General features: G+C 34.7%; 8 protein-coding genes across 8 annotated transcripts in view; 5 read left to right on the top strand and 3 right to left on the bottom strand.

Moving 5' to 3' along the window:
- Window positions 1–55: 55 nt before the first annotated feature.
- Window positions 56–1,003, bottom strand: LOC114632817 (olfactory receptor 51G2-like). The gene has a single exon (XM_028781421.1). It carries the CDS (start codon window positions 1,001–1,003, stop codon window positions 56–58), a length of 948 nt encoding a protein of 315 aa, XP_028637254.1.
- Window positions 1,004–11,974: 10,971 nt separating this feature from the next.
- LOC114632819 (olfactory receptor 51G2-like) lies at window positions 11,975–12,946 on the bottom strand. Its single transcript, XM_028781423.1, has one exon. It carries the CDS (start codon window positions 12,944–12,946, stop codon window positions 11,975–11,977), a length of 972 nt encoding a protein of 323 aa, XP_028637256.1.
- Window positions 12,947–24,500: 11,554 nt separating this feature from the next.
- Window positions 24,501–25,454, top strand: LOC114632772 (olfactory receptor 51I2-like). Its single transcript, XM_028781385.1, has one exon. It carries the CDS (start codon window positions 24,501–24,503, stop codon window positions 25,452–25,454), a length of 954 nt encoding a protein of 317 aa, XP_028637218.1.
- Window positions 25,455–34,140: 8,686 nt separating this feature from the next.
- LOC114632766 (olfactory receptor 51I1-like) lies at window positions 34,141–35,079 on the top strand. The gene has a single exon (XM_028781379.1). The coding sequence runs from the start codon at window positions 34,141–34,143 to the stop codon at window positions 35,077–35,079; it is 939 nt and encodes a 312-aa protein (XP_028637212.1).
- A 3,378-nt stretch (window positions 35,080–38,457) lies between these two features.
- Window positions 38,458–39,411, bottom strand: LOC114632820 (olfactory receptor 51A4-like). Its single transcript, XM_028781424.1, has one exon. The coding sequence runs from the start codon at window positions 39,409–39,411 to the stop codon at window positions 38,458–38,460; it is 954 nt and encodes a 317-aa protein (XP_028637257.1).
- Window positions 39,412–55,187: 15,776 nt separating this feature from the next.
- LOC114632783 (olfactory receptor 52Z1-like) lies at window positions 55,188–56,153 on the top strand. Its single transcript, XM_028781394.1, has one exon. It carries the CDS (start codon window positions 55,188–55,190, stop codon window positions 56,151–56,153), a length of 966 nt encoding a protein of 321 aa, XP_028637227.1.
- A 9,256-nt stretch (window positions 56,154–65,409) lies between these two features.
- On the top strand, window positions 65,410–66,366 carry LOC114632788 (olfactory receptor 52Z1-like). The gene has a single exon (XM_028781398.1). It carries the CDS (start codon window positions 65,410–65,412, stop codon window positions 66,364–66,366), a length of 957 nt encoding a protein of 318 aa, XP_028637231.1.
- Window positions 66,367–71,845: 5,479 nt separating this feature from the next.
- Window positions 71,846–72,089, top strand: part of LOC114632791 (olfactory receptor 52Z1-like) — a 1,123-nt gene continuing 879 nt past the window's right edge. Inside the window, exon 1 of the mRNA XM_028781401.1 lies at window positions 71,846–72,089. This exon is cut by the window's right edge and continues 879 nt beyond it. Within this exon, the coding sequence (XP_028637234.1) occupies window positions 71,919–72,089 (171 nt within the window). The 5' untranslated portion in view covers window positions 71,846–71,918.

Raw genomic sequence — 72,089 nt, 5'->3', positions numbered from 1 at the left:
AATGTCCTCAATCAGACAGTCTTTACCTAGGACTGAGGAACTGTTCAATAATATTTCAGTATTTCTTGGGATGGAGCATCTTTAGAATGCGAACTCGAATCTCTTTGGTTTTGACACTGTAGACAATTGGGTTGAGCATTGGGGGCATAAGGAAATGAAGATAAGAGAGAAGCATGTATACCTGAGCTGGTAGTTTCTTTTTCCCAAAGCGGTGGATCATAGATAGACTCACCAGTGGGGTATAAAATAGAAGAACAGCACAAATGTGGGAAATACAAGTGTTGAAGGCTTTCAGCCGTTCAGCATTAGAAGCAATGCTCAGGACCGTCTTCAAAATAAGCACATAGGAGAGAAGAATTAGCACAGCATCCACCCCCAATGTAGAGAGCATGACAAAGAGCCCAAAGCCACTGTTGACAAGTGTGCTGGAACAGGATAGTCTCAGGACATCGGGATGAACACAGTACGAATGAGATAGAGCACTGACTGGCTGGAACGTCAACCTTGCCAGGAGTGCAGGCAAAGGCAGATGAAGGGCAGCACTGCGGATCACCACAGCCAGTCCAATGGCCCCGATACGTCTTGTTGTGAGAATGGTAGCATAGCGCAAAGGCTCTCTGATGGCCACACAGCGGTCAAAAGCCATGGCCAAGAGAACGGCTGACTCGATGACTGAAAACGTGTGGATGAAGAAGAGTTGCATAAAACAGGCTGCAGCTCCTATCATTCGCTGGCCTAGTAGAAAAACAGCTACCATTGAAGGCAGTGTAGAAGCTGAGAGGCCCAGGTCAGCCATTGACAGCATGGAAAGAAACAGGTACATAGGTGTGTGAAGGCTGGGCACAGACTTGACAATATGCATTATGGTTACATTGCCCAGCACAGAAAGAAGGTAAATTAAGCAGATGGGAATTGCTGTCCAGCAATGAGAAGTCTCCAGTCCTGGAAGATCCATCAATATGAAAAAGAAGCTGCTGGCATTACTATGTTTAGAAGTAGCCATAACACTGGAAAGGGATTGCCTCAGAAAACTGTAATGGAAGTTAAAACAAAACCTGCTCATTCATAGCACTTCTTACATGATATCTCATGTGGCATTGCTACTCTGGCTACAGAATAGGATGTGGTGTTTACTCACACTGCTAAAGCCCACCCTCCAAACGGTTTCTACTCTAAAACAGTACAGACTCACTTTTTAACAATAGCTTTATTTTAAACAGCACATTTGGGTGATTAAGATGACTAAAGCTCCCTTCTCACCTCGAAGGTTTTCAACATTTAAAATTTAAGATCAACTGTGTATTTAGAACATAAAGCTCAAACACATGGGATATATTATTTCTCATAGCAGAATACAAGCACATTTCTAATGGAATCAAGGTATGGATAACTTACTGAATGTGTATGTAGGAATTAAAGTACAAATCATAGATAACTATATTAAACTATACTATAAGATACAACTTTTGTGCTAAACTAAGGTATCATAAACAAAAAAAATGTGGAAAAGATATTAGAAAAAGTTTGAGTTCTGTGCTCATTCACTTGATCTGAAGAGTTTCTCAGTCTTTATGCATGGTATTCACTGAAATTTGGGAAAGTTGGTATAAATATATGAAACACAGATTAAAAAACTAGACAATATTCATGTTTGGGAAAATATTTTGGTGGAATCAAAAATCCAAGCTTCTTCTCTATCATAAATATTGGTAATAACAGCAGGTAATATATAGCTCCTACTGTTGAAGAACTAAAGACTTACTGGTCAATACGGATCATATGCATAAACAAGACCAAGAGGACACTGACTTTGGACAGATTAAATGAATTAAGCATTAATCTTCACTAATTTCTTCAGTTTAGATGACTCAAAATAGTAGCAAGTACTGTCAAAAAAGACTTACCAAAATAAGAATAAACCAAATCTGAGGATGTGGAGTTCCAGAGAAACCTTAATTAAATATCAAAATTGTACATTAAATGGTGTTTTCTCTTCTGAACATCTTAAGCAGTATTTCTTAAAAATAGAAACCTTTAACTGCTCTTGAGAAGTACATTAGGCAACATCTTGGACTAGTAGGGGAATTGTTATGATATTCTACTTCTTGACTATCAGTACATCTTAGTGATGCATTGCAGGAAAAGGCATCTATTATCATCCATCCACATGTTAACTGTTGACCTCAGGGAATCCTAGAGTTGCATTTCTATGAAGGTTACACAATGTTGGCTCATTTTAAAGTGGCATGTAAAATAAGCAATAAATATGTTTGGTAACAAAAATAGGACAGATGAAGGAGAAGCAAAATAACATTTTCTCATAAAAATGATCCAAGCTGTAGCTAACCTATTTGAGTGCAAAAACACTTAATAAATAAGGCGAGTTTGATATGGCTACACTTTTGGAGGGGCTCAGGAGAGTTAGCTACTAAAAACCACCTAAAACGTACTGAGAAACCTCTGAATGCTGAGTGTAAAAAAGAGATGTGAACAAAGAGAATGTTTTCCTTGGTCTGCCTCTGATAATGTCTATCTATACTGCACAACAACAGAGTGCTTCCAAGAGTATAGGAAATCACATCCTCTTTCCTTCAAAATTGTTTGCCAATACAATGAAAATTTCACAAATATGGGAAATTTGACATTGCACCCATTAAAATTGAGGTTCTTTAAAATTTGTCAGCCCCGAGTGGATTTTAACATCCAATTAAACTTACTTGGCTAATATTTTCTTGAAACGTTATCAAAGTGGCAAAGATGACTTGTTAGCAATCCCAGTTGGTGGAGCAATTCAGTGACATGCTGATGAGACTGCCTGACAAAGTTCTTGCACTCAGTAGAGAGGTGCCTAGCAACTTTCTCTGGATGTAATTGTCTCCAACTTTTTCTGGTGTTCCTTATTTACCTTGCTTTTGACTTTTTAATAGATGTTATGGAAGAGAAAAATGGAATGGGAAACAATACTTAGGTTAAAACAAAGTTTTTATTAATGAAGCCATTAAACAGGATGTCCTTACCTTGACATCAAAATTTGGGACAAATCAAGACTGTTTGTGTAGACTTCCACAAATAGACCAGTCTGATTATATTTATAGAAAGAAATAAATTGCAGGAGAGTTTAGAAAATTAAGAATTAAGGAAAGTGAATACAACTCTAGGTACTATGGAAATTAAGTCAGATTAAAAAAAAAAAAAGGACAGGAAGCTTTCAGTAAAATCTCTCCAATAGTTCAAGCAAATGTCAGCCCTGCATGTAAGTTCTGGTACCTTCCAAAAGGAAAACAAAACAAAACAAAAAACCCTCATTACCTTCATTATAAATCTTAGTTCATCCTTTAGGAAAATATCAATATAATAATGATAGTGATTTTTGTAGAGACTGGAATTTGATAAAAAAATAATAAAGGGACATGGCTTTCACAGATTTTTAGCTTCATGGAAAAGCTGGGTAAATAGGGTCCCCATGGGACTGTAAAATACCTGAAGAAAACCTATTGCTAGTAAAACAAATTGTATAAAGGAGCTTTGTAGGCTCTAGAACACATTCTTCTTACACAATGATGCAATGAGTATAAAGAGTGTATGGCTATACAAATACAAGTATTAGAAATAAAAATAAGAAATAAAAAGCTTAAAGGAGGTCACCTTGGTAGTTTTTGTTTGCTTATTAAAATTGAATATAAAAGATCTTTTTCCTCAGACTTCCAACTGTCTGACACCTGTAACCATAACACTATGACTCAGAGATTAAAGCCTCTCTTACCCCACTTATTTAAACTTGGTCTAAGCTGGCACAGGATATATGACCATTGAACATGAGGCTATAACTACTAAAAATGTTTTGATTTATTTTCCTTGAATAAGTATGTATTAGAAATTTTTGAAATGCAAATATGAAATGGTGTAATCACTGCTGTGTGAGGAATATAAATAAATTTTGTTGCTCTGAGAAGCAGCTTCAGTCTGTGATCTGTCTTTCAAACACAGATACAGACCATATACTCTCATAGGCTCAGAAATGCTGAAAAATGCTGTCCAGAGGAATCCTCTTTGCGTTGCCTGCTGTATCCATCTTACTTGAGCTTTGTCCTCAGCTGGATCTAGTCCCCAACACACAGTCTCATAAAATAGGACTACAGATATGGGTCAGGGTGGCAATAGATGAACTCCTAGTCTGTGTTTTATTTTCATCCTTCTAGTCTATATTAATAGAGACAAGTCAATGCCATGAAACCCAAGCACTTAGGTACAGAATACAGATTCTACCCACATTCATGAGTCGACCCAAGGACAGACGTTGAGCTGTATGAGGACCTGATCATACTGCACATTCCTGCTTCCATCTACCTATAGGGAAGAAGCATCCCAAAGTATTATAAGACATTAGACAGACAAATACAAAGGGATGAAGTATCAGACAATTCCCTACGATGAAAAATTAGAAAAAGAACAATGGATAACTGCAGTAAAAATAATTAATGGGAAGTTTTTCGACATTAGACTATGTCCACTAGATCCAGATACAGGTTGATTCTACAGGGCAATAAGAGTTTATGTAATGCCACCTATTGGACACAGTAAAGTTGTCAAGATAATAATAGGACTGACCTTTATGAATTATATATTCCAGGTTTTAAGAGACAGCCGTTCCTAGAAGACCTAGCCATAGTGATCATGTAAAGACTCAGTAGATAGTTTACAAATAGGAAGTCTATGTTTGTCTATCCTATCTTTTCATAGTAGTTATCACTATTGCATATGAGAAGCTGAAGAAATTACTTCTTTAATATGTACTTTTAGCATGACGTATTAACCACAAACTGAACAATGATTGGTTATAATCTCTACTTGACATCTGCATAAAGGAATAAGAAAAATAAGGAGAAGGAGGAAGAGGAGGAGGAGGAGGAGGAGGAGGAGGAGGAGGAGGAGGAGAAGTTGTTTTATCTTTCATGGTCAATGATCCTGTGTTGGATAAACTGAATTTGTAGCATCCTTTATCACAAAAGTAACACTAAATACTTTAGAAGGAATTAACTAAATTGTGATGTTTAAGTAGTTAAAGAATTCTATCTTCCTGTAAAGGCTTTTGTACTTATTAGAAAAAAGTTTCTAAACAATTAACCAATATTTTGGTGTCCTGATATCAATTGTGAAGTCATTTTTACTTGATTTTTTAGCTACTACATTGAGTCATCATTTTTATATTTCCAGGTTTTAAAGGAATGTGTATATTGTAGTTAATGCCTACGATCTATACATGGGGAACATTACACATTATAGAATGCTGAAATTAGTTATGTTTTAGTGGTAATGTGAGCACATAAAGAGCAGAGATCAAGAAAAAATCATATTAGATAAATTTTGATTAAAATACCTTTCTATCATTGTTTTCATATGCATGAACTCTGAGAGATGGACCTTTATTGGACAGTGTCTGATAGTTAAAAAAGATTTAGTTGTACCTTTTAAGCATCTTACTTGTTATATGGTAGCCAATTTTCTGAAGCTTGAATTTTACTTTGCTTGCATCCCAAGAGTTGATGTTTGTTGTGCTAAAGCATTTTAGAAACTGAAGTTACACAAGATCATTAGAGAGGATATGAAGAACTATTGTATTTTCCTAAATGAATCTTATAGTGAAAATGCTGTCCTTTCATCTGTTGCATATGAGATCTTTAAATCTTTATCTCGAAGGCCTTTTGGTGGTCATTTGAGTCGTCTTTATTACTAAATCATATGAAAATTGGAAGGCATATTTCTTGTTTTCCTTCCTATTCCTTTCTTCCTATCTTTATTCTGTGGAATCAATTTCTTAGCAATTCCAGAATGCAGCATATAAGTACAACTTGATTTCTATTTGAATGTAAACTCTAAAGGAAAGAGTTGAATGATAGACAGGTGGGAAAATAGAAGTCAGAGATTGTTATCTAAAACACTACCATATTCATCAATCAGGAGAACTGAGTACCTTCAACAAGTGTTCTTTAAGCCTCATAGATTCTCATAAAGAGTTATCTGTCATGAAATAGCTTCTGCCTTCCATCCTACATACTACATGACGTGATTTGATCTGCCCTGGATTCAAGTATTTCCATCACTCACCAGACTCCAGGGCAGAGCCACAAGCTCTGTAGAGCCTCAAGAGGCTACCAGCCTTAAGTGCAATGTGCCCGGAGCAGGCTTATAAAGCTCTGACCCAGGCTCTCTCACGAGGCCCCCAGCTATTTCCCATGATACAGGCTGTGAGTGCATTTACAACTGTTAATGAGTCTTTGTAAACTTTCCAGAATAATACTAAGAACTTGCAACTGATTCTAGCTCCAATTTTTTCTTCTAATCACACTTCAAAACCATGCTAGTCCTAAGAAAATAATTCTATAGACCTAACTATGTTGGCTCTAGCAATATCTTGCTTAATATTAGGAACTCCAGACAGGCAAATTACCTCTCCAAACAAAGCATTTTCTTTCTTCTGTTCAAGAAAAATGTCTTAAGTTAAAGGCATTTTGGAGCTAGAGAAGAATATCTTTAGCACTATGTTGATGCTTAAAGATGTTAGTAAGTTATGTCTAGTATAAATATATTCCCAAAGAACATAAAGCCTATTTTTTTATTAATCTTCTCACTTTTCTTCCTTTTACATTTTCAAAATGTGTTCTCATTTTCTGGGGAAACATTTTAAAGGTTAAGGTAGATCAAACTGATTCAAGAGACACATATAGAATGAACCTGGAGTGTTTCTGTTAAGTAAGGAAAAGGGAAATGTAAAATGAAAAATGGTATAGTAGGTATAGGGCTACTATGCAGTTGAAACAGAAGCAATATTAGAAATAAGTCACAGGTGATATGAGATTATGTGCAATAATTCATTGGTTCTTTATAAGTAGCCATAGTATGCAATGTGAAAATATACTCATGGATAAGCCGTAATACACAACAAAGGGTATACTTGTCAGAAGCAAAAAAGCATAGGCAAAACATAACCAGGTTTCTCTCTTCCATTAGTGACCAGGGCTATGAACCTCAGAGAAACATTAAAGACAGTTCTGTATATAGAGTGCTCCTTACAGAAGCTAGCTACAAACGTATACCATCTGTTACATGATCAACATTACAAACCCCACACTTGAAAACATAAGTACACAGCTATTTTAATGTTCCTTTCCATGTGGTACTGATATGGTTAGTTCTGAGATGGTACCCTGGTACAGATGAAGGTATCGTTGCTCAGTAAATATCATAAAGTTTTGTAAAAGGCTGCAGTGATAAGCAACAACTTATAAAATAGGTTTATTGCTGTAACTCTGTTCCTAGAAATATCTCATGTCATTTTAAAGAAAATTTTATATCTACATTAGAAATATATTAGAAATGTTTTCACTGGGCATGTTTAAACTGCAAATAACTTCTGACCTTGGATTATTTTTAATGTAGTGGTGGAAATATACTAATTATATACACATAAAAACACTCAAGGTAAGGGATGTCAGATAGTCAATAAATATTATAACATGTGCAGTTGTATGTGGATATTTAGCATGACATTTATAATTCAGATAGGTGAAAATACTCTGAACTATTAACTTTAAAAATTCTGATCAGAGTACACAAATACACACAAATACACACACATACATACACACACACACACGCACACATACACACACACACAAAGGTAGACTGCATATAGGTGTCTATTATTTAATCATATTTTATGTGCAAATAGTCATGCTAATATGGAAATGGGAAATCTTACAGGCAAAGAACTACAGGCAACTAAGAAATTGAATCCCAAGAGTAGTAAAAATGGCCTCAGTGGGAAAGGATGTGCCTAGCCCTGAAGAGACTTGATGTGCTAGGGTGTGGTGATACCCAGGGGGCTCTTCCCTCTCTCATAGGAGAAAGGTAAGGGGTTTGGGAGAGAGACTGAGTGAGGAGGCAGTTGCAGGGGGCCAACAATTGAAATATAAAGTGAATAAATAAATTAATTAATGAAAAAATTAGTCTTAGTTGAAGAGCCTTCCAATTGGTTATCCAATATCAAGTGGTCAGCCTTCAGCAAACAGCACTGGAAGGACTAAGCAGGTTGTATTTATATATTTAGGTTGTGTGTGTATAACAATGACAACTAAAGTAAAAGAGGCCAAGATTTTGAGAGAAGTAAGTCAGGAGGTGCATTAAAGAATTTGGAGGGAGGAATAGTACGATAAAAATGATGTAATTATGTTTTATTAAAATATACTTACAATTATGCTAATTATAAACATATATGTACATATATGTTTATGTGTGCATGTGTGCATGTATGTGTGTGTGAAAACAAACCTGTTGGGGTGCAACATTGGAAAAATCCCATATGATCTCTAAATGATTAATTTAAACTGAAACAGATTTGATCTTCTTTGACTCTAGATGATTCAATTTTCCTTTTGATGGTTAACAGAAGTATTCAGTGTGAAAATGAGTTCTAAACAATTAGGAAGGAGAATAAAATGAATTATATGTGTCTAGGGGATAGTTACAAATATTTGAGACACATCTGGGGATTAAGGAGAAATACTGATACAGTCAGTGATGTATCATCAGTATTGGAAGACAAATTGACTAGAGATAATTAATTTGTTATCATTTCACTATAGGTATTCTATTGTCCTTAAAAGGCACAGAAATAAGAGAAAGAAAACATTTGAACTGATTCCAATGTCTCTTATATAGTATAAAGCCATAAATGTAAGGCACAGATAGAGTTCTTCGTGAAGAAGTATGTGCTCATAATTACATGTGAAGAAATGAAACAATGATGCTCATTATAGAATTATAGAATATTGGAGGGGCTACGCATTTCAAATCTCAGATTTGCACTATAGAAGAATATGTTGCTTATGACTAGAAAAGATATTCAAACATAAAATATTTTAAAATTGTTAATTTATATTTTATAATTTGAAGGATGTAACTTACATTGGTAATATTTTCCCCATCTCTTTTAAATACTCCCATCTTGTATCACACCACTTTCCCCAGTAAGTCCCCCTCTTACTTCCCTTTATTTATTTTGCATACTGATTTGTGGACCATTGAATTTAATCAGGGTTGTTGGAAAGAGTACACATGGGACAGGGGGAGGTAATTACTTGAGTGAGAACAACTTAACATTAACTACTCTCTTGAGAATGTGACTCCCTTTGGTTCAACAATCATTGATTCTATATAGATATTCTTGGAGGGTTGATATTTTATGATCCAGTATCATCAATAATTAGATATGGATGTATCCAATCCTGTACAATACAAACACATCATGGCTTCTTCTGAGTTCATAGATGTGACAGATATGTCATTTCAAGAAGACAGCTTTTTACAGCATTCCTTCCTTTCTTCTGGCTCATGTATTCTTAGTAAGAAGATAATAGAAACATCTCATTTATAGTAAATAATCCTATACTCTTAGTAGTTTTGATAAGGTATAGTCATGGTTTTATAATTATATTCAATCTCAGTTTATAGATACATGTTTAATTAATATTTTTTCTTGTTATCCTTGCTTGAAAAACAGCAAGAAAGCCAACTATAAATCCAACCTGATGGTACATGCTTTATAACATCAGCACTAATAAGCAAAAGGCTGATGATGGAGAATGTAATTCTGAAGTCAGGACAGGATAAATAGTGAGACTTTGTCTCAACAAAAAAAAAAATAAATTAAAAAAATAAAAAGAGGAAGAAAAATGAATATTAAATACCAGCAATGGAAATAAGGCAGGTGGAAGGAAAAAAAGAAGCTACTATGAAGGAAATAAGCTTTTCAAACTACTAGTATATCCTTGATTCTTGAAAGCATTAAGGGTAAAATAGATAATAATAATCACCACTCTATGGAAACATATGCAACTGATGCAAAATTAATTTTTTTCTGTCACATGATGAACCAATGTCTTTATTGGCCAAAATATACAGAAACAGTCAGAATAATATATTGCTTCAAATTTTCAGTTACTCAGGAATCATGTGATGGAAATGGTTTTTTAGTTTACCTACTCTAGCACTTAATTAAGGGTTAGTGACTAGATAGGACTCATGGAATACCAGGAAGAACCCTCATTTGTAAATTAAGCCTATAAGAAATCTGGACTATCATATTCTTTCATATTCTCAGAGAAGATATTTCACACATTTTTATGATACTTAACTTTAAAATAAGGCATTTGTGCATGATGATACTAGGAAGAAGTAGACAGAGTAGCTGTTGATGCTGCTGCTAATGACAGATACTAAGCATCGTGGCGCCAGTGATTAAGGTAGTCATAAAGTTGCCACACTGATGATATTGATGCCCAAAGTAACACCACATAAGAGATTATCTGGACTTTATTTTTACTGTAATGAATATTGGAATGTAATCCTATGTCTTTGTTTTAATACAAAACAATGCATTGACTATTTTCTCTGGTTGAAGCTTGATAAATACACAGCATAAAGAGAGGCCCTTGCATGAATGCTAAACAGAAAGTCTATAATAGATGTTGGTAAAATTAAAGGAGAAAAAAATAAATTGAGAGCAGCAAGTATAAAAAATCAAAGCATGAAAATATCATAGTAGATGTATTCAAAGTCAAACACACACACACACACATTCAAATGCAAATATTAAAGTGAAATGTACTCACCACTTCATAATCAATAAAGAAGTTGTGCAGGACTGCAGTGCATGAATGTAGAAATACACTGCACTGAATTAAGCCAAAAAAAATCCCTGTCCTTTACAGTATAATTTGAGTTATCTAAGGAGAGGACATTAACATGGCATTGTCATGATATATTAATGAATTGTATTTTAGTACAAAACTGCCAAATAATTTTAATCAATATGGCTGCAAAGGACATTTAAGACACGTTTTAAAACTGAATTTAAAATAGGTTGGAGGATTTTATTATTACGCACAAACACACACACTACACATACTTTGTGTGTGTGTGTGTGTGTGTGTGTGTGTGTGTGTGTGTGTGTGTGTTTCCTTGGAAAAGAATCGCATGGTCAGATATTTGACTTCATTAACACTTTAGCACGTATTTTCTGTCCTCTGCATCTGTTCCAGTATCACCCAGATTCTATGCTGTTTTTGAAATGTGTTGGTTATAAATAAAGTTTCAGAAATTCGTTATCTGAACTTTATTTCATTTGATTCAATTGAGAAGGTCCTTTCCTCCTTCTCACATTACTACTTCAATCTATGTTGTTGTATGAGACTGTACAACTCAGTTAAATAACAAAGGCAACACATTGAAGACGAGGCTATTATTATATTTAAATATCCTAAATATCAATTAGATAAATAGGCAGTTGTATTTAAGTAATGAGAAAATGGTATGAAAATTGATGGAGGGTTTATACTCTAGAAGACAAAAGAGAAATTGAATATCCTGTTCATGATACAAACTTACAAGAACATATGTTGGAGAGATGGCTCAGCATTTAAGGTTATGTATTGCTCTTATAGAAGACCCAAGTTCTATTCCCAGTACCTGTATTACTTGGCTTGGCAGACAACCATCCATAATTCCAACTCCAAGGAATCCTAGATCTGACATCACTTGTGGCCTTCAAAAACACCAACACACTGGTGCATGTACTTACACACACATATACAGCATTTAATAAAAATTGAAAACTATTTTAAAAGTTATACACATAATAATGCACATTATTTCATAAAAAGACTTTTTGGTGAATTTACATGCTGTCTTTAAACAACATCTGAATGGCAATATTTAAACAAGGGGATGAAAAACAGGGCATGAAAAGAAAATAATAAAATTTTATGAAATTTGAGAGAAGTTTGTGAATTTGAAGAACTAATATGGCTTTATAGTTCTTGGTTTTCATATCTGTATAAAGCTCAATAAAAAAATCTAACATTTTAAAGGAGAGGTTGCTTTTGATCATGCTTAATATTACATAATTTTTCATAATTTATGTTATAGATGCAGCCTGAGCTATCTTTGTTGCTTTTTTAATGAAGAGTTTCTGAATTTTGTCACGGATCTGCTTGGTTTTCACCACATAGACGATGGGGTTCATCACAGGAGGAATTAGAAAATGCATGTTGGCCAGAGTCACATAGACATGTGAAGGAAGCCTTGGACCAAAACGATGCAGCATGGATAGGCAGATCATGGGTGTGAAGAAGAGAACCACAGCACACAGATGAGAGATGCAGGTGTTGAGAGCCTTGAGGCGGCCACTGTGGGAAGCCATACACAGTACTGTTTTCAGAATCAACACATATGAGAGGAGGATGAGGAGAAAGTCAAGCCCCATGGTGGAGAGCACCACAAAGAGTCCAAAGATACTGTTGACACTAGTACTGGAGCAGGAGAGCTTTATGATGTCAGGATGCAAACAGTAGGAATGAGATAGTACATTGGAATGACAAAAGGACAGCCTCCTCAAGAGGATAGGGAGAGGCACCTGCACAGTTAAGGTTCGTACAACAATAGCCAATCCTATCTTGGCAATCACAGTGTCTGTGAGAATGGAGTGATAGTGAAGTGGGTGAGAAATGGCCACGTATCGGTCTAAGGCCATTGCCAGAATGACAGCTGATTCAAGGTCTTGGAAAGTGTGAATAAAGAACATCTGTGTGAAACAAGCAGAGGTGGTTATCTCTCTAGCATTCAGCAAGAAGATTCTCAACAGAGTGGGGAAGGTAAAGAGAGAGAGACCCAGATCAGAGGATGCTAACATGGCCAGGAAGAGATACATAGGAACATGAAGAGTCTGTTCATGCCAGATAACAATTATGACGGTCATGTTTCCCACCATAGTAATGAGAAACATGGCACAGAATGGTATAGATATCCAGATGTACACTGCCTCCAGCCCTGGAATGCCTGTAACCAGGAAGTTGGAGAAGATGGAGTCGGTAGTGTTGACAGGAAGCATGTTGTCAGGGCTGCATGCCTCTTCTACAAAATGTGTTGTCCCAGAAGTAGATGCAGAACCCTGTCTCTATAATTTTTGTACCTTGAACACACATTCCTTTGCACTCATCCTCACACAGTCAAGAATTTTTGATTGTTTTGTATGATAAAAGACTTCATAACCTTCCCTATTGTACAAGTTGAACTCAAAAAAGAGTGATTCCTCTATTGAACAACTTCTTCAGGTGTGATGCATTACTGAAGGAAAAAAATAAAGAATACGTTTTTAGTTAATTTAAGTCATGGCATTGATACAATGACACTTTAAAATGAAAACCTCGGAAATTATCATGAACTAAACTCCCATTCACTGATAGAAATTTATACTCTATGTACAACGGCACATTATTTTGTGGAATTCTTCAGTCTTACTTATAGAGAATAAATTTTATAATAGTTGAATGCTTGTTCAAAGAATTATAGCATTTTGTGATATTGGGACTGAAATTAGTATTTTGCATAAAACAGACAAAACTTTACCAAGTAAGGTATGAACCTAGTCTTCATACATAACACGCTAAGGGTTGCTAATGTTTTTTTTTTTAATTTCTGCATATAGGAGTATAAAAACAAAAAGGACCCATATGAATTTACATATTTACTCACATTTAATATAGTAATCCTATTTTATTATCATGAGCTTGGGTCCTTTTTAGGATATACCATTACTTTGGGATGAGTTCAGTTTACTTTCATTTTACAATGCATTAAAAAAGTACTTTGTGGTGGATTTGGATTCTTTTATTGTCACTTCTCCATCACTAATTTAAAAAAATATTGTGAAAAGTGCCATATCATTCCTTAATATAAACATGGTTTCTAAAATCATGTACAATAGAAAATAAGAGAAAAATATTTCCATATAATTGAAAATGTATCTATAATTAAAATTTTTACACACTAATTCACATAGGATATGGATTAATTTCCAAGAAATTAATATTAATTTCAATATTAATATTATAGAATATTAATTTTATAACTATTAACATACATAGATATTCTTCACAAAATTATTATTGAATGTGATTCAATTAAATTATTATTAAATGTGATTGAGTTCACTTTTAGTCAGTAAGTCTAAGAACATTATAGTATGCCTACTTCACATATGTGGTTTGACGTTAATCATTTGTTCTTTATTCAGGCTAATACTTCATAGGTGTTTTGGCTGTGTGATTAATTCTAAAATCGATTTTGCACTAAAAGCACAAATTTAATCTGGTACAATTAGCTACATTCACTAAAAATATTAGGCAACTATCAATACAAAATTAATCAATGTTTATGAGATGATTCTATTTTCACTTTCTACATTTAACAACACATTTATTTTAGAAAAAATTATGAAGATATTTAAATTCTTTCAAGTTCTCTATTTCTATCCTATCTCACTTTCCATGTTTCTAAAGTTAAAGATTAATCATGCATCTTAGTCTTCACGTCATAAGGAATGACACCATGAACAATAAGACCTAGACATCTGGTTCTTTACCTGTCGGCTTGCTGCCATCATTGCCTGTGCTGTTAGTTTTAGTGGAGATTGCACTGGGAAGTCTTTATTCCCGACCTGAGAGCATGCATTTCCATTGAATCTCATTATTTCTATTATGACTTATTTAAAATTTCTTTTGAGTCCAGGTTCTGATGGAATAAAGAACATGAAGGAAAACCACAGAAATCAGACTGAATTCTGACTTCTTTTTTCTGGTACCAGTTACGGGGTGTTTCAGGATCTTGCTAACTAATTTCTACTTTCAGTCACACAGTTCAAAATCTATGCCTACATCATTTAGGTGAAACTCAGAAGTTATTGAAGTGATTAATTGTATATGTTATCTGAAAAAGTAGAACCTCAGAGATGAAATCAAACATTAGCCTTAGAGGACTGGTAGGTGCTACTCCTTTAATGGACAACTTCGGTATCAGGAAAGTCTGGGTAGAAAACTCAGCCTAAATTTAATACACCTCTCCAAGTCTCCTTACTTACAAAGTGCCATTTGTTCAGTTCTATGTGTCATCTTTTTCTAAATGCTTCACCTTCTTTTTTTTTTTTTTGCTTTTTTATTTGATATTTTATTTATTTGCATTTCAGATGCCATCCGCCTTCCCCATTCCTCACACCCATTAACCCCCTGTCCCATCTCTCCTCCTCCTTTTAATGCTTCGCTTTGTAATTGATGTTTCTTTTTGCTTAGACTTTATTTTCAGAGGACTTTCTGAATGTGCACTTTCGAATATTAAAGTATGCTTACATTTGTGATGAAGTGGAGGTTCCTGGTCAGTATCAGCATGCGTGTGGACAGTCCTTCTCTAGTTCATTTTAAGTGTTTTACTATCATTTTCCATACATCTCAGAGATCTGATATAATCAACTTAGGGATAGTTTCCCTAAAAGATCCCTTCCGTAGGCCCTGGTTATTCCTCCTACTTAATTAGCTTTTCCTGTATTTACTAATTTAGCCATAAACTCTTTGATCTAAATTTCATTTTCAATTTATACATAGTTTTCCTCTCACCTGGCATCTTAAGACAGCATCCTCTCCAGAATTCTGCAAATACAGCTTACCTTTCTCTGGTGAAGACCATGAGTAGTCATGACCTAGATTCAGCTATGTTGTTATGTGTGAAGCTCTCCCCTGAGAATTAAGATCTCCCTAAACACTCTTTTTCTTAATGTGAGTATCAACATTGGCCTTCCTACTCCCTAGAGGCAATGCAAGAATACCTAGGTGCCGAGTATGTAATTGCATCAGAAGAAGTGGTAGTAGACAACAAAGTTGCGTTAATTCAAGTCTGTTAAAAGTCAGTTTACCAATGAATCACATAGTACAGCACCATGCATATTTTACATATATGTAAACCATAAATAAGAAGTCTAGAAAGTTTATATAATTGTAAGTTTTCCATTCAAGTCTTTATTGACCTTTAATTAATTTGATCCATTCCAAACACTAACACTATTTGGTGTTTCTAGAAGTTATGGCAGGATTCAGAAGCAACTGACTCCTTTTGTGCTGCCACCCTTCTTTAGCATATATACTCCATACAAACATCAGTGCCAGTGGAGAATTTTAACTAATATTTTAAGCATCACTAAGGGTATTTTGTGTCATTTCTTCCAACTTCATGTGAACCTAGACCTATAGCAATATAAGCGTTTAAACGAGTTTTAAGTTTTAAACATAAATTGAAGAAAGGAAAGGGAAAGAGAAAACTATGAAACTATAATTTTTAAAAATAAAGGCATTATGAAAACATTTATAATATACTATCATTGTAATTAGCCTACTATGCAGCAGGACATTTGAACTTCTTCTATCTGAACATTGTAGCTCCCCTTTCATCAGATGTTCTGGTAAAGAGGATTCCTAAAATGTGGACAGACTCTCAGATCACTTATTTAAGTGTGTGTCTTGATCACTTCCAAAGTTAAGTATTGCTATCATACTTCTTCCTGCACTGTGTGCAGGTTCAATAATACAACCATGATATGAATGTTTGTTTAACAGTCATGTGTTGGATGTTTGCATTTGCATTTTCCCTTGAGACACTGTGAACAATCAACATGAATAGCCTTTCAGAAATAAGGAATAAGCTTGATTTTTCAATGTCTTTTCCCAATTGGGACAAACAACGTAAGACATCTAAATGTAGCTATATATGCACCTGGCAACAGCATTCAGAATCTATCGGTTACCATGTATTGAATATATCTGAACTGTGGAAGCAAACTATTGCTCTCCCTTTCTCATTTGCTCTGAGAAATTTCCTCAAAGATAAACCTATAAATGAATAATAATGTCACCAAATGTTTTATTATAGTTATTCAGTCAGACTGTTCTTTTAAAGAAATGCAGAGTCTTTTTTAGTTTTTTTTTTTTTTTAGAAACTTGGCTGTAAGATATCAAACACTTTAATAAACTTGTCATGCAAAAATTTTTTGTATGAAGACTTGATTTTTTTTCTTTTTTAAAATTTCTTTTATTTTTTTACAGTTCAATAGTTGCCCTCCTCCCATTCCACCCTCCCACAATTCCTCATCCTGTTCCTCTTTCCCCCTTGTATCCAAGAGGATGTTCACTACCACCACCCACCTGCCAGGCCTCCCCACTACCTGGGGCCTCAAGTCTGACGGTTAGGTGTCTGGTGTCTCTTTTCCCACTGGGGCCAGACCATGTAGTCCTCTTCTGTATATGTGTCGGAGCCTAGGACTAGCTCATGTATGCTGCCTGGTTGGTGGCTCAGGGTTTGAGAGATCTCAGGAGTCCAGGGTAATTGAGACTGTTGATCTTTCTATGAGGTAACCCTCCTCAGCTTCTTCCAGACTTTACCTTATTCAACCACTGGGGTCCCTAACTTCAGTCCAATGGTTGGGTGCTTCTGCATCTGTCTTTGTCAGCTGCTTGTTGAGCCTCTCAAAGGACAGCCATGCTAATCTCCTGTTTGTAAGCACATCATAGCATCAGTAATAGTGTCAGGCCTTGAATAGTGAGATATATTTAACATGGGTACAAGCTTTACTTTTTTTATTAACCTTTGATATGCCAACTTTATTTATGAAATATTATTAATTAATTGCTTTTAAAAAGCAATTTTTTTCATGTTCGGTTGAAATAGAAAGTTTTCCCTTAGTGATCATTGGACTGGTAGAATTGTGTATCTCTCTATATCATTGATTAAAATCAATGAAACTTGGAACAGAATTTCATAAAGAAGAGGGAAGATACAGGGTAATATAACTACCATGACATCATATAAAGTCTATCACTGAAAAGTCAATCAGCCATGTCCATTCAGCCTTTGACATTGCAAGGTGATGTCACCTACAATGCTCACACTGAGTCACAAAAATGATTGGAGAAAAAAGTCATAAAATTTTAAGGAAATTTATAGTTTGGTGTTGGACCTCATTCAGTTTTCTTGTGCCATGTGTGGTCTGTGGACTGAAAGTTGGAAGGGCTCCTCAAAAGGTAGGATTTTGTTTTAATTATTTGCTAACAGTCTTGGGTACTTTTTTTCTCAGCCTCGTCTTTTCTCCCAGGATAGTCTAGTCTGCAAGTAAGATCATCTCCAAGTATTTGAAATTCTAGAAATTAAATATGTACTGAATCTGACATTGAGATAGCCAGTGATTTTTTGTGAAAGAGCTAATATCTTAGATACACAGGCAATTAGATTTCTCAAACATTTTTGTTTCATTTCATGTGTGTGCCCATTTCATGACAGATTATGAATTGTGTTGCTTAGCAACATAATAACTGTAGCTTATGAAGTCATTGTTCAAGTTAAATAGTTGCATGAAACATAATTTATAACTAAATGAATTTATTGTAAAGCATTCCACAATTAAGTTCTATATCTGAGAGTAGAAAAGATTATAACCACGACTTTCTAACTTAGGTAAGGAAGCTTCTAAAATATTTTCAGTTCTACTGTTAGAATAGATCCTACTGTAGTTTATATTAATCAATATAATTGTATAATTTAAAGTTTATGAAATTATTTAGTATTTTTGTATCTTTATAAATAGCAATCATTTCATAAGTTAAAAAGAAACATCAGTTGTAAAAGCAATCATTTTTTTCTTTTTCTTTAATGTAGTTTGTTAACAACTTCATATATACATATAATTCATTCTGATTCTCTGTCCCTCTTCCTTATATATCTTTCTTTTAACCCTAATATTATCCATCCCACTCTACACTGCCCTATCCCAAACTCCTTCCTAGAGTTGTGACTTTTGGGTTGTTTGTGGTTTTTCTTTTGTTTGTTTTGTTTTGTTTTGGGGTTTTTTCTTGAGGTTTTTGTTTTGTTTTGTTTTTTATTGGTTATTTTATTTACATTTCAAATGTTATTCCCTTTCCCGGTTTCCCCTCCAAAAACCCCCGTATCCCATTTTCTTCCCTCTGCTTCTATGAGGGTGCTCCCCCGTCCACCCACCCACTCCTTCCTTACCACCCTAGCATTTCCCAACACTGAGACATAGAGCCCTCATAGGACCAAGGACCTCCCCTAGCATTAATGTCAGATAAAGCCATCCTCTGCTACATATGTAGCTGGAGCCATGGGTCCCTCCATGTGTACTCTTTAGTTGGTGGTTTAGTCCCTGGGTGCTCTGGGGGGTCTGGTTGGTTGATCTTGTTGTTTTTCCTATGAAGTTGCAAATCCCTTCAGCTCCTGCAGTCCTTCCCCTAACTCCTTCATTGGGGTCCCTTGCTCATTCCAATGGTTGGCTCAAGCATCCTCATCTGTATGGGTAAGGCTTTGGCAGAGTCTCTCAGGAGAGAGCAGTATCATGCTCTTGTCAGCAAGCACTTCTTGGCATCAGCAATAGTGACTGGGTTTGGTGTCTGCATATGGGTTGGATCCCCAGGTAGGGCAGTCCCTGGAAGGCCTTTCCTTCAGTCTCTGCTCCACTCTTTGTCCCTGTATTTCATTTAGACAGAAGCAATTCAGGAGTAATATTTTTGAGAAGGGTGGGTGGCCCCATCCCTTAACCGGGGGCCGTACCTAACCTCTGGATATGGTTTCTACAGGTTCTCGCTCCCCTTTGTTGTATTTCAGCTAATGGTTGGTTTGGTTTTAATCAGGGCCACCTATGTGACTTTTTCACTGGAACCATTTATTAGAGCCTGCTGGGCTCCCCATTGGACACACAACTGACGGCAATCTCTCCACTCTTCCTCAATTTCTCTGTAGCAAAGATTACAACTAAGTCTCCACTAGCCTATACAATGAACAGTCAAGTACAGATAAAGAATAAGCTCAGGATACAATCAGTTTTGTGTTATTATTATTATAAGTAGTAGTAGTAGCAGCAGCAGCAGCAGCAGCAGCAGCAGCAATAGTAGTTATTTTTGTTGTTGCTGCTGAGATTTTTATTATTAATTTTATTCTGAGAGTATAATATAATTAAATTGTTTCCTCTTTTTTCCCTCTATCCAGTCATTCCATTCACCACTTTTTACTTCATCTCAAACTCATGGCTTCTTTTTCATCAAGTGCTGTTATGTGAATATACACATATAAGATAGAAAAATAATCTTCATGTGACAATGTATGAATTACACATTTGGATAACTAACTGGTGTGATAACTACTTTATATTAGTAGAAACTTTATTTGGAAATTTAAGTGGAAAAAAATAAGTGTAATGACACTTGGGTGACTTAAATTCTGAATTGCTTCAGAACATAGCAAATAAAAAAAAAAGACTTAGAATAGGGTAGGATCATTGGGATGTACACACAAGCCACTCTCATGATGATGTCATGTGGGCTAGTGAAAGGAAGAGCCAAGAAGAGAACCAGCATAGACATTTTTTCACATTTAGACAAAACTCAAGAGTAAGATTTTAAGCAAATGTACTTTCAGGCTTATATTTAAGGTTTTGTAAATTTTTACAAATCATAAAATAACAGATAAATTATCTAAGACCTCTGATTAGGAAAAATTCTAAAATCAAGTAGAAAATGAAACTTATAATTCAGCTAGGTGAATTAAAGCAGTATATTTACTATCAAATATATTCATTTTATGACATCGTTCTGTGTTATTCTCAGAAAGAAGAAACAGGTATATATACCTCAAAAATCACATGAAGTGGCTGTGTATTTTTGACATGATACCACGTATAAACAGATTTGAATAAAGATTTCTACAAATTGAGTCCTTTCCTATTTAAAAGTTTAAGGCTTCCTAGACATTTGACCATATCTATGCATTTATAATATCTATTATACATTTTCACTTCAAATTGCCTTTCGTACAATAAAGGAAGAAATTGATAGATCTTCATTTTCTAATGAAAACTATACTTATCCATCTCTCCAGTACAACAGGATAGGAAGACATGCTCTACAAGAAAAGCAGACTTCTCAGATCTCTTGAGGAAAAAAATAAATGTAAGCATTTTGCCTAGGAACGTTGGAAATTCCCCAAACTTTTAAAATCTCAGTAGAGCCTGTCAGGCACCTGGGAGACGCTTTTGCTAGTTTATAAATCAGTATTGAACCTTTGAGGTAAACACTTCCTATCCAAATTGGGTGAAGAGTTTCCTGTGTCAGAGAGGAGAGTCCTGTCAACAGATGCTCTTGAATGAGAAGGTGTTGTTGTCTACTGCACAGTGAGTGGAGTATTCTGAAAAGAAATGATAGCATCTACCGAATTCTGACAAAGTCCACTTAAACAATGCTGTATAAAATAACAACTTCATATTTGATTCAGTTTTTTAAATTTTTTAAAATATCATCATATATATTTGTTTCCTGTGATAAAAATGATCAAAACAAAATGATCAATATGAGTTATAAAATAACATATGATATAAAAATGATCAAAAGGAGTTATATTATTGAATTCAAAAATATTTGTTTGGGAAATTATATTAGAGAATTTCATTTTTGAATAAATAATAATTAGAAATTAAATTATTGATTAGCTGTATTTTATATGTAGTATTTTTTGTATTTGTTAGTAGTTTATTTAAACGTTGATGCTATGAATGCATACTGTGTTTAAAAGTTAAATGGATTTTGTTTGATAACTTTTCTGGGAGTCAGTTTCTCATGGATATGCACTTTAAGCATTCATGAGAATTAAACAAACCAATAATCCATTTCATGTAGCAACCAAAGCAAATACAATGGCAAAAACAATAAATGGTACATAGAAAATATAACTACTTAATAATTGAATTTTTATTTATTATTTCTTCACACATAAAGGGAAAACCACACTCTTGGAGAGATGCCTCCTTCACAGAGAAGTCAATGCCCAAAATTCTTTTCTTTCATATAAATATCACACTTATGTTTTCTAGTGATATATGTTTTTTCTTCATGCATTCTAAGATATTCAAATAGTAACTAGGACTATTCAAAGCCAATTTAAAATTACCAGTTTAAAAAGAAGACTCAAGATTTTTATCTGGTGGGGACATCTTTCCAGACTGAATAGTCATTTCACCCTTTCCTATGTGCTTCTTTTTAAGATGTTTCATGTGGTTGGTAATTTGCCTCAAGAAGGTGAATTCTCATTCAAAAGATGAGTGAGAACCTATAAAACATGAGACTTAGACTTTGATGATGAAAATAAGTATAGATATGTAAATCTGATTCAATATTTATATAGCCCTTAGGTTTATTTACAAATACTATCAATTGAAATTACTTAGACTATTAGTCTATAGCAGTTCCAGTATTATGAGCCAGTAACTATGTTTCAACTTTACTATTGTGTACTAGGCACAGAGCCATAAATAATGTTTTTTACTGAAATTTTCTTTCTTCCTTCTTCTCTTTTTTATTACAGTCTTTGTCTATGTCTGAATATTTCTTCAATCTTTATTTATATTGTTTTATCCATTATATATTTAAGCTAAAATGAGTGTCTAGGAACTAGATGAAGTATATGGGCTTAATTTATACAATACTTTCAAAAATATAAATGGTACATAGAGATTTATGTATATATTATTAGTTTATATATATATGTGTGTGGACATATACATGTCTAAATTTAGAATCATATATACAATTTATATTTCATAGTATTAGCTTATGCTATCATTTTAATATATTCATATGCATATAGTTTTAATGAAATATTAGACTTAATATATACTGACATTTTCTTGATTTACAAATATAACAACATTTTATTTTATAATATCTAAAATTAAGTTTGATATGTTTGTGTTAAATTGAATTCTCTGACACAGCAGAAATTCAAATTGATTAATGTTTAGAAAGAGAACTATATCTTTTTTCTCTAGTGCTTCATAGGGTTAATGCACATAGCAACATTAAAATGTAGTACCATTACTGAAAAAGTAATAGAAACAAATAGAATTTGTTGAAATCAAGTTACTAGATATAATCATTTAAATAAAGTCAAATTTAAATGCTTATAAAAATGACATTGATAGTAATCACTTAGATATTTCAGAAAACGTCTCAAAGAAACCAAATTATTGTGAAAAAATATTAGAATATGAGTCAATGAGGAGAAAATGTAATCAAAATTCAAAACCTTATGAGTGCAATTATTGAAGTAGAAGTTGATAATTATCTATCAGATGATCAAACAATCTTTGGAGGAGATAAAATTGTGGTTATTTAAGAATTTTTAAAAAATAATCAGACTTTTGTTCAATGAGCATGAAAGGCACAGGCAAAATAAATGGTGAAATTACATCATTTGGCTTGAGGGAAGGTATAAATTTAGAAACTAATGAAAGAGTAAATAAAACTTATATTTTATGAATAATGAGCTTATAAATGATAACCTCTACTTAAATGATTTATTTTGCCATTTCTAATTTCAAGCCTACATGATTCAAATAAGAGCATTCTGAAAATAGGAAAATCATCACAAAGAGATAACCAAAGACAAACTTTTAATGCATTGCAGTTTTAATTCAAACCTTTTATGATTCTTCCTGACTTCTTACTCTCATAACCACAAACAAAATAAACAAGCATTTCATGGATGATTAGCTCACTCATTTTTTTCTTCAGAAAAAAGAATCTGTACAGATGTAGAAGAGTTGAAATAACAACAAAAAAACCCTATATATGTCCAAAAAATCTTTACATATGGAACAGGCAGGGGTATGTACACAAGACTTTAAGACACTTAATAGATTAAGCACTAAAAGTAATATTTAAACAAAATTGTTGATGAGATCACAGATCTCTGTGGGTTTACTTACTGTGGTATAGGGTAATCTACGACGGTCTAGAAGTTGAAAGTGTAGGATACAGAAGCCTGGGATTTGTCTTTGACATAAAAAAGTTTCCAGTACTTTGAGTCTAGTAATTTCACAAATATGACAGGCATTTCTTTTAATAGTCAACTAACAGACAGGATTATAGAAGAAAGCACACATACACACACACACACACACACAAACACTAGTGAATATTCAGTGCCATTGAGAAACCATTCTTCTGGGCTGGAGAGATGGCTCAGCTGTTAAAGGCTAGGCTCACAACCAAAAATATAAGAGAAACCATTCTTCTGACAAAACAGTATTTGGGCAAGTTTTTAAAAGTTAATTAGTAACCAATAGAATATATTAATTTAATGGTAATTTTTAAATGTGTGCAGTCATGGGATCCCAATACCATTCATATACAAGACATCTCAGTTTCATAAAGGCTTGCTGGTATATGATTTTAGCCACAGTCCTTATAATTTGTCTCTTCCAGTTTCTGATCAGCATTTGATGCTTTCCTTCTTCATATACATGAGGTCAGGCAGCATTTATGCTTCCTATTTCTCTTTTTTTCATATAACATAAATGATCAATTCCTGCTGTTGTGTCTTTCAATGATTTCAGTCTCTGCCCAAAATTTGATAACCAAATTTAAGTCTCCATACCTCTATTTTTTTTATTTCATGCATTAAGATATACTGTTTTACGTATTACTCAGTTTTCAAGTTTCTGACTTGATTTGTCCTTTATAGGTCTATGAGTGTCCTGCTCTGCAGTTCCACTACAACTCATCATGTCAGATTTGAATACTACTTCGAATTGGCCCACTTTTTCCTTCATTGGTATCCCTGGTCTAGAGTCTGCCCATATGTGGATCTCCATCCCCTTCTGTCTCCTGTACTTGGTAGCACTTGGGGGCAATGTTCTTCTCCTCCTTCTGGTTAGAGCAGAGCAGAACCTTCATGAACCACAGTTCTACTTTTTGGCTATGCTAGCCCTCACTGATCTTGGTCTCTCGTTGTCAACAATGCCTAGTGTCTTGGCTATCTTCTGGTTTGATGTTCACCATGTTGGTCTGGATGCCTGTCTGACACAAATGTTCTTTATTCACACACTCTCCTCTGTAGAGTCAGGTGTTCTGGTGGCCATGGCTTTTGATCGCTTGGTTGCTATCTGCACTCCACTAACCTACACCAGGATCCTGAATCACCACACTGTGGCCTGCCTCAGTGGAGCTGCCCTCATACGAGGAGCCACTCTATTGGCCCCTCTGCCATTTTTCCTCAGGACGTTTCCTTTCTGTGGGGCCAATATCCTCTCACACTCCTATTGTTACTACCCAGATATGCTGAACTTGGCCTGTGGAGATGTCACGTTCAGCAGTGTCTATGGATTGGTCTGTGTACTCTGCACATTTGCAGTGGATGTGATCTTCATCTTAGTTTCATACATGAAGATCTTGGGCACTGTGATGAAGTTGGGGATCCAAGATCGAAACTGGAAATCCCTGCAAACCTGTGTCTGTCACCTCTGCACAGTGTTGGTATTTTACTTACCTCTCATCAGCCTTGCGGTACTGCATCGTTACACCCAGGAAACATCTCCGATTCTCTACACCACCATGAGCAATGCCTACCTCCTCATGACTCCACTGCTAAATCCTCTGGTTTATAGTCTCAAATCCAGGCAGATCCAAGCTGCCTTGCGCAAGCGTTTTGGAGTGCAACGTGTTGTTGCCGGAGAATGAGGTTTTTCTATGTATGAAAAACTGCAATGGTCTTTAAAATTCAGGCTCTACTAAGTGCCAAATAGTGTTCTAGGCACCATGAGTTCTAACATCACACAGTACTCATTCCCTCAAATAAGGAAAATAAGGTGCAAAGGATCAGCAGAAATCTTCAAAAAGAGAACAAATGCGATTGTTTTGTTGACTAATGAGCATGTTTTGGTAGTACTGAGGAGATGTAATTAGGGATCCGAATTCAAACTTACTGAATACTACCATGACTGAGAAGTTGAGGGATCTAACTCTATGTGAAGGTCTAGCTAAACGAAGTTATCACGCAATTCATGATTTAATGCTACTTAAGGCATTACAAAATAAAAATGGATGATAAATATATGATCATATATTTCATAATACTAGATGACAACATAATAAAGATCAATAACACTAGATAAATGTACTCTCTGAAAAATACTTTAATAGACTTTTTTCTTTTTTTTATTGGATATTTTATGTACGTCCATTTCAAATGTTATCCCCTTTCCTGGTTTCCCCATCTCCTGGTTTCCTACCCCTGGTTCTATGTGGACGCCCCCTCCCACCCACCCACTCACACTTCCTGTCCCAGCATTCCCCTACACTGAGGAATCGAGCCTTCACAGGACCAAGGGCTTCTCCTATTGATGCCAGACAATGCCATACTCTGCAACATATGTTGTTGGAGCCATAGGTCCCTCCATGTGTACTCTTTGGTTGGTGGTTTAGTCCCTGGGAGCTTGGTGGTGGAAAGTGGTGTGAAAAACTATTTTTACAAGGTTCAAGAAGTGGTAAATCTCATTCATTGAAAATTAATACTTTACTCAGACCTTGTCTGTTTCCAAGTTAAATGTAGTTATTTACATCTTGTCTTTCAAAACAGAGAAAGAAAAATCAATTTTCTCTGACGATAAATAAGCGTGTAGCAGCAAAGCAAATATCTGAATCTGCTTTAAGAAACTTTTACAGCTAACCACGTGGTATTCAGTCAGGCCTGAAAGCATACATACAAGTAACATTATACAGGCTGAGCAGGTTGTATTTATGAATATATATGTGTATACATATGTAACAGTGATTATTGAAAAAGGATACTATAACTTTGAAAAAGAGCAAGGATGTGTATATGGGAAATCTTGCAGGAAGGAAAGGGAAGGGGGAAATTAGGTAATTATAATCTGATAAAAGAAAACAGTAATAATAATAAAATGTTAGGTGAGTTTCTAAATAATAGATGATCATAAAATTTTTCAATTATGTTTGACACACTTAGTAGTTATCAGAAAAAGAGGAAGCAATTGTCCTACGGCTTCCACTCTAGTACAAAAGTCAGGGGAAAGCTTGAAATGGGTGTAATTGGTGGGCCTGAGCTTGTTTTGACTTGATATATGAAGGAGGAGGAAAACAGTGAGAACTGGGGTCGAGAGCTTCTCAGAAGATGGAAATTCTGTGACTAAAATAATATTAAAGATCTTTGAAGCCTTGAAAATGGTCTCAATTCCAAATGCATTCACCAGGCTCTGTCAGACACTTACTGACTAGAGGCAGATATTTTAACTAGCACTGAGTGTTGCCTTTTCTCTGGGAAAGAGATTATTTAAGAAGCATCAGAAACACAAATGAAAAGAACTTCTGTTTGTTTCCACCTCCTCCAACTCAAGTATATTTCCAGATTTCCAAAAACTGACATTGATTTAAAGGTTTCTTGTCAGAGACCATGGGAAAGGAAGTCTTAGGGACTATTTATACTTGATTTTGGATAACTTAGCAATCATATGCCATAAAAGATGTTTTAAGAACAGTTTCTCAAACCTTTTTAAATGTTTATCATCCTTTTCCATCTTTGATATTGAAAATTAATGAATATTTTATGCTCTTATATACTTATATATATCATTTTAAAAGAATTATTTTCATTTTATGAGTGTTTTTCTTCCATATATGTATGTGCAATTCATGAACTTCTGGTTTCCATAGTAACCAGAAAAGGACATCCAATCTCCAGAAATTGGAATCCCAAATCCTGGAACTCCAAAACAAGTACATTACATGCTTTAACCACTAATACATTTCTTCAATACCAATAACTTGTATTAATGTGACAAAAAATTATTTAAACATATCAAATCCATTTTACTGCTTTCAAATAATCCTAGAAATAGAGCACTCTAGAATAGTAAACAAATTTGAAAAACTTCATAGTTGTCACTATTAACTATTAGCAATTGGCTGGGTGCACCTCATGGGTATAGAGTTTATCTAGGATGCTGGAGGTACTGGGTTGACCACTAGCACCATTGCGAAACAAGACAAATGAACATCTCTCTAACTAATGTAGCTCAACACATAAGACATTGATATATTTAGACATTGTACTTTGATAGAAAATTATGAAATAAAACAGCAGAAAACTGATTTAATTCTGATTTCTGATCAAGAAATTAATTTAATAAATGAAAGGAAGTAAACTAATTTAAATAAATAATGACTATAACAATACCATCATGTCATGATTTTATTGAAAACTTACATCTTCATTATTGAGCATATTTTGTGTAATTTCAAAGAACTACTTTATATTTATATTCATTTTCTTAACTATCTTTACCAAGAACAAAACTTCTTAAAATATTTACAATATTTATAATATCTGATATAAGAATATAATCTAAAGGAGATGTTTTTTATTTCAGAATAAGTCTTGAGTATTAACTCTTAGTGTTAAATTAACATTCTTTTTTTATCTACATGGATATTATGTTTTATCAGCAAGATTTGTTGAAAAGATTAAAATTCACCCATTTTGTTGTATTTTTTTAAAAAATTATTCAATTTATTTGGTTATTTATTTATTCTGTTCATGTGGAGGTCAGAGGATTACAAGCAGTTCTTATTTTTTTCTTCCAGCATTTGGGTCTCAGAAATGGAATTTGTATCCTCAGGCTATGAAGGTAGCGTCTTTACCAGCTAAGCCATCTTGCCTATCTTGATAACCACTTTATCAGAAAAGAAGCCAACTATCTTTCTTTTGTATGTGTATACATTTTTCTAAGCTTATAGTTGCCCCCTCATATTTGTTGTCATTCTCTTGAATTACAAATACATTATAAGATTTAGCAATTAATTAAATAATAGTATGTTTTTATCCCTGACTAATGATTCAAAATTGACACTTATTTATCATGATATCTCTATGAAAAAGACCTAATTTAACCTTGGCTATCTATTTTCCTATTATTACTAATAAAATTGAACACTTTGGTTTTAAATATTTGCTTTCTCTTGACAGTAGTCTTAGAATACCATTAGTTTGTTTTAGTTGATAATCCTACTGTTGACCTTAGCATCCTTAACCAACTCTTGTCTTAATCATTCTTTGTAAAAACTGTTGGAACAATAGGGGTATGTGTGTGTGTGTGTGTGTGTGTGTGTGTGTGTGTTCATGTGTATATTTTATGAACAAGTAAAGAGAGAAGTGGAGAAAGAGAGGGAGAGGGAAAAAAGGAGGGGGAGAGAGATTGCATGCAATACCTTTGGGAATATCAGCTTGTACAATAAATACTCCATTGACAGTTCTGAAAGAAGTGAAGTGCAAGCCTCACTCAACTTCTCCAGCCACAGACACTGAGGTAAATGGAAGCATTGAAGGGCTTGGGACTCTACCTAGGATATAGATGTAAGATAGACAATAAAAAAACAGAATGTAAATATAATGGTCAGACTTATTTTTCCTTTACACCAAAGATCTCTTTTATATTAAGCAAGCATTGTTGTGTTGGTCTTAGTCTTCTCTGATTAATATTTATATGCTTACACAGAGGAATACATAAACATTACTGAAGAAAAATCATTAAGTATGGTATGACAATTTGATGATATAAAAATGATTTAAAACTCTACTGAAACACTTCAAAATATAGGTTGAGATCATTCACTCTTAGTCATAGAAGCAAATATATCCTAATTCTGGTTCTTCCTTGGGAAACTAAAATATGCTCAAAATTTATGTCTTTTCATGTAGTTTTCCCCTCATATTTTCTAAAGACCACAAAAATGGACTTAGAAAAAGGAAAATGAAGTCACATCATTGACTTGACTTTAAAACCTTTGGTAAGTGAAAAGTTCATCTCAACAGTGTCTTTGTAATACGTGCAGCCTCGTATTGGCATAATCTCAGCCCTTCTCTGACACCCATCAGCCACTCTCTTATCAGTTGAGCTAACTTTCAGCTTTTCTCTTCCACAAGCACTTGGCCCTTGGTTTCTCACCAGTTTATCTGGAACTCTTTTCTTTGTGTATGCTCCTTATAACTTATATTATCAGTTTCATTCACACATTGGCATTAATATCCTCTACACTTAGTATACTTTAAGACACTAATCACATATGCTCAGCAAAACTGCTCTCTTCTGTGTAAATGTTTATAAAGTATTGAACTTGTTCTAAAATTTCTTTTTTTCAAGGATTTGTTTTAAACCTTTTCTTATAAGGTTGAGAATAGACCATTTAGTTCTCTTTCTAAAAATATTAATATAGTTAAACAGCTGTATGTTATGGCAAGTTTTAAAATAAATATAAATTACATTGTAAACAAAAGTTATTTGAAAGATATATCCTAAGAGCATAGAAAATGCCTCTCTATGGTCTGTTTAAGAAATATGTAATTATTGAATTGATGAATACATGGATTGCACAGTACAGCAGTTAATCTGAGGGTGCTCTTGAAAGACATTGGTTTTAGATTGCTATTTATTATGACCAAGTCTCACCTTCATACATTCCTTAATATCTTTAAGAAAGAGACATCAGCTTTCCTCTTTCCATTCTACATGTGTCTAGGAAAGAAGACAGGAGAGAACATGCAAGAAGAAAGGAAAGTAAAACTGTCTCTTGCTAGCTATGCTTAGTAAACAGAATTACTCTGACTCTACTTTCTCTTCTTTTCTCTGCAATTTTGTCTATTCCTGTCTGAATTTGGGAGCTCTCTATGGTTCTGTAGAATCAACAGCTTATGTTTTAATAGAAATTTCGCCAAGGTTCCTGGACAGTTGCTTTTATCTCTTACCTAGTTCTTTTCTCTCCTACAGAAAAGTATAGAATTTAATCTTTAAATGAATGGACAATTTTATGGGATATTTTATATATTTACATTTCAGATGCCATCCCCTTTCCCCATTTCCCATCACTAGAAACCCCCGGTGGCGTCGCCCCCCGCCTGTGGGGGCGGGGGGGCGTTTTTTGTTATGTAAGTATTAAGGTCAGTTCTAGGTTGAGGAACTAGCAATATAGTAGATGTAAATAGTCAAGAAACAAGCAAGACAACAAACACAAATAGTCAAAGAATAAGCAAGGCAATAATCAAAAGTCCATGAACACTCCCATGATCACTGTTTCTAAGAACTTATCAGGATGACCAAAATATCTTAGCCAACTTCTCTGTCCTAGTCCAAAGTCATTTTCATGTTTGAAGCCTACTTCCTTGTCCTTGACCAATGTCAGATTCCTGCCAAGCAGCCCCATATTCCATGACAGTTAAGGAAAGCATTCTTAGCAGAATGACCTATCACATTCTCAGTCTTGTTTATGAAATAAAAAAGGGAGAGAGGAATAGATAGTTTCTAAAAAATGGTTTAGTGTATGTTTAATTAATTTTCATTTTATTGAAAATGTGAAGGGAAGTTTGATCTTTATCCTACAGTTAAAGAATAAATTTAAAACATAGACATAGACAATATTCTTGATTTGAGATTTTCTGATTTTTAAAATGTATTTAGTATTCTTTTTTTTTGAGAAAATGAACATTTATTCATTTCTGGTCAGAGTGGGAACTCTTAGAACTACTATAGAGATCAGTGTAGTGGTTCCTCAAGAATCTGATACAAGATCTGCCACTCAATCCAGTTATATCCATCTTGAGTATATATTCTAAGGATCCTACATATTGCTACAAACTGTATTAGAAGGTATACATTTTATTTGTCCAGGTCAGTACTTTTGGATACTAAGAAAGATATCTTGTTAAAATTGTGGGTTTTTTTCAATAACATTGTTTATTCTAGTCTCAAATGTCTCTTTATTTATCTCTTCCTTCCTAAATGTCTTCTTTTTCCATTGAAAATGTTATTCTCTCATACAATACATCTCTACCACATTTTCCCTCTCACTACTCCTTCTAGCTCCCCATCCTCAGCTCCTCTCTCCACTGGATCCACTCCCAATCTGTCTCCCTTCAGAAAGGAACAGGCCTCCAAATGACAACATCCAAATATGATAAGACAAAATAAAATGAGACAAGGCAAAAGTGCTCACATCGAAGCTGGACAAGGCAACCCAACAAAAGGAAAGAGTCCCAGGAGAAACAGAAGAGTCAGAGACATACCTCCTCCCACTGTTAGAAGTTCCACAAAAACACTGAGCTAACAGCCATAACACATATGCAGAGGACCTGATTCAGACCATACATGTTCTGCACTTACTGGTTCAGGCTACAGGAGCCCATTTGGGCACTGTGTAATTTATTCTGTGCTGGATTTTTTGGTCTTATGTTTTTAATTCTGTTTATTATTTAATTCGAAGATCAAATAAAAAGTCAAGATCAAGTAAAATACTAATCTGCAGCGATATATTTAATTAACATAGGCTAGTTATAATGAATTCCATGTAGAAAAATTAATAGAGATTATTAGATAGACATATCACAAAGACATTTAAGACATTTAGCTATGTAGAGTATGGCTTTAGTTTCAGAGATTTTAAGTTCAAAGTTTTCTGAAAGTAATGTTAGAGATTAAGATGAAAATATGTATTTAAAAGGATCCAGAACCAGCTGCTCCCCCAGAAAATACCATATCCTGAGGCATCCCAGAAGATTCACTGCACTCAGTGCATTTTGGTAAGAACCCTTCCGAAGTTCCACAGCTGCCTCTGGGAGCCCAGTGGACACAGGAACCCATCATCCCCTAAAACTCTCGCCTGCCGAATACCACTCCCCATCTGCCTGGTCCTTTCTGCTGAGACAGATTGCTAGCTAGTCTGCTCTTCAGAAGACACCATGTCCTGAGGCATCCCAGAAGATTCGCTGCACCAAAAACATTTGCTAAGAACCCTCCCGAAGTCCCCCAGCTGCCACTGGGAGCTCAGTGGAGTCAGGGACCTATCACCCCCAAAAACTGCTGCCGGCCAAATACCACTCCTATAGAAAAAGAATTGATTGATACTGATACTAGTCATTGTTCTTTAATGTCCATAGAACAAAATACATTTAAACTTATAGAAGAATAATTCATTAAATTATTTAGTTATAAAGTAATTTCAAAAGCATTTAATTTTTCTATAAATCAAGAAAGATAAATTTTTACAGAAAAATATTTTAGATGGCCAAATATTTTTAAAACACCAAGTAGGGAAAACATATTCCCAAGTGACATGAGCCTAGTTTGTAAACTTCTAATTCTTTATCAATAATTATTAGATATCATTATGAAATTATTGGAATTACTATAAAGAATGGCATGATATTTTAAATTTATATTTCTACCATAGAAGAAAAACACAAAATAAAGACAGTAAAATGGCACATGTTGAATACTTATATATATACTTTAAATCTAAAACTTAACATTAAACAAATATTATAAATACGTTTATAATAACTATATTTACTATTATAGATTATTATTCAATACATTTAAGTATATTTACATAATATCTAAAAATACTGACAAATATACAGAATTATGAATTTAGAACAGGAATATATCTAAATACACAAATGTATGCTTGTGGGGGAGCAGAAGAAGGAAAAGAACCAATGCTTGTTTCAACTCAGATTTCATCTCCTACAGTGATAAGACAGAGGCACTGGATATTCTGCCATCTAGGGTAATTTCTTCTGTTTTTATAATTGTGTGTATTCATTAACATATATATGAGTCACTATGCACAAGTACACAAACACACACATACACTCACAAGAGAGAGAGAGAGAGAGAGAGAGAGAGAATTTCAAGGGTGACATTATATGTCCTCCTGTATCACTCTCCACCATGTTCCTTTGAGGCAGGGTCTCTCGATTGGCTTGTAACCACTAAGTCCCATTGATCTTCCTTCTCCCTCAGAGCCCACAGTGCGGGGCGTGGGGGCGGTTACAGACACTACCACCATTGTTGCTCTTTTAAAGGTTCTGGAATTTTTAATCAGGTCCTATGCTAGCACAGCAAATGCTATTATCCACTTAGCATCACTCCAGTTCCATGTTTGTTTGTTTGTTTGTTTGTTTGTTTTAATCTGTTAAGACTTTGAAACTGATTTTTTTCTTTTGTACTACTACTTATATTTGCTTGCCCCTAGCTCTTATTCTCGGCTCTTGGACCCAGCTGGTTTGGGAATGGGCTGAAAAGAAAATGAACTATTTATTTTTACTGCCATCTTAACTGGCTCTTCACTACATGAAGATTAGTAATGAAAAGGATTATCTACCTTCAAGGCAATATTCAGGAAAGCATTCGTTCCTTGATACAATTGTTAAAATCATTTTACTTCCAGTAACATTATCCTTCACAGTTAATATCTAACACATTCGTTAGAACTTCCAGAATCTGACATTTAACTTTCACTTTTTTCTAGGTTTCAGTGTCAGAGAAATTGGTTTGCAAATAATTCTCAGTCGTCCATGTCTGAATTTAATACCACATTTCAACCTTCTGCCTTTATCCTCACTGGCCTCAGAGGGCTGGTGGGTGCCCGTCTATGGCTGGGACCACTCCTGAGCCTAATGTATATCACCACGTTGGCAGGGAACTGTACTGTAATTTACTTAGTGAGGACTGAAAGGAGTCTGCAGGAGCCCCAGTACTATTTTTTGTCTATGCTTGCCGTGGCTGACATTGTCTTGTCTGTCTCCACACTTCTCTCTGTGCTGAAAGTCTTTATCTTTGATCTCTATGAAATTGCATTTGACAGTTGCCTCACTCAGCTCTTCTTCATCCACACATCTTCTTCCATGGGTTCAGGAATCTTGTTAGCTATGGCTTTTGACCGCTTTGTGGCCATCAGTCACCCCCTGCAATATACGACTATACTTACCAACTCACGAGTCACCAAGATGGGACTGGCAGCCTTTCTGAGGGGTGTAGCGCTCATGATGCCCTTGCCTATTCTGCTTAAGAGATTACCATTCTGCAAGGGGCAGATGCTGTCCTATTCCTACTGTATCCACCCAAATGTCATGAAACTAGCCTGTGGCCAAGTCAAGATCAATATTTTCTATGGGCTTGTTTTGGTTATATTTTCCTTTGGGGTGGACTTTCTGCTCATAGCCATATCTTATGCTCTGATATTTCAAGCAGTTATGGGGATCGCTTCCAGAGAAGGTCAGATGAAGGCGCTCAATACTTGTTTGTCTCATATCTTTATTGTCTTTATTTACTATGGCCCTTTGCTGGCAATAACTGTAATGCATCGAATCAGCCGCAGAAGTTCTCCAATAGCACATGCAGTCCTGGGAAACGTCTATCTTTTTATGCCCCCAATACTCAACCCAATTGTATATAGCCTGAAGACCAAGCAGATTCGTTCTGCCCTGAGAAAATCTTTGAAGATCCAGAGATGAACAGTTCAGAACGTTAATGACAGTTTCAATGAAGAAAAGTACAACTTTCAATTTCACAGTTAACATGATTGTTTATTTTACTGTATTTTTACATCTGGGATGTGTATATAGATATGAAAATAAGATAAAATGTTGAAATTACAGCTTTTATGAATAAGACATTGCATAATTATAAGTTTTTATTTTTTCCAATATTTCTTAGTACATGACTTGATGGACTTTACTAGCTGAACAGTAAAAAGCATTCTTGGCTAGATGTTTTGTTAACTTTTACTCATGGGTACTACATTTTCATAGTCCAAATGAAGGATATAATTAAATAATTCTATAAAAGTGTCAGAAATGTCATCAAATCCCTAATCGTATTTCTTCACTGTCTCTTTGTTTTCTTTCCTCTGGTTCTTACTCTATTTTATTTACTAAAATATTCTCCATCTTTCTTCCACTATTTGTATGAGAACAGAATTCATATCCATCATCGACCATTTTGATCATTCTTGCTACAGAGTGTGTGAGTCATAGCAGTCCATCAGTAAATTATTTTGTATATTTTTTTCCTCAAAATACTCCTGGATTTGTATCCACGTCCTTTTAGAGGAGCAATACATTTATTCTGATTTCCTTATAGCTCACACCATTGTTAGCTAGTTTTATATCTTTCATTTGCTCCAGTTACAGAACGCTTGGATCATCATTTTGAGAAGCTTGTTTGCGATGGGTGTGCCCACATGCACATGTTCTTTTTAGCAATCAACTTCAATGACATGAAAACCAGGGTTAAATTCACAGATGTCTTCAAATGCAATTTTTCTCCCAAATTCCCTCTGTGCCTAAGTGATGACTAAATACTTTTTGTCTCCAGGGTGAAGATTAATACCATTATCTCTACATGCTTTTGAATTTCTTCTTCATCAATATTATTCACTAGTGTTGCCTAAATTTGCCTTAAATGCTTTCATTTTTCTATATCTGAAAGTTAGCAGTTCCCCTCATTTAAGTATTCTAGATGACTTTCTTCATGTAATGTGGAACTGAATTCCATACTTCTAACCTCACCAGGAGTTAAAACTGATATTTACTGTGTTATGTTAAAGGGAGGTTGACCCCCTGGATTCCATACAGGACATACCCAGGCACATATTCTTTAACCAAAGGAGATTTATTACCATGGAAGACAAGTCAGAAAGGCAGCAGCAAGCACAATCAAGAAAACAAAGAGAACAAAGAAGCAAAGAGATGCAAAAGAAGGCTTTGTTTTTATAAACAGAAGTGAGCTTTTATTTTTTTTACTATTTTAGATTTTTTGAAAGCATGTAATATTTTGGTAAAATCAAAGCATTACTTTATCAAATAGTCATTTTACACAATTTGAACATCAATATAATTACAATTGTAAAAAAATATTATAACAAGAATGGACTGATTTTTCAGATTTTCAAATCAGAGTCAATTGTACATTTACACAGAATTGTCTTTGCATGAAGTCCAAAGGGAAAAGCATAAAAATGAGTGTTTCTGTAGCCACTTTAGTTTACTAACCAACAGTTTGTTTTAAAAAGCAACTGCAGGTTTGTTACTCATGGTCTGAGACAGTAGAGGAGTCAAATATATCATGAATTCACCTGTAAATAACTTTATGCCTGAACATCAGCCATCTCTGGAGGAAGTGGAGTCTTAAGGTGCTTCATCTCAGCTTGAAGGTCTCCGGGTGTGGCATTCGTGTCCTACAGACTGTATAGGTATAGAAAGGAGGGAATCTGTGCTAAGGTGGTTTGGCATGTCCTAGTTGGACATATTAACCCAATAATGAAATTTGATTATTGGACCTTGGTATTTTGTCTCAGTAGCCTAATAAGGGAATAAACCTCAGAGGGTTAGCTTTAGGAAATTGACAGTTTTAGGGAAGGGGAAAGAAAAGGAGTAAAAGGCCAGAAACCTGTATGCAGTGTATGTCATGCTTAGGCCTGTGTCTTCCTTGGTTGGGACTGTTCGAACCCCTTTGTTATATAAAAGTTTTTAAAATAATTATGAACATGTTGAATCTTTATTCTCACTTTAGCAACACAATATATGTTTTTGGCTTTGGCTTATAAGTGATAGGACATTTTTTATCTTTCCTTAGTAAAATACTTGATTATACTTTAAAATTCGAGCTCATGATAATTAGACTTCCACAACTGCAAAGAGTTTCATCAAAATGCCATTGAGAAGAAGTTCACTGTTGGTCCAGTGACTCTGAAGTTGGAATAGTCAGTCAAGATTTAGCCCTGAATCATTTTGACCTAATGCTGTCTCTAGGTAGATATTATCAGAATTTAATTGAGTCAGAGGACACTCAGTTATGTTCACTGGAAAATTACACTCTTGGTGGCTCTGAAAATATATGTCAGATATGAGGATTTTCTATGCTACACTAAGTTATTAGTTAAATATTTGGTAAAGCATTTTAGGTGGGTTTTCCATATATTCTTGGATCATGTGTATGAGGTATGAGAGAAAGAGAGAGGGATATTACAAAATATAACAGAAAATAATAACAAAATAAATACCCTTTATACTAGACTTCAATTATAAAACTCTAATGATAACCAAAACAGTGTATAATTTCCAAATATGTATATGGAATGATTTCCTAATAGATCCTCAGGATAACTGTATTATAGGGGTGCTTTTAGAGTGGGAACATCTTTCTAACCCAAACAAAGTATTTCAGTGGCCTACTAAATTTATTAAAGTTAATAAGTTTTAGTAGAATCGGTATATAAATTGATTTTATTATTAAATAATTGAATAAATGTAAGTGCTGATGGACACTCAAATGTCCTCTCTCTTATTGACATTTGTTGTGCTTCCACCAGAGGAACTTCTATGATTATATTCTACTTCCTCCAAGTATACGTTCTGTCTTCCTCCCACATCACAGAGTATGCTGCTGTCATTGATTCCTTAGATGTCTTAGATGGTAATTTTAAATGTTAAAGAATAATTTTATTTTCAAATTTATGTTAAAGTTTAAAAATAATTTTAAAATAAAAAATAATATTTTCCCCTTTTTGTTAAATAAGCTTGTTTTTGTTTTCTAAAAGATGGTAGGTTTCCACATCCCTTCAAGTTTTGCACAGGTCATGTGCCTCTTTCAAAGTAACTAAACAAAAATATATACATATCCCACACTGACTCTCATCATACAATGTCATTTTACAGTGTAGTAGGTCAATATGCTTTTAATGATAATCAAAATACTGTCCTCTTCTTGGAAGACAAAATACCTCCTCATTTCTCTCTAAATTATCCCATGAAATAAAAGCATATTCCTGAGAAGCAAACAGATGAAAGGACAGAGAAGTATGGCATCTCTTTTGCTAAGACCATATGTGGCTATTTGAGCAAGTTTCCCCAAACTTTAAATATTTTACACACTGTAGATCTTATCTGTTTGGTTTTCAGGCTATAAACTAAGGGGTTTAGAACAGGAGTCAAGAAGAGAAAAAGATTGGCCATGGTGACATGGAGGAGAGGGGATGCAAATGTGCCAAACCTGTGAATTAGGGCCAGAACAATGAGTGGGACATAAAATATAAAGACAGTGAATATGTGGGAGACACATGTATTGAGTGCCTTGAGCTTACCATCTCCTGAAGCAATACCCAGCACTGTTTTCAAAATTAAGATGTAAGAGATGACAATAAATACAGAGTCAACACCAAACGAACAGAGGACTAGAGACAATCCATAGATGATATTGACCTTGACAGGACCACAGGCCAGCTTCATGATGTCGGGATGGTAGCAGTAACAATGGGACAGGATGATACCCTTACAGAAGGGCAGCCACTTAAGCAAGATTGGCAAAGGGACCATTAACATCACACCCCTAACAACAGCTGCAAATCCCATCTTGATAATCCTGGAGGGGGTTAAAACTACAGTATAGTGTAATGGATTATGAATAGCAACAAACCGGTCAAAAGCCATGGCCAGTAGGATGGCTGACTCCATGGAAGAAAAGGTATGAATAAAGAACATCTGTGCCAAGCAAGAGTGGAACTCAATATCTCTGTGATTCAGGAGGAAGACATTCAGTACTGTAGGCAGAGTTGATAGAGAGAGACCAACATCTGTAGCTGCCAGCATAGATAGAAATATATATTGAGGTTCATGAAGGATGGAAGTGGTTTTGATAACAAAAAGGATGGTGCAGTTTCCTAGGAGGGCAATTAGGTACATGACACATAGTGGGATGCAGAACCATATCTGCACATCTTCTAGTCCAGGGATGCCTGTTAGAAGAAGGGTAGGTGGCTGGAACCAGCTACTGTTTGTAATCTCCATAAAATCTCTTATCCAGCTGATAACAGCTTCTGAAGGTCTCTATTGTAAGACAAAAATGATAGATTAGAAGATGCAAGAGAAAATTATAGTGGTCCCTTGGGTCAACACTAAGTCTGACATGTTTATATGAAAGAGTCAGGTTTTTAAACCTATCCTAATAGCTATATGCAGCTTAGACAATGAAGAACTGTTGTTAAATGTAGGGATGGTAGAATTCCTTGTCTTCTGTAGCACACTCAGTCTAGTTACACTGATCAAATGTAAATGAAAAGTAAGGACATGATCTGTGTGTCTCAATGGTGAAAATAAAGTATTCTCAAAATCTCATTTTCTTGATGTTATTTAGTTATGTTAATAGTCCTTCGTTTGCAATAAACTTTTCGGAACTCTCAAAGTAGTCCTTGCACTTTCCCACATGTCAGCATCATACATGTTGTCACTTAACTCTAGTAACATTTCCTAATATTTCTTGTTCAGAAATAAAATGCAGTCATATAACTGTTATAATACTCATGTGATCTGGCAAACTTCATTGGATGACTTGTTCTTCCAATGAACTTCTGTCATTTGATATTTTATTTTAGAATGAGAGGCTTACACTTTCAAAAGACCATGTTGATCAAAATACAAGGAAGAGATGAGATAAGTAAAACAGAAATGTTAGTTTTCTCAGCCTGTGCTAAAACAGGATTGGATACCAACAAATAGTATCTTGGAATAAACAGAAACATCTACTTGACAAAAGCAATGCATCAGTGAAAAATAAATGCCAATACTTCAATAAATATTTCATATTAGCATCTTTGAAGGGAAAGTATCATTCTATATCTTTAACTTTAACAAACATGATCTCTTATTAGGTGAATAAATTTAAATTTAATGTGTTGAAACACACACTTTCTATACAGAAGAAACAGAAACTATTGACATTACAACTGGATATGAAAATAGAAAAGAAAGAAAAGTAAAAAACTCAAGTAAATTATTTATCTAAAAATGCTTAAAATTCGAAGATGATGTCTTATGTAGAATAAATATAAATATGATCAAATATAAAAATCATCTGATAATCAATTAAATAGAAATAAATAAATTTTTTCTCATGAAAAAAGACATAGGAAAGAGACCTATGGTAACTGGGGAGATGACTCGGCCAGTAAACTGCTTCTTGTACAAGTACAAGGCCCTCAGGCAGAGTCCTCAGCATCCTTTCTAAAAGAGCTGGATATGCAGAGTGTGTCTATAAACCAGATGCTGGGAGTGGAAACAGACAGGCAGATCCCTGGAGCTCATTGATTAAACACTTCAGTGATTCAGAGTTCCAGGTTCAGTAGGAATAAGGAGAAGGACTGAGCAAAAATTCAGCATCAGTTGGTCTCCAAAAGCAGTCACGCATACACCAACATGTATGAACATAGACATTGAGTACACACATGCACCATACACATATGCACACACATATACACACACACACACATATACACACACATACACACACACAGAGAGAGAGAGAGAGAGAGAGAGAGAGAGAGAGAGAGAGAGAGAGGAGGGGGTGCAAAAAGAGAGACAGAGAGAGCAACAGCAACAGAGAAAGCGTAAAGAAAGATATGCACACAAAGATTGGGGTAAGAAGCTTCATTTTCCCTTAGGAAAATCAGAATTCTGTAAAATTTTAGAAATATGTAAATGAAAAAAATCACAGTTTTTTTTAAGAGTATTAAAATGTTTTTGAAAAGATGTTACTCCAATCACAAAAGAACACACATGATACGTACTCACTGATAAGTGAATATTAGCTCAAACCTCAGAATACCCAGGATACAATTCACAGATCATATGAAGCTCAAGAAGAAGGAAGATCAGAGTGTGGATGCTTTGGCCCTTCTTAGAAGGGAAACAAAATACTCATGGGAGGAAATACAGAGACAAAGTATGGAACAGAGATTGAAGGAAAGGACATCTAGAGATTGCCCCATTAGGGGATCCATCCCATATACAGTCACCAAACCCGGATACTATTGTGGATGCCAAGAAGTGCACGCTGACAGGAGCCTGGTATAGCTGTCTCCTGAGAGGCTTTACCAGAGCTTGAAAAAATACAGAGGCAGATGCTTGCAGCCAACCATTGGATTGAACACAGGGTCCCCAATGAAGGTGTTAAAGGACTGAAGGAGCTGAAAGAGTTTCCAACCCCATAGGAAGAACAACAATATCAACCAACCAGACCACCAAGTGCACCCAGGGACTAAACCACTAACCAAAGAGTACACATGGAGGGACCCATGGCTCCAGCCGCATATGTAGCAGAGGATGGCCTTGTCAGACATCAATGGGAGGAGAGACCCTTGGTCCTATGAAGACTCAATGCCCCAGTATAGGAGAATGCCAGGGCGGGGAGGTGGGAGTGGGTACGGAACACTGTCATAGAAGCAGCGGGAGGGTAGATGAGATAGGGAGCTTGGGGGTGGGAGAAACCAGGAAAGGGGATAACATTTGAAATGTAAATAAAGAAAATATCTAATAAAAAAACACAAAGAAAAGAGATTCTTCAGTAATCATGCTTTGCACTCACTGCTATGCAGAGGTCTATTATGTTGCCCCATCTGATGGCTATAGTACCTTCACACATTTTTATGGCATAGATAACTGGTAATGAGTCTGTCTGTTTTATGACAGAATTACAAGGAACATGTATAGCCCCTGACAAGAAGGCTCTTTGAAGACCTAAGATACTAAAAACAAGGGTATCTTAGTATAATTTCTTGTTAATTTATCTAGAATGTCAGATTAATTTGCATAAATGGCTTTAAAGGCACAGTCCATACTGGATTGGAACATTCAGTCACATGACAAACCACCCATGCTCAGATATTCATCACATGGAGTCTTATCACATTAAAACAAAGAACTTGCTTACAAACCATATGTATGTGTTGGTTTAAAATAGCCACATAACCTCAGGTCCCTATACATTTGTCTAACAGTCCCTACCTCCCCTTTGTCTTAACTTTTTTCCTGAATATGTTGGAATTCATTGCCTGTATTCCCTTGTCTTTTCTGTGTTTAGCACTTCTTAGTTCTCAAACACAACTGGATATTAAAATCACCATCCACACCTATGCAAGGTTGACTATAAAACTCAATATATACTTGCTCTATTACATAGCCTATTTCTTTTTTGCTATTGTTTGTAGACATGTCGCTGGCACTTTTTCATGAAGAGGTGTGTTGTTCCAACTGGTTTGATTTGGTTTTAGTTATTTTGCTTTGCAATCACATTGGATGGTTCAACATACTAGATACAGCTTAATCACTCTAACGTTAGATTGTCATCTTTTGATCACATACAGGCAGATAAACTGTGGTTTACCAATTCTGATAGTAATTAAATCAACTGGTTAATGTTTAGTTTCTATGAAGCCTTTTTCTGGAATATCTCTGACTATTTCGGATCATGAGAATTACTCTAGCCATTAAATTTCTATCAAATATTTGATTTTGTTCCTATAACTAACATTCTGCATATTTGATTTAAAGTCCTCTTCTTTGTGTTACCTAGATAGACTTTTCTTACTTGATGTTCAGTGTCATTAATGTTGGGATCATAAACTCTCCATAGCATTGACATCATTTATTCTGATCATACAAGTTACATAATGAATATTGTTTAAATAAATAAATAAATTGAAAGTTTGTACATTCTTACTGTACCATATGTATATGTGTATGTATATATTGGCAGAAACATAAAATTCACTAATAACACAAAATGCATTTTAAGTTCTTATGTGTAAAATGTATTAGGGAATCATACATTGGGTGGGGAGAGGGACATTCAAAACCAAAGAGTAAGTTCTAGTAAACTAACTGAAAAGAAATATGATTGTTATCTTAAAGGTAAGCATTTTAGAACATACAACTTACTCAGTCTCAACTTCCATGTTACTTTATGGTAGAATTCCCATACTAGCCAAAACATTATTCTGTTTCTATTTGAAGATTCAGAAGTCACTTCATTCCTGCAACTTTCCTGCTGCTATGGCTCGCTTCTAGCCCTCCTCAAATCCTTTTGTAACATTTATTCCTCCCAGTCCTCTTTCAAGAGAACTTACTCTGCCATTTCTCTTCCCTGTCTTCCCCATTGTTTGAATTTTTAACTCCTACAGTGTATTTCTCTTCTATTAGTCGTCTCTGATTTCATCTCCTGCAAGTTCTCTTTTCTGTCATTCAATAAGGATTCCGAATTTCATTCTAAAATGGAGCAAGACTTCAGTTAAGAAACTCCTGAAGAGAAGGCCTCACTTCTGCTGTACTGATGGACACACCTTGTGATCACTTCACCTTAAAACCTGAATTCTCAAATTGGCAAACAAGTTCAGAAGCACATCTCTTACTTCCCCTTCCAGTTTACCCACCTGGGCACGGGTGGAGAACATGTGGATTCTTAAGGAGATGCTCAAAGCCGCTACTAGGGGAAGCTACTTGGCATGAGAGTTATTTACTGCAATACATGGAGAAACAGATGGCAAGTACCAGAGGGAGGCTATCAAAATATCCCATGAGAGAGTGGCTCCAGCGTGCCACACATGAGATGATGAAAAACAAATTACTATGAACTGTAGCCTTTCTAACACTTCTCAGTATCTCAGATGTTTTATAATTTGCCACATACCCACTCATAGAACCCTGTGTCACAACTGTCTATTGCTAATGGCCACAAGCTTTCCATTATAGATGATACAGATGATACAAGTGGTATTTTGGTGTCTAAACTTACTTTGAATAATTTTTACGTGAATGATCTTTAAATGTATTTTTTTCAGTTTTTCTCCGAGAAACTGCTATAATCATTCATCAGTATGATTCTTCCAAAATATTTAGATGATATAGACTTATGATAGGTATTTATCCATTTAGATTGAATGAATTGTCTCATTAATGTTTCCTTTACTCTTTTTTTCTTTCTTTAAAATTGTTGGTTATTAGTTTCTCCAATGTACATCTATCAATGCAACTAAGTCCAAAATATTGGTATATAAATATATACTTCTTATAAGTTTTTATTCTTTTCTCAAAGTTGTATTATTTACTTCCTGCCTAACAATAGATCATGAATATAGGAAGCTATAAAAATACAGCCAAGCTGTTGGGGTAGCAAGTTGTACTGGAGCAATGGGGATGCTGCAGAACTTGTGAGAGTTAACCATGCCTGGGTTAACTTGAGGCCTAGGGTACCAAAGGAGCACATTCCTGAAATGGCCTGGATGGCCAGGAATATGAGATTGGTTAGCTCAGAGACCTAGAGTGGAACCAGCACATCAGGAAAAGAAATCACTATTCTGCTATACTCATACTTCAGTGCCTTGTCCAGTCATCACCAGAGAGGCTTTCTTTGGCAATAGATGAGACCCAAGGCATTATGGGGAATAAGTGTCTAAATTGGAGGTCTCTATCAAGTTCCTCCCCTAGGAGATTGGGGAACCCTGTGAAAAGAGGGGAAAGAAAGATTGTAGAAGTCAGAGGGAGTGGAGAACACCAGGACATGGCCCACTGTATCAACTAAGCATGGCTCACATGGGGTCAAAGAGAATGAAGCAGTAAGCATGGAGCCTATATGAGTCTTGAGCACCAGGTCTCCTGCATGTATGTTATGGCTGTTTGTTTGTTACAGTTTTGAGACTCCTAAGAGTGGAAACAGGTGTGCTTCTGACTCTTTTGCCTGCTCTTGGAACTCTTTTCCTCCTACTGGATTGCCTTGTCCAGCCTCTAAATGAGGGCTTTTGCTTTCTTTCATTGTATTTTGTTTTGTCTTATTTGGTGTCATCTCTTGGGGGCCTCCTCTTTTCTTGAGGGAAAAGGAGTGATTTGGGAAAAAGGGAAGAATGAGGGAGAGCTAGGAGGAATGGAGGGAGGGGAATCTGTGACTGGGATATATTTTATGAATCTATTTTCAATTAAAAAATTAATAAACAATGAGTATTGAATGAATGGAAATTATTACAGTTACCCAAAGATGAAGGAAAGATGGTTTCATTTATCTTTTTAACTAACAGAACCCTAACGAAACAATCAACCTTGAAACAACTAAGGAAACAACAAAGTCTTTAAATTTCTGTTGATATAGTTGTTAAAAATGAACCAGTAAATCCATCCCTGAAGCACAATATGTAGTTATCACTGTCCAGAGCAACTTCAAACTTTTGGGTTACAATGAGAGGCCTCAGAAGACTGAAGCAAAAGTATTGCTGTTGAAGGTTAGAGACAAAGCCAGCTGTATGGACTTTGTGTTGATTGAAAGCACAGTGTTTCATCCACAGGAAAATGCTGTTGGTTCCTGTGCACTTGTCGCATTGTATCCAAGGCACAGGAATGTGAATATAAACGAAACATCGATTCATTAATTTTCAAGGCATCTGTTACCATAATTTTGTAGAAATCTAAAACTTACATTTGAGAACATTGATTAATGAGAAGTTGTTTCATTGAACGTTTCTGAAAATGTGAAGTTGATTTTAATACCAAATATTTTTGTGCCATCAGTCAAAATAGTCAGATTTACAATCTACAAATTTTATTTTAGGTGCAGAGTCCTGTAGCGGTTTGTGTTCTCATGCTAATTGTGTTACCCAAAAAAACATGTTTGCAGTGTCCGTTGCTTAAGCTAAAGAAAGCCTTCCCCTTGCTGGCACTGATTAGGAAATAAAGTTGCCAACATCTAATGGCTGGGTAGACAGAGGCTACACTTTTAGGATTTCTGGGCTTGGGAGAGAGAGGGAGAAAACATGAAGGATCACCATAAAGAGGAAGAAGAAAGGTGAAACTTAAAGGTCCATAGGCAGTAAGAATTCAGGAAAGTGGCCCTAGCGGCCACTTCCCTGGTTGGGTATACAATAGCAGAAACAAAATAATGATTTTGTTTGTTTGTTTGGTTTGTTATTTTGTTTTTCAATACAGGGTTTCTCTGTGTAGCTCTGGCTGTCCTGTAACTCACTCTGTAGACCAGACTGACCTCAAACTCAGAAATCAGCCTGCCTCTGCTTCCCAAGTGCTGGGATTAAAGACGTGCGCCACCACTGTCTGGTCAAAATACTGATTTTAAAGGATGTTAACTCTGTAACACCTAAGGGGTGTGTTTGCTAGCTGAAGTGTCCACCCACCCATCATTGAATAGGCAAAGCACACCAAAATTAACTGGTGTGTGTGTGTGTGTGTGTGTGTGTGTGTGTGTGTGTGTTGTTCATTCACAAATCCACAGAGCTCTATGGATGGGTGCAGTGCACTCTCACAACTTGCCAAGAGCACAGAACACCGGGTTAAATTATTCACACTACAGAGTCCAGTGAGAAAATCATGGTTCACTTTTCTTTGAGTTTGGTAGCAATTCTATGATATTTTATTGACTCTTAAAATATTTTAATTCATCATTATCTCTTATAGCTTTCATATTGCTTAAAAATTGGAAATCTTAATTGAGGCAGAAATCTATTACTGTTCCATCTTATCATCAACTGGCACACACACACACACACACATATATATATATATATATGTATATATATATATATATATGTATGTATATATATTCATCATTATCTGACATCCTTACTTTTAATCTATGTGTTTCAGTTGCATAATGGGCTGTCAGGGGTCTTGTCCATTTAGCATAATGAAAATCTATTGATAATAATTCATATAAACCTATACAACATTTATAGTGTTTCACAGGCAATACTATATTCAACACAACTTCAAATAAGTATTAAGAAACTACTTCTAATTATATTGATTACTCTAAATTTTTACTGTCAACAGCATCTGCTTGTATAAATAATGGTATTTGAGAAAGAAGCCCACTCATAATTTAATGTTAAGTAACTTGCTATTTGTGAAGATAAATTATTTGACTCAAAATTTTGAGCTTTAATATCATTAACGAACAAATGGAAAACTAATAGTAATGACAATATTTATTGGCCTAATTACTGATATATGAATATATATATATATGTGTGTGTGTATGTGTGTGTGCATGTGTGTATATATATAGACGTATATACATATACATGTATACATATATACATATACACATATATACACATATATACATATATATACATATATATACATATATATACATATATATATGTATATATATGTATATATATATTCTTGAATATATGTGATATAAGTGTTGCTCAGATTTAACTTAGAAAGTCTTAACATTCCCTGAATCTGAAATAGTGATTTGGAAAAAGTTTTGACCAACATACCAAAGAAACTGGGTTTGAGTCTCAGAGAAAACAAACAATACTAAATTGTAACTTATTTCACCTCAGAAGATTCTGAGCTAATATTCAAGACAATAAAAATCTAAGGAAATAGCTGGTAAGATTGATTGGTGATAAAGAACAATGCCTGCTCTCCTGGGGCTCCAAGTCCAGTTCCTAACCTATATCAGATTTTTCAGAATCACTTTGCACCCCAGTCCTAAGGTCTCTAACATCCTTTTTGGACTTCCTGGGTACTTACAAATGTATTGTATATACTCACACAGACACACGCACATACATATGAAGTTTAAAATAAATTTAATAAGTCAAAGAATAAAATTTTAAATGAATTATATATAAATCCCAAAGGAGTACACTTATAAGATTAATGTGTAGGCCCATTAGCCTTGACAATTACATTCTTACAGTATCATTTTTTAAGAATTTCTGCCAAAACAGTCATAGTATACATTGTTGGCTGTACTAGGATATGGTTAAACACTTAGAATTTTCTCAGAAAAATGATCTTCCTGGAAGTTTGATTATTTAGTTGATCATTAGGTTATATGTTTTGCTTTGGTTTCCTTAACTAAAGGCCTGGGCTTCAGAAGACCTTAGATATTTTCTGGGATTCTTAAGCTCTACTGAGTCTTAGATCTCTCAGGATTGTATCAGTCTTTACAAGAGCAGTAGGACATAATTAATGAGAAAAAACCCATCTTGCTAACCACCAGGGAGTCTGGAAGTGCAGATAGAAGAGGTAACACCGGTCATTAGAAATAAGAGAATTCATAATGATGTCTACAGAGGATGTCCCCTAAGAGTAAGATAGATAGCTCTGATTCCTAGGAAAGGGACAGTGACAATGTTCCACCCAATGTTCCAAGTACCCAGGTATGGTACTTGTCTAGGCAGTGGCTTTAGCTGTTTTAAGGTTGAAGATGGAATCAGGTGTTACATTCATGAAATATATTAGAAATATTTGTAACTGAACACCTGATATTGTAGGGTATTACTGTTTCTGTTCTAAAACAGCTCAATGATAAGTAGATTATATTTTTGATAGGAAATAACCATGATGGAAATGTCTCTAGAATGGGAATTGCTTTTTTTTTTCAAAAGTAATAATATGACAGAAAGAAATAGAGCATTGTCACCCCAGTGTAGTCAATCACAAGTTAGGCTTCCTACAAATGTAGAATAATTAATGATATGGTTTTAGATTCTACATCAGAGTCTTCATTGTGTTAAGGACAACAGGATTACGCTTCACATCATTCAAACCAGAAATGAAAGAACACATTAACTAATGAAGCCTTACTGGAGTGAGGACATCTTATTCTTGAGACAGAAGACCTTAGTACACTGAGGGATCTCATGGTAAGTTTCATTTAATGGTTTGTTTAGTTCTTTGGATGCTTGATTTGGTACTATATGTATTTGCTTTCACATTAGGTAAACTTTTGAACAAAATGAGAAAGATGAAATAGGAGATGCTCACAAGTCAAGAGCATGGGAGTGATGTGGGTAGGAATGAGGAGAAAAAATAACTTTATTATGAACAAAAATATGAGATGATTCTAACAAATCTGTGAACAACAGATTGCATAGGGAACTTAGTATTTTAATGAATTCCACCTTGTGTGAAAGGAAGAAAAATCAATTCAGGCCTATCCTCACTTTCAAAAGAAAGTTTACTAAATTTCTATTATTTCCAGTGACTTTCTCTTTATTTGAGCAGTCACCAAGCACAGTGACTTTACACCATCATATATTCACAGTCTTCACCTCCTTTGCAATGTAACTGGGCCAGACTACCACTAACCCTTAGTATGTCAATAATCTCTAGTGGTGACCGATGCTTTTTATTTCAAGTCTTGTTCTCAACCAAAACTTGGCACATCACACTGATTAATAATGATGATGATGATGATGATGATAACAATTGTAAATAACAACAACAACAATGTAATGGTGAAAAACTCATAATAGCTCTGCAAGACAGAGCTATGTGAACTCTGTAAGAAGATAAGAGCATAATGGTATCCAAGACCAGTTGGAAAGCCAGTTTACAGGAGGTTGCTCTGTGAGAGGCAAATGAGGGAGTTAGTTAGAAAAAGGCAAGCTGAGCCTGCCGTGTTATATACTAGTTATGTGTCCTGCCGTGTTACATACTAGTTATGTGTCCTAAGCAAGCTCCTTATCCTGTTCATATCTCGTTTTTATAATGTGTTGTATATAAATCATAACAGTAATAATATTTATGTTAGTATGCTGTCCAAAATATATTTCATGAGCTTTAAACTACAAAATCATGGGTCAAAACTGATTGAGAAGACCTTAAAATATTTAACAATGTAAACAAGATGAATTATTCAAAGGCATCCTATGGATTGAACAGTCTGGACAATTGAGAGCTGTCACTGCTCTTACCTAGATCATGCACCTGAGACAGACTAGAAGTGCCCATGCAGTCTGTTCTGTTCTTTCAGTGATATTTTTTAATCTAAAGAATGAATTATAATAATATCAAAAACTCGAGCCTGTTGTTTTTGGTCCTTGAAATCCACATCTGTAATTGGATTTTATATTTTGTTTTAAATAGAATGATAACATGAGCCCTTTTAACTTCAGCTCTAACAGACATAAAGGTCAGAATATGATTGTTTTCAGCCAAGATTATGGTGACTGTGAAGACCTGAAGAGAGAACTCAGAGATGTTCAGTTGTCTTTCTAGTGCCCTATGCACATTTGATAAACTTTCAGATTGATTTACATATGTTTTTACACATACAAAATACTTGCCTATTATTTAAAGACAGAAATGCAACTTAAAAGACAGGCAATATTTATATTATATTATATTATATTATATCATATCATATCATATCATATCATATTATATTATATTATATTATATTATATTATATTATATTTATTATATTATTCCCTAAGAAGCTTGTTTGTTTTCTGATGATACATAAAGGGATGAATCCAGATGAAAGGGAGATGGAGGGGAAGTAGGAGGAGTAGAGGGAAGGGAAAACATAATTAAGATATGCTATATAGAAAAATGTTTTAATAAGAAAAAGGAATGACTATATATCCGTTTTAATATATATGTTGCATTGTCAATTTTAAGTCAGCTGACTATCATTTTCCTGTTCATATTCCCCTAATCCTAGTGCTTCATGGCCTTTGTTTGTCTAAGATAGTCATTATGCTAGAATAGTCCTAGGATGATTTCTGAGTACTTAAAATAACAAGTAATCTTGCTTCTGACAAAACATGATGGGATGAAATCTGGCCCACGGACTGGTTTCCTTCTTTATTTCATGTCTGTTATGATGCACACATTAGTTATAGAATCATATCTACTATGATGTATGCATCAGTTATAGGATCATATCTGCTATGATGTGTGCATCAGTTATAGAAATGGTTACTTGCTGAGTAACTGTGAGAGGCATTGTTCTGATTCCCTCGTTTCGTATACACAGCAACGTAATGAAATAACCATGGTCACCAACTCACTTTAGTTGCCTCATATACACAGGTGAGAAGTTGGAGACTGGAATTACAGTGTATACAAGGGTCTGGAGTTAGAGTCTGGAACCCAAACTCTTACCGAACTGTCTTTTAATATTCTTCAGAGTGCAATATTTGTTTTACAGATAATGAGAACTCCATAAACATTTATTAAAGAATAATTTACATGGGCAACTAATTAACATATATCACCCTAAAAAGTGTAATTATCAATATTCTCATGAAGTGACAGCTTATAGAATGCAAAGATGCTTTAAATTATCAACAAAAGCACAAGAAACCCAATAATTTGTAAATAGTATAAATTACCTTATAACATACTTCATTAATTCTTAATTTACTCTATGTTGATTAATGGCATCACTATATTTTTGTCAAGTTATATCAAATAATTTATGAGATTTGTTCATCACACCTTAATCTCTATAAAAGAAATATCTGTTATGCATTTCTTTATAAATATATCTAACCAAACACAGTTTTGATGGTAATGCTGGTGTTCTGTTTTTGTTTGCTCTCTTGAGCCACCACTTTTTCCTAATGGGAGGCAATGGCAGTAACACTAGCTTCCGTTTTACTGTAACAAGGATTACTTTAGCAAAAATTTGTTATGTTGTATGCCAAAAACATACTCAAAGCTATCATTGAATCTAAGGTTGAGTTGATTAAAAAAAATGTAAATTCTGTTGTTATGTACTACATCATTATATAACTGGAAAAAAAACCAAAATAATCACATCATTCCTTAAAAACATTACTTTGAAATAATAAAGTTTTGTTTGAATGCACACATTGTGTATGAATATGAATAAGTATGTGTATTTATATGCATACATGTATATATTCTTTCCTGCAGATTTAATAAATCATTCTTAGCATCAAGTTTTACTCCAAATGTCATAAATTCTGCAATGTGAAGTGTCCACTTATTATTTAATTTTGATTAGCCTTCAATGTGCTAGATTGTTTGAAATATGTGCAGTTATATCTTTCTTATATGAACTTTTAATTTTATTTTCCTGTTTTTCTCAAAGACAAGCTTTCTTTTGTGAGTTAAATGTGTCTCTGATAAACAGATTTAAGGACAATCATTTCATGAATCTTTACTCCTTTATAGACATAGTATCTGCTATGTTAATCACACATTGAATTTCTCCTAACATTTCTATCCTGGCCTGTTTTGAGAAGTGGTTGTTTCTCCATGTTTTGAGTCTTCTGAAAGGAAGGAAATCTAATTGAATATATTTATGATCTTTATCTGATGATTTAACATAATACTATACTAGAGCAAATTTAAGATTTTTATCTTGTTTTTTTGATTTATTTACAATTCACTAATTTCTTCATTTTCTATAGTATTTTCCCCACTGTCATTGAAATTTGTTCATAAAATAAATAAGAAAAAAACTTGAAATATAAACAGAACTAGAAGACATGTCATATGTGTGAATGGAAGTCCAAGATCATTGAGGATTGAGTGAGAAAGGGAATTCATTTGTGTGTAAGATAACAAGTATGTGTGCTGACTTCCAATAGTGTAGCATAATCATTCATCAGCTCAGCCGTGGTTCTTTGTGTGGCAAAACCATAATCGGCAGGCTGCAGATAGCCAAAAGCAGCAGTGAATGTGGTCCAATCACAGTCATAATCTTACAAAAAACATTATCAGAGCTCTGTGTGTGATTTTATTGTAACTTTGTGAACAATTCTCAAGCATGAACTCTGAAGATCACAATATGGTCATGAGAAGACAAAATGTCAGATGTCTGGTTTAGCTGGAACGTTGTTACCTACACTAAAGTCAAACAAACAAACAAATAGATCCAGTATCAAAACACAAAACTGATAAATCATCCTTCAAAACAGAAAATATCTCTATTTTTATATCCTTGATTTATAGAATGAATAACCCAAGGAAGGAAGAAAAGGGGCTTTTTTTTAACATTCAAATATTTCTCTTTTTTTTCTTTTTTTAAATTTATTTTTTTTATTTTTTTAAATCAAATCATAATTTTTACTTATTCACACAGGGGTTATAAACACAAAAGGCAGGATGTGGGGAAGTGGATGACATTGGAAAGTGGGTGTTCAGGGGGAGTACAGATACCGTTCAGAACAGGGTATCGGCTGGGTGAAGGTTCAGGAGACAGGTCACTATGACTCTACTTATGATTCACTTGTCCTTATCTAAGTTGGTATTATCTGCCAAGGCAGATATTACAATATTTACAAGGTCTATGACTACTCAGGCTGGTAAATTTCCACAAAAGCTGCCTGTTTACAATAGCTTATAGCCATCTGTTTCAATGTTTTTCCACAGAAACCCAAGACTTGGTGTTAGTATACATGTATGACAGGCCTATTGCTGATGTTAGGCCTATGGCTGATTTTAGGCCTTCAGTATATACGTAGGGCTGCCCCTGACATCTCCTCCCTTCTCCAGGTATAGAAGGGCTATGGCAATTCTAATCTTGCAAAGACGGGGATAGAGGCCTGACCTCCAGTAATTGAAGGGTACTTTGTAATGGCTCCAGTCCCCCTGTCGTTGTCCAGTGAGGCATGAGGGCCATATCCGTCCCGATGTCTTTCTCCTGGAGAGGGGATACTTTTGACATCAACCCCTATGCAGTCAGGCTTGTCCCTCAGGGAACCCAGAGAGATATTTTTAACTGTTATTTCTATTCCCTTGCAGTGCTTAGCCTCACAACCTAAGCAAGAATTCAGATCACCAGTCAGAGGGTGTTCTGGGTGGCCCCTCTCTGCTTGTTCTAGGGGCAGAAGTCCCCTCTTTTAGGTTGGGTAGAGATGGGTTTTTGGAACACCCTGGATAGAGTAACAACCTCATCTTGAGTCTTGTGCTCCTCCATAGCTAACTTATGATAATGTTTCTGAATAGGTTTTGCTACCAAATTATTTACCTGTTGTCACACAAATTTAGTCAGCCTATTTAAGGCCCAGGGACCAAAAGAAATAAACAAAAATAACCAAATTAATGGTCCCAAGATGGGAGGAAGTAGGGTTGACAGCCATGGAGAGGTTGAAAACCATTACTTGTACCAGCTCTCATCTTTCTCTTTCTCTCTCTGTCTTTTCTCAGGGCTTTCTCTGACCTTTTTCATGCTCTCTTTAACCATCCCTGTCTTGTCTATGGAAAGGCAACATTCTTCTTTAAGGGCTGTACACAGTCTTTTCTATTGTAAAAGAGTAAATCAAGTTCAATAAAGTCCTTTGAAATTTTTGGAGGTCTCTTCAGACAGTGAAAAGAGGGATTCCTTCAGATTAGTGATGTCAGTCTCTAGCTGTTTGATGTTCTTGTCAATGGCCCGTCAAAGGTCTTAGTAGTATAAGTTCGGAGGCCAGCATCTGGATTAGAACTTCTAGCAGTAGACATCACGGGTGATTCATTTTTACCTCAGATACTGCCCGGGTTAGAGCTCCTGAGACGCCCTCTTCGTCTGGGTTTTGTGAGGTTGGGTAGAGAGCTGCCGCCTGGGATCTGCTCTGTGCTCGGGCCCAGAATGGAAGTCCAAAAGGGCTCTTTTTAACTATAAGTTTCATATTAAAATAGTCTGTATGTAATGGATAACACTGATTCAATAGCTACAATTCCTCAAAACAGTAGATTTCAGACCACTGCATCTCTATACCTTGAAGAAGAGAACTATGTTTGAATACCAGAACCAAATAGGGGAAATGAATGATCATAGGAAAAGTCTGACTGAGCCTCTGAGGTCTGATACAAAAGAAACACATATAAGACACATAATGAAGAGTCTATTCTTAATCTTATCCAACTATGAGTATTCACATTTAGTCTAATAAAATATCATAATTTTGTCTTTTCATTTTTATTTCTGCTGTTGTTGTTGTTGTAGATGTTGTTTTTGTTGTTGTTGTTCTTCTTCTTCTTCTTCTACTTCTTCTTTGGCAGGTCCAGAACTAGTAGACAAAATAAACATGACAACATCTTCAACCACTTTAAACTACACCAATGTCAGAGACATCTGGTATACCATGATTGGGATCCCAGGACTGGAGGACTCACACATATGGATCTCCATCCCCATCTGTTCCATGTACATAGTGGCTATTGCAGGCAATGCACTGCTCTTATTCCTGATCATCACTGAACGCAGCCTTCATGAACCCATGTACCTTTTCCTGTCTATGTTGGCACTGGCTGATATCTTTCTTTCTACAGTCACAACACCAAAAATGTTAGCAATCTTCTGGTTCCAGGCTGGAGGCATTTCTTTTTCTAGCTGTGTATCTCAGATGTTTTTTCTCCACTTCATCTTTGTGGCAGAGTCTGCCATACTGCTGGCTATGGCATTTGACCGTTACGTGGCCATCTGCTATCCACTAAGATACACCACCATTCTAACCCCATCTGTCATCATCAAAATGGGCATTGCATCTGTGACTAGAAGCTTCTTCATCTGCTTCCCCCTGATCTTTCTTGTTTATAGACTCACCTATTGTGGGAAAAGCATCATTCGTCACTCATACTGTGAACACATGGGCATTGCCAGGTTGGCCTGTGACAGCATCAAGGTCAATATTTACTATGGTGTGATAGTGGCTTTATTTTCCACATGCCTAGATGTTGTGCTGATCATTGTTTCATATGCCCTTATCCTTTGTGCTGTGTTTAGAATTCCTTCTCGAGATGCCCGACGCAAGGCTCTAGGTACTTGTGGCTCCCATGTCTGTGTTATTCTTCTGTTCTATACACCTGCTTTCTTTTCTTTCTTTGCTCATCGTTTTGGGGGTCATAATATACCACTGCATGTACACATTCTCCTTGCCAACCTCTATGTGGTGGTACCACCCACTGTCAACCCCATCATTTATGGAGTGAAGACTAAACAAATACAGGAAAGGGTTATCCAAGTTTTTTCTTTGGGAAAGTCATTTTGTTGATCTAAACCAAACAACTTTATTCCATTCTTCATATTCCCCCATATTCTATATAGCTCAGGAGTATCTGAAGTTACAATGTAAATGTTAAAACAAATCATCATTTCTGAGGGCAAATTATAGCAATTTTGAGCAATGAAAAAAAGAAGTGAACTATAGACAGAACATACTTTGTTTGGAACAAGGACACATTGCTTTATGTACTATTTTCATCTTTGTTACAGCATACATAATTTATAATATTTCAGAAACTTTCTATTTTATGTTGCCACATAAAATATGGAAAACTGATACAATGCTTGTTCATATACCAAACAATTGGAGACAGAATCCAAAGTTATTTTACCATTGCATTTCATTTTTTAACTGGAAAATGAAGATACTGCATATAAAAATCATTATTTTTTTCTGGTTATCACAATATGCCAGTCAGAGAGCATTGGGGTTCCAATTCAAGTATCATATTTAAGATGCTTTGTTTGGATCAAGAGTATTCAGTCTTCTTTCATTCTTGCATATTTATCTCCAATTTGTACTGATTGATAGATAGACAAACAGGAAAGGGTGTCCTGCATTAAAATTTCTAATCTAGTTCCAGGTACAAAATGAAAATAATAACTTTGTTTACTGTTATTATTTTTAGCAATTGAAAATGAGTATGAATCTGATTATCCTAGAGATTTAATTTTTACTATATTCCATCTTCCACAGAAGATAATACTGGAATATGCACATGTTCAATTTCTTCACTGTAAGAATAGCAGAAAGACGGCTAGACACAGATTTTAACCTTGTTACCATTTAAATTAATAACAACAACCGAAGTTAAAACAAACCCTAATTTTCTCTGTAAATAAATGTGATGGTAGCAGGTATTCCCCTTGGCCATTATGTGATGGCATTGCAAACTGCAGAATGCTCATAGAGCAATACATACATGTAACAGTATGATATTTATCAGAGAGAGAGTATGATGGAGTATTAGAGAACATTTAATGATTCTAAGCAATTAAATACAGAGGAACCTCACATATTCATCTGTATAATTCTGTTAGCAAATTTGCTAGCCTCTGTGTACTTGTTCACAGCATTGAAAATGAGCATAAACTAAAACTATCATAAATTATATGATTAACTTGTCACAATACAACCCAAATTATAGTATACTAAAAATAGTTACAATATAAATCAAAAGTAAGTGTGCACAAGGAAATAAAATACTCTTTACAGATAATCAAGAGAATTTAAATAAAATTAGATTTATGTTGGTATGCATATATCCAGTTGAAACATTTTTATTATGTTTGCATAAAATATGAAAAAATATATAAGATGTCATTGCTAACTTAGAATTTTTAAGGAACCATTTTAGTGAAAATAATATATTTGGTACCTTAAGCTTCATGAAGTCTCTCCTTTGCAGAGTGGATACCTAGTGTTACTATTACACTATCCCACTAGTCTGTAGATTTTCCTGTTATTTTCTTCATATATTAGATTTTTATAGACATTCATGGTAATGCAATGTCATTCTTGTCAAATTATCACCTAATAAAGCATCCAAGATTCTTATTTGCTTGCTTTCTTGCATATTAAAATCATGTTTTAACTATTTATTTGGGGTTGTTTCTTACTAAAGAGGTGACATTGGGGATTATTGAATTTGTGAAAACAGACAAAATGCTCCTGTGAACTATATTTATTGTCAGTTTGTTGTCAATGATGAGAAAAGAGAATGCATTTATTTCTACAGAATTCTTAATTGTTATTTAACATATTTTTTATAACTCAAGATTTATGTATTCCAAATATTTTCTAAAGTGTCTTTAAAAAAGGTTTCATCTTTTATAGACTGAGAATAAAGTTTGACATTGATGTTTATAAACACAAACCTCTGATAACCAACAAATACTATTGCTGTAGATCTAAGAATATAAATTATTGTTCTTAAGAATAGAAAAAAAGAGCTGTATAAAAAAAGAGAACTTATACAACACTGTATATATATGATACTGGTTCCTTGGATGTGTATAAGAAATAACATTGGGACTAAGATATCTACCACTCTACAGTTTAGAGAAGAGGCCAATTCTACATGGTCTGAGTCAGTGAGTTTCCCCAACTGAAACTGAAACTGAAATATCTTTTAACTCAAAAGACACATAATAGATTTACAGAAACAATGTTAGTGGTATTTTGTTAAAAATTCCCCTAGAGATGAAAAATAGTTACAAAACAGCCTTTGAGTAATTATTGGTCTCTAGTTAATTGTGATAAATATTTTTTTAAAAGATATTATAGATGAAACTATTTCTAGTTTCTTCTGTCAGAATAGTTACAGTATGGCTTGTTAATGCTGGTAGGATTTTTGTTTTAATTCATGAAAATGGCCTCTGAATTATAGTCTTCCTATGAACCTAGTCTACCATTTACTGGGCCTTTTTTGTCATTTGTTTGTTTTTTTTTTTCATTGCTTGGTTATGGTTAGGCCTTAATTAAGTATCCAGGGCTCAAAAGACCATGCTCATTTTCCTAGATACCTCCGTTCTACCAGGATTGGGCTTCTAGGGAATGACAATGCTATATAACCTGCATCTGGCTGAGTATGTGTACCTAAATCCAGAAAAGACAACCAATCTCACATAGACATCAGAGAATCCACAGTTGCTAAGTAAGAAAGGTAGGAACACCTAGATTCTCACATTAGAAAATTGGTGAATGCTACTTTTTGACAGTATCCTGTGTGTGATTTCAAGGTAAGTACATTTCTAATTCCTAGGAAAAGATATATCAGGTTTTAAAGCCATGCCTGGTCATGACGTGAATTTCTTCAGGACAATGACTTTAGCTGTACCAGTAGAAGGAATGGGAACATGTCTCACCCTCATGACCTAGCATCTGGTATAAATGGAGTGGGCTAAGCAGTAACCCAGAGAGAAAGGAGAAGTAATGTTAATTTCCAAAAACATATGGGGATCCTGGTCAATACTCGGGTCAGCATTAAATATCTGGAAGTGAGAACTACAAACTCTGAGAATCATGCTATCTCTCCTAATTTCATAAGATCTGATTTTATCAGCAGTATCTAAGATAGTTTCCATGACCAATTTATTTTTGCAAACTAAATAGTTTCATTATAGTATTTTTCTGTTTTTGTTTTGTTTTTATTTTGTTTGGTTTTTTGTTTTTCGAGATAAGGTTTCTCTGTATAGTCCTAGCTGTCCTGGAACTCACTCTGTAGACTAGGCTGGGTTCGAACTCAGAAATCCACCTGCCTCTGCTTCCAAGTGCTGGGATAAAAGATGTGTGCCATCATTGCCCAGATCATTGTAGTATCTTAACACACATTCATTTAAATGTAGGATTTCCTTCCATCTGAGAGGAAATTACTAGAGTGAGCATAAGAGATGAAACTCTAAATAAGGATACTTGACTATAAACCACAGTAAACAGATTGGAAGAAGTAAAAACAGAACTGTTTACCTAACCAGCATCAAATTCATAGGGCAAAATATTTTCTTGACCAAAGATGCATTTTTTCATTTGACTTCTAGGCATTGTTTTCATCTTGGAGAATCATTAGCTCATCAACCCACATAACCTTACTCTGCTAGATAATTATGTTCTTTTTGTAATAGTAGTCTGTCTCTCTGATAGATTGTTCCTTGTTTCTGGATTATTAGTGGTACAGACCAGACATTATCTCAGAAAAAGAAAACCTTTCTTTTTATCATCTGACTATAGGCTCCTTATTTCTAATAGATAATTTTCTGTGGTTCACAACACTTTTTTTGCAGTTAGGCATCTTCTACAAGTTTGATTTTTTTATTTTTTATTAATTGACCTAAAGATTTTATGCAATGTATTTTCTAACAGTCTTTAACCTCCCCAACCTTTCCCTCATAGTCCCCAGCTCTCTCCCCACACTCCTCTCTCCCCCCCAACAAAACTAAAAATGAAAATCAAATAAAAGCAATAAAGCACATATGCTCACACAATCCAAAACTAAAATAAATGATGATGCACACAAAAATACTTGTGGTCTGCTTTGCGTTGTCCAACTTCTGGGCAAGAGGAATGTCATAGAGTATGATTGATACGCACAGTGCTACTGCCTTGGAAAACACTGACATTTTCCTTTCCCAGTAGGTTTAAAATCAGATAGCTTCTTGGTTATGGATAGAGCTTTGTGTCTATCTGTTCTTCTCAGCTCTCAGGTCTTATGTATTCTATCATAGTCTCTGTTCATTCATGTGTGCTTCAGTCCTGTTGCCTCTGGATAACATTATTTTCTTGTAATCATCAATCGTCTCCAGTACTTACAATGTTAACAACTCCCTTTCCTCATAGATTCCTGAGCCTTAAAAGACAGTTTTATAAAGACTTCTTATTTATGTCAGAACGTTAAAAATTTCTTACTCTCTGAACATTGTCAGGTTGTGGGTCTCTTAAGTTTCATCAACTCAAAAAAAAAGCTCCTCTAGTGTAGATTGAAATGATGTACTGATCTGTCACTACTAACATATAGTATCTGTGATACTATAGCAGCATGTCGTTAGTAGTCATTTTATCACTATGTTCCTATAGCAGAATAATAGCTGTACATTTTCCCCTAATGACTATAACCTATCTTGTCTCAGGTTCTTGGATACTTTGGCAGTATTAAGGATGAATTTCATTTCATAGAGTGTTCCTTAAATCCAATCAAACATGTTTGGTTACTTCCATGACATTTATGACATCATTGCACTCATATACCTGGCAGGCAGTTCATATTGTTGGTCATAGAATGTTATACCTGGGCAATATACATGATTATCTTTCTACTCCAGTAACATGTACAGAGTGCTCTAATAGCAGCATGAAACCTAGTGAGTAGTGGTGGTGCATCCACTTGGACACCCAAAAGCTTAGTTTCTCTATGTTTGATGACATAAGTGAGTGATTTTATTACCAATAGTGCCTTGCTGTTTGATTGTAGAGGGTAACTAACAGCTTTGGCAATAGCCTGTTAGTTTTAAGGGGTTGGCTTATGGACCCCCTTTGTCCAGCAAGTCAATATGTAGCCTATTCTGAGTGAAAGTTTAACTTGGTAGCACAAAATCTCTAGTTGCTATGCTTTCTACCCCATTATATGGTGACTTGATTTAAATTTCTCTCATATAGCAAATATTTTAGAAAATTCTGCAGTAATATAGTTGTCTTACTTTTCTCAATGGCTTTAGAGTCAGTTGAACCACCCCATGTTCCCTACTTCACACTGTGCTAAAATCTTCCTCTTCACTTAATTCTCCTGTTCTAGTGTCCCCTTGGTAAAGAGTTATCTCACTCAGGATTCTTGATTCCAGCTCTATTAGTTTACTTGCAAATTTCATAATTTCATTTCTTCAAATAGCTGAATAATAACCCTCTGTAAATGTACCATCTTTTCATTATTGCTTTATTAATTGATGGATATCTAGTTTATTTCCAATCTGGCCATTATGAATAGAGCAGCAATAAACATAGATGAACAATTATCTCTGTAGTAAGATATAGAATCATTTGAGTATGTGCCTAAGTAAGTAGTAGAGCTAGGTCTTCTGATAGATCAATTTTTATCTATTTTTAGTACGAGGTATAGAACAAATAGGTATTTGCTTTTATTTCATTATAAAGATATGTTTCTGACTTAGCATTTCCAAAAATCTTACACATGCACCTTAGTATTTTCCTATGCTTCATTTTGTGTCAATGGGGAGTGAGGTAGAATGCCCATATTCATTGACTTGTCTTTCATCATGGTATACGTTTAATTCCAAAATGTGCCTGCTTAGATCCTTCTCTCAATTTCTTTATTACTTAATTCTTCTGACATAGAAAAATCTGAGGCCTTTCATATCTTTTATATTTAAAAGAAAAAAAATCCCAATATTCTTTAACCCTTCATGCTGTAGCTTTTGTTTACTTTGATGACTCTTTTTTCACTGTCACCTGTAATGGCCACTTACTGTTGTCACCCATCCAATATTTCAAACAGTTTATAGTCCAAGAAAGCTTGGCCTTCATTAATCCATTGAAGGTTTTAGAAAAATTAGCTTTGGTTTAATATTTCCTTTCATTCTTATTTTCAATACAATAACTTAGTAGATAAATCTGATAATGGTTATTATGGTGGTGGTGATTACAGCAGTGTAATTACAAAAATAATAACAGTTCCCCTTCAAGATAATTGTGAGATAGTCTCACAGTTATGAAACTACCTTAGAAAGGCATGATTGTGATGGCATCAAGGAAACCCAAGGTAGAACAATAGTTACAGAAGGTTCTCTTTACAGTGCAGTGTGCAGACTTGAAACAACCTTCTGAATTCATCCACCTAGTTCTTTTTAGAAACAAAATACATGTCTACTACTTCTAAATAATAATACATTCATATGTTTATTTTCTAATTTCTGAAATTCTTATATTACTTCTTACTACTATTTTTTCTGATGATTTATGTCAAAATAATTTACTTCCTTTCTTTCAAGACTGATTTACCTAACACATAAAATTCATTATTTAATTACAGACTCATTTTCCACCTCATTTTGTTGGTAATGTCATGTTTCTTGTTCTGGTTAGTCTTAGTCTAGCTAGCAACCCCTCTTAGCAAAGAAAAATAGATGTTAGTCATAATATCTCTCTTAAATGCTGACTTATGCCTTTTTTCTCAAGAAAATATTATGTCATAAGCTGAAAACATACTCATGCAATTGTAGAATTTAACATTTGTTGATAAAAAACCAAATATATTTTTAGAAGTCTATTAGTAAGTGATCGAGAAGACAGATTTTAAAAAAAGCATATTTTCCATTAGGATAGATTCATGTGCAAGGATAAGATAACAAGTCTTTAATCTCAGCACTCAGGAAACAGAAACAGGTGGATCTACATAGTAAATGCTAGGTCAATCAAATATAGGTAGTATGATCTGCCTCGAACAAAATTACAAAGAGACTTCTGTGAAATGATAAAACACATAAGGAACCCATTATAACAGGACTTTCACAACACACCAGCTATATAAATAATGCCGCAGAGTCTTTTTAAATATATTTTAATGCTTAGAGCTTTTAGCTAGGGCAGCCTTTCAGCCAGCTATCAAAACTTAATGTGAATAACTAGCCTATAGCCCAGCATGTGTCTACCTCTGTACCTTTCTGTTCCACTGCAGGCCATGCCTCCTTGTCTCCCACCTCTCCTTTTTCCAGTGTTCCTTTTTCTGCCTGGAAGTCTTTCTCTCCCACACACCTAGCTTCCAGCGTAGATACTATTTTTCAGATTTTTATTGAAGCTAATCAGAGAATGCCTTAGGTAGATGAGGAAGGAATGTATATTTACAAACCCTGCCAGTACCCGGTGGTGCTCTACCCTGTGGTTCCAGGCAACAATCAACAATTGAGAATACAGGGACACAATTTAGTAAGCAATTGATACAATATGTGTGGTGGTAGGTTATCCCAACAACATTTCAAGTATTGTAAAATAAAAATTTAATTTAGTGTTTATTAATATAGAAAATGAAACAAAAAACAAAACAGTTGATCTTTCATACCTACTCTGAAACTTAAATGTCACAGTTTACTTATCCAATTTGATATCTTATTTCTCAAAGCTTTCACTATGCTAGATGTCTTCATGTGTAATTTGATAAATACTATTCATAGAAGATTTTTACTTATCGCTATTATTATTTTAAAAACTAACTTATTTTGTAAGTCATTTTTCAATAAACACATTCTATAAAAACAAAAATATTAACCTGTGTGCCATTGATCTTGATAAATATATATAAATTTATGTTATGAATTAACAAATGAATGTAGCCCAATGTTCCTATCCTGACCTGATTTGACAGATGATTGTTTACATTCATATATTAAAATTCTTCACTGGGGAAAGTCTCTGATATAGAATATATGCATGACTTATATTTGGTTATTTATTTAGCATAATATGATCCTAGATTAGTCAATAACTTTTCACTTTTGTGACTTACTTGTCAATTTGTTCTTTTGAGATAATTTGCCTTTCTTTAAGATTACACTGGGTCAGAAATGAAAAAAAAAAGAAAAATGCTAATGTTTAAACACAGTCTGTAAGATTTTTTTACTTATTAATCATTTTATATGTTTACATTTCAAATGTTATCCCCCTTCCTGGTCTCCCTTTCATTAGCCTCCCACCTATCCCCTTCCTTTTTGCCTCTAAGAAGGTGCTCCCCAACTCATCAATCCACTCCCACCTCCCACCTTTAGCATCCCCCTTCTCTGGGGCATTAAGCCTCCACAGGACTAAGTGCCTCCCCTCCCACTGATGCCAGATGAGGTGGTCCCCTGCTACATATATAGTAGGAGCCATGGATCCCTCCAAGTATACTCTTGGGTTGATGATTTTAATTCCTGGGAGCTCTGAGAAGTCTAGCTAGTTGATACTGTTGTTCTTCCTAGAAGGGCTGAAGGAGCAGTCTGTAAGATTTAACGGGGAAAAAATTAGTATAGGTGGAAAACACTAGAGTAAGAGAGTGAGATTTAGAAAATAATAGGACAATATATTCAATATATTCTGAGTTATCTTTAAAGTAATACTCATGTATTGCTTCAGCTGGAAGATTGTGTACTGTGATCATGTAGCAAGGACATATTTCCAGTGTTATACTTAGTAAATACAAGTCTCTGCAAAGCAAGATTTTGGACATTTTTACTTTCTAAGAATACTTTGCTAGAATAAGGAAAATCACATTGACTTATGAAAAAGTTTTCATTAGAGTGCAGAATTAACATGGATCTCAGTAATACTGGGTTCCTAAAAAGATGATAAGAGGATCCTGACCACTACAATTCTAGGGCTTCAGGAAAGAGTATTTTGTTTAAGACTCATGAAATGAACAACAAAATAAAACCAGCTATGATATACAAAACCTTCCACGCATCCACGGATTTTCACATTTGATGCTAAAAACAAAACATTTAGCGCAGTATCTAAACTTCACTTTAATATTTAAAGTTTGGTTCTTTTAAGTATAATCATCACCTTGTCAACAGTATATACTTTCAAGTTTGTATTTTCCTGTTAGTAAACTCTGCCTGGCTATCACTGAATTATGAGTACCAGTCCATTCTTAATTTAGTAAGTACATAAAGTGTTATTTCATTATAATATAATAAAAATAATCATAATTTTTATAATTTCTATTTTTCTTCAGCTCCAAGATTCAGCTCTGGAGGCAGAGGAGATGACAATGTCTTCAAACCACACCAACCTTAGAGATATTTGGTATACCATGATTGGGATCCCAGGATTAGAAGAGATACACATTTGGCTCTCCATCCCCATCTGTTCAATGTACATAGTGGCTCTAATAGGCAATACCCTATTAATATTCCTGATTTTCACAGAACACAGTCTTCATGAACCAATGTACCTCTTCCTCTCCATGTTGGCCCTGGCTGATATCATTCTATCTACAGTGACCACACCAAAGGTTCTTGCCATCTTTTGGTTTCATGCTGGAGGCATTTCTTTTGCTGGCTGTGTGTCTCAGATGTTTTTTCTGCACTTCATGTTTGTGACAGAGTCTGCCATACTGCTGGCTATGGCATTTGATCGTTATATAGCCATCTGCTTTCCACTAAGATATACTACCATTCTAACTCCTTCAGTAATCTGCAGAATGGGCATCGCATCTCTGACTAGAAGCTTCTTCATCTGTTTCCCCTTGGTCTTTCTAGTTTATCGACTCACCTATTGTGGGAGGAACATCATTCATCACTCATACTGTGAACATATGGGCATTGCTAGGTTGGCCTGTGACAGCATCAAAGTCAATATTTACTATGGAATGACTGTGCCTTTATTTTCCATAGGCCTAGACATTATGCTTATCATCATCTCCTACCCCCTTATACTTCATACAGTATTTAGAATTCCTTCTCAAAATGCACGACTCAAGGCTCTGGGCACATGTGGCTCCCATGTCTGTGTCATCCTTCTATTCTATACACCTTCTCTCTTTACCTTTTTTGCTCATCGTTTTGGGGGCCACAGCATACCACGCCACATGCACATTCTTTTTGCTAACCTCTATGTGGTGGTACCCCCTACTCTCAACCCTATCATATATGGAGTTAAGACAAAGCAAATTCAAGACAGGTTTTCCCAGATGTTTTCTTTCACTAAGGCATGTTTTTGATGTAATCATGTAAGCTTAATCTTAATGTTATGAATAGAAACTATATAACTAAAGAGAATCTGAAGTTTCTTCTGCAATCTTATGTCATGGTAACATTAAGGATGAGAATGACAGTCATTTTGGAGTAAAATGAATAATGCTGTATTCTTAGTTGTCTGAGGATGGCTTAATTTCTGTTCCATATTTAGGTCACTTTTAATATTCCCCAGAGAATTAAGAATAGAGCCCATACTCTCATACCAAGCAATTGAAAACAAAAATTCCATATCAACCTGTAAGATATTCATCCTATATTTTTGTGTAAAATAGGAAAAGATAATATTATACTTCAAAGAAAGTTTAAATTCCATATTAGCAGCGTGGCTTAGACTCTAATCATTTATGTTCTGAGGTAAGATGAGAATTTTAGATCTTGTTCAGTTATGGTCCCATTACTCTTCTCGAGCTATTGAATATTTATCTGCAACAAATATATGAAAAAATATATATGAGTACATATATTCTATAATTTGAAAGCTTAAATACAATGAGATGCATAAAAATCCCAAAAGTGCCAAGCAGAAATTGAAAATAATCTGTGTATTATTTTACTGTAAATTGAAAACTAGTCTGCCTTGCATTTCATTAACACTAAGTTTTCCAGAAAGAAAGAAATCTTTGTTTCTCTTCCTTTCTTAGGCAATCTGAGATCATGCAACATTGAAATATTCAGAGTCAGAACAGTAGTATAAAATAGAGAGGATTCAACCTCATTAGCACATATGTGAATTAACCTATTGAAATTAATCAAATTTAATTCTCCCTAAATAAATGAGAAAAAATCAGGTCCCCTCTTGGTCACTAAAGGTGATAGTGTAGACTGCAGGATTCCAACCATTTTCATATTTACAATTAATAACAGTGATAACAAATATTCATTAGTAAGAAATGTCATGATAGGATGTCAGGGCATAAAACAAATAAAGTGAATAAATATGGAGTGATCCCAAATAGTCACTTAAACAAGAACACAAGTGACTCTTTAATGTTTATACATACTCACAGTTTTGAGGGTGAAGGTGAACTTAAGAAGAGTGGCATGAATGTCCTAGGTATATTTGTTAAAGATACATCTTAAAATTGTGCTATGATAGAATTGTCGCAGGAGAAGTTGCAATCAAGCCCTTGTTGAGAAATAAAGCTTTAAAACTTATACAGAGAAATTAGTAATGTTTGCATAAAATTTAAAAAAAAGAAAAAATACAATATTTATATTATAGAAATGTTTAAGGAAAGACTTTACCAAAAATAAATTTAAAACAGAATATCAATATTTCTTCTACAAGAAATGTAAAATGCACTAGCACTGTATTATTTTGTGATTATATAGATAGCTATTCTTATTTTCTTCATGTGGTATAGTCTTAAATATAACTATTATCATGTTATATAGTCTATCAAACATCCAATTCACCCAATAAAATACCCAAGACTTTAGATTTCCTTACTATCATTGTATTGTAAAAGCGTGTTTAGCTCTCTGATTGTAGTGATTCATCAATGACAGGAGTAGTTTAAGACTTTCTTTTTGCAGAAGCATTGACAGAGTGTTATGGTGGCTGTTTGATAATATCTAATTCTAGGTAGCAGTTATCAATGGACAAGAATACATAGAATTATTAGTTCACAATTCATACTTTTCAAAATTCAAATGTACATATTCAAAACTAACAACAACTCTACAGATGGAATGTACCTATCAATGTCTACCAATAAAGTTCACATCTACCTAGAAATTAGAAAGAATAGAATTTTTCTGATCATCAACACAATTGCTGTGAGTTTAAGACCTAAGCACTGAGTGTGTATGTGTGGAGAAAACAGAATACACCAAAGGGATGTGTACAACATTACCTCAATTCTGAGAATGTTAATTCTTTGTATTTGTAAGAGCAAATAACTAGAGAGTCAAGATATTAAAATTTTCATGCTATGAGAGAAATTGCAACAGTATCTGGCCTCTTTTTAATATTTTTGTCATATAAGTCATAGTGTGGATTGTTGCCTTTGATCAGAGTTTTTGTGAGTTTGTTCAACATTTTGTCTAAGAATAATGTTATTCTCACACTACACATTCAATGTGCTTTTGGTTTTCAGTTAATTTGTTCAATTGCTTGATCGTTTACTTTAATTAAAGTATCTTTGGGACTATAAACACTTTCTTGTTTTTCCTCAACTCCACTGAGTCTTGAATCCCTTGGCAGTGTAAAAGCTATATGGCCAGTCCTGGGGTGAGTTCTGGGTGCCTAGATTAAGGAGATACAACTTATCTCACAGAACCCAGCGTTACAGCATAGAGGAGGTAATGACATTCAGTTAGAGAGTTGATGGTTGCTGCCTTCCTAGGATATTTTCTGATATCTTAGATTAAGAGCATCCTAATTCAAGTTAGAGATACTATGGGTCTGTCACCTCATGCCTTTTCATATACACTTGATCATGAGAGCTGTTCTAATGATCCAAGGTTGAGAAGAGAAGTCCATCTTTGACTATTGAAGTTATATATACTATCAATGGGTATAGTTTAACAGAGGTCAGACAATATGCTTTGATTCAATCAAAGCATAATTGAAAGTGTTTAATATCATTTCAATCAGATGTCTTTTGGTGAGAGATAATTAGCTAAGAATTTTGTGTACAATTTCCAATATGTACACAAACAAACTTAAGGTTATTGATAACTTCATCAGTACTCAATTGCTGGATAGGTATCCCTGTGAGGAAGAATACCTTGTTTGAGATTCCAAGCTCCCTACCCCAGTTTTCTGTGTGCTTTTTTTTATTACTTTCAGTTCCATAATTTAAGCCCCCCCCCTTAAAAATAAAGTACAGCAGAAGCTTGCCTCACTAGTTTAAGACAGTAAAATTTTATTTAAGAAATAAAAACACAGAATGGACCTTGATGTGGTGAGTGAGGAAGCCTGAGTGCCAGCAAAAAAATAAGGCCTGGAATTATTAAAATTTCTCTTCACATTTTTGTTTTTGCACTTGCATTGTAAGTTTTTGGGGATAGCATAGTTTTGATGCATGTTAAAAGTAAAATAAGATATAAAACAGAAGCAAGTGCTTTGAAGTAATATAATTAGAAAGAGGATGAAAAGTTAAATATATACATTTAAGTAACCAATTCATGCACAGTAGGATTCACAGTATAATACGGATGCGTCAATTGTGGTTTATGGCTTCTCCTGGCTAGTTGCAGAATCAGTAGAATCCAAAGCCTTTCATGGACTATTTTCTTCATCAGGGTAAACACTGATTATTAGAGAGAAAAGTAAAATGATCTGCATTACAGTATATTGGTGATTCCAAGGTCAGGGCTTAATGAATGGGAACAAAAATGGAGCCCAAATAAGTAGTGCAAGTACCACGCCATCTCTGCTCCATAACCACTGGTTATCTAAGACATTCTCTATGATAAAATGCCTTATGTCCCCTGGAGATATATTTTAATATGAATACACATTTAGAAATATAATACTCTGAGTATAAATTATAAAGGTGGACTCAAGACATAAAAGTATGATCGTAGAAGCTTGGCTGTGGACCAACAAAAGGAACAGATTGGAAAGATAAGACCTGGAATTATGTACCTCAATATTATCAAAAATTAGGAAAAGTATCTTCTAAGCAAACCTGTTTTCTCATGTGCATTGGTACCATCTTGCAGAGTCATTTACCACCAAGTATATCCTCTAACCACAAGAAAGCTGTGCTTCTCCTTTGATGAGAACCATTGTCTTTATCCTGAACTGTTCCTGGATCCTGAAGGGAACAACTATCCAAGTGAGAAATCTGCTTGCTTTTAGATAAACTTGTACAATCTCTCTCTTTGTTGAAATGTCCTTAGTTCTATTAAAATAGCATCCTTTAAGGTTCTTGTGCATGCATGCAAACTCCTATCATCTCAGTATTTGGAAAGCCGAGAAAGAAAGATTGATTCAAGGCAGTTTTGGGCTTACAACACAAAATTGCTTCAGAAAAGACTTCCTTCCATATCATGTCTTCTAGGATCTTTTACAACAAATAGATAAAAATTTACAGACATGTGCTTATACTGCACAACACTTCTACAGTCAATTTTGTCTTTTTTCAGAAGCTATATTATTTTTAAAACATTTTGAAGTTAGTATTTGCTTTTGTTGTATTTACAGATGTGGATCAAATATAAAGTTTTTGAAATCTTCCATATGGTCTGTTGTAATTTTATGAATTTTGTTTCGTCTCAATAGAAGTGCAAAAAGAACTTTTATTGAATTTCTTTTATCATGATAGAATTTTAATTCTATAGCTGTCTGATTGTATTGTTTCTTCAATTCATGAATATCTCATTCATCTGGCCTAAACTAAGAGAAATTTTTCAGATATTCATTTATTACCCCCAGTTATGTTTTGCTATGCTTGAGTGATGATCCTTTTGACAGCTACATATCTGGTATATTTCTGCTGATCACAATCTTCTGTGACTAACACTTGTCAACAGAAAATGACCTGTCTTTCATTAATTCTTTTGAATTTTTCTCATGGTGGCTTAATATAATTTTTATTTCTTCTCTTATTCAATATAACAATAATGATGACTTTGATTAATGATGATGACAATAATACTAGTATCAAGGAAATATTGTGTCATCAAGTAAAATTATCATATCAATATTAAAATAAGAGCCATTGGTAGAATGCACAGACACTTGAAAAATGGAATGTGGGATATTTGGTACTAATATGATATTAGCAAGTGAGAAAGACAAGCTGTGCTGAGTTAGAACACGGTTAATGAATGTTTAGCAGAAACACACACAGATTACAATCATGAAATACAAAAGCATAGTTGTAAAATCAAAATGCTAAGCTAATGTGGCATTGTACACAGTGAGGTATACCTATAGTCTTGGTTTTATTTTATTCATTAGAAATTGATAAAAGAATAAAAAGGCCCAAACTCCTCGATGATGTGTTGTACATTAAAGTATGGGAGTTTGGTTGTCATTGACTCAATAATATTTCTATCCAAATGATTAATCTGGGATATCAGGATGGCAAAGTGGTCTAAGGCAACAGTCTCAATGTCATCTTTCCAAAGACTACAATAATATCCTGACTATATCTCAAAAATTCCAGATAAGAGAAATGGGATGAACATTAGAAATCATCAATCAGGCAAAAGCATTTTACAGACTTTCGTTTGATGCTAGCCTAGTACTTTTGAGAACAGTTTCTAGAATCCATGTCAAATAAATTTATGTTTTGTACAATTATTACAGTTTTCATCATTGCCATTAATACAAGTGTTATAAAACTTGAGTTCATTTTCCTGTTCATAAAAAGTTTCTGTTTTGTTACTTATATATTATGATTGATTGAAACATCATAGCCTATTTTATTATTTTTCTTTTTTAATAATTCTTTCACAAGTAATTTCTGAATTGCTTTTTCAAGAAATTTAGCCAAAGATAACCATGATTCATGATTTTTTCCATCACCATTCCCAGTATCAGAAAAGAGAGTAAAAGATGACATCATCAACGTTTTCAAATCACACCAATCTCAGAGACATCTGGTATACTATGATTGGGATCCCAGGACTAGAAGATGCACACATTTGGCTCTCTATCCCCATCTTTTCTATGTACATAGTGGCTGTTGTAGGAAATGCTTTCCTAACATTGCTGATCTCCACTGAC

This window comes from Grammomys surdaster, unplaced genomic scaffold (assembly GCF_004785775.1).
Source record: "Grammomys surdaster isolate TR1022 unplaced genomic scaffold, NIH_TR_1.0 425, whole genome shotgun sequence".
In the NCBI taxonomy this organism is placed as follows: Eukaryota; Metazoa; Chordata; class Mammalia; order Rodentia; family Muridae; genus Grammomys; species Grammomys surdaster.
Note: the sequence above shows the minus strand (reverse complement) of the source record. Positions and strands in the feature narration are given on the sequence as shown.

Bases quoted from the DNA above. Each gene is read 5' to 3' on its own strand.
- LOC114632817 (XM_028781421.1), bottom strand. From the start codon at position 1,003: ATGGCTACTTCTAAACATAGTAATGCCAGCAGCTTCTTTTTCATATTG.
- LOC114632819 (XM_028781423.1), bottom strand. From the start codon at position 12,946: ATGCTTCCTGTCAACACTACCGACTCCATCTTCTCCAACTTCCTGGTT.
- LOC114632772 (XM_028781385.1), top strand. From the start codon at position 24,501: ATGTCAGATTTGAATACTACTTCGAATTGGCCCACTTTTTCCTTCATT.
- LOC114632766 (XM_028781379.1), top strand. From the start codon at position 34,141: ATGTCTGAATTTAATACCACATTTCAACCTTCTGCCTTTATCCTCACT.
- LOC114632820 (XM_028781424.1), bottom strand. From the start codon at position 39,411: ATGGAGATTACAAACAGTAGCTGGTTCCAGCCACCTACCCTTCTTCTA.
- LOC114632783 (XM_028781394.1), top strand. From the start codon at position 55,188: ATGACAACATCTTCAACCACTTTAAACTACACCAATGTCAGAGACATC.
- LOC114632788 (XM_028781398.1), top strand. From the start codon at position 65,410: ATGACAATGTCTTCAAACCACACCAACCTTAGAGATATTTGGTATACC.